This window comes from Alnus glutinosa, chromosome 9, assembly GCF_958979055.1.
Source record: "Alnus glutinosa chromosome 9, dhAlnGlut1.1, whole genome shotgun sequence".
Lineage (NCBI taxonomy): Eukaryota > Viridiplantae > Streptophyta > Magnoliopsida > Fagales > Betulaceae > Alnus > Alnus glutinosa.
Window position 1 is genome coordinate 19,965,831 of NC_084894.1, and position 59,649 is coordinate 20,025,479.

The following is a 59,649-nucleotide window of genomic DNA, read 5'->3' on the forward strand; positions in this document are numbered from 1 at the left end:
AGACCTGGTTGGGAAGTGTTCGTGTTGGCTTACACGTTAGAGAGCGAGGTACGACCACTGCATCGGGTATATGTGAGTGTTACTATCTTGTATCTAGCTTTGTCTTCTGAATAGTGGATATCCTGGGTTTGGCTGCCCCGGAGTGGTTTTTCTCTTAATTGAGTTTCCACATCGTCAACAAAAATCTCTGTGTCATTTAATTTCCGCATTATTATTTTTGTTGACACATTGTGCACACACTTGCTGTTTATTTTAGAAGTCAATTTCAATTTTCAAAAAGGCTGTGACTAATCCTCCAATACTCATTTTGCCAGATTTTGGTAAACCATTTCTAATTGAATGTGATGCTTCAGGCCATGGTATTGGAGCAGTTTTGATGCAACAACAACGGCTTATAGGTTTTTTCAACCAAGCTCTTAAGGGAAGATTTTTATCAATGTCTACCTACGAGAAGGAATTAGAAGCTCTGGTTTCAGCAGTAAATAAGTGGAGGCCTTATTTGTTTGGCCATTTCAGAAAGGTAAACTTTCTAACACTAAATTTTCCCTCAGAGATGGTGTTCTATTATACAAGCAGTGTATGTACATAGGAGAAACTCTTCAAGGCAAGATTTTACAATTTGTGCATGCTATTCCTGTAGCAGGTCATGCAGGCTATGATAAGACTATACACCGAACCAAAAAGGATTTTTTTTTTTTTTTTTTTTTTTTTTTTGCCAAGGTTGAAGTCTGATGTTAAGAAGTTTATTCAAGAATGTGATGCATGCCAAAGGGTCAAAGCAGAAAATATGTCTCCTGCAGGGTTATTGCAGCCTTTTCAAATCCTTGAACGTCCTTAGTACAGCATTTCCATGGATTTCATTAAAGGGTTACCACTTTTAGGGGGTTACAATGTGATTTGGGTGGTGGTGGATAGGCTAACTAAGTATGCTCATTTTTTTGCCCTTAAATACCCTTACACAGCTGACAAGTTAGCACAACTCTTTATCAGCCAGTTGTTCAAACTACATGGTATGACTCATTCTATTATTTCTGACAGAGATACTACTTTTACAACTAAATTTTGGACTAAATTTTTTAAAGCTCAAGGAGTATTTCTAGCCTTTAAAACGGCTTATCATCCTCAATCCGATGGTCAGCCAGAAGCAGTCAATAAATGTGTGGAGAACTATTTGTGTTGCATGATATGTGACAAACCAAGTGGGTGGGTGAAGTGGCTACCATTAGCAGAATATTGCTATAACACTTTCTATCATCATTCAACACGAATAACTCCATTTGAGGCTATGTAAAGGTACTTACCTCCCTGGCTGCTTACCTACATGTCGGGGACTACACAGTTGGCTACTATTAAGACTCAGCTTTGCTCTCGGGATGACATATGAAACTTTTACAAGAAAATATTCAAAAAAGTCAGAGTCTGATGAAAAGATATGCAGATCTCAAATGTACAGAACTCCATTTTCAAGAGGATGAGTGGGTTTACTTACGTTTGCAACCCTATCGACAACTCTCAATAGCTTGGTGTCACAACCTCAAGTTGTCTCCTCGCTTCTATGGCCCTTTCCAGATCCTACAAAAGGTGGGTACTGTGGCGTATCGTCTGCATCTACTGGGATCAATGGGCAAACTTGCCAACACCTTGCCATAGGTTTTTTTTTTTCCTATCATAACTCAAACCTTTGTCATTTCTGTAAATAGGACAAAAAAAAAATACAGAGATGAGAGGTTGAAGAAACGGAATGGACGAAGTTTGAAGACAAGCTGACAAGGCAACATTTTTAATCTCTCCAAAACGCACTGTTTAGAAGCCTAAAAAGAGTCAAAGTCATCATACAACTCTACACAGTTTAGACTACAAGCTACAACTACACCTACCTTTGGGAAGTCTAAAAAGCCTCAAAGTCATCAATAAGCCTACAACTCTACACTTTAGAGTTTAGACTACAACTACACCTTACGTTCGGATCAGATCAGATTTAAGATATCTTATTATTTTGTTTTGAAAGGTGCCATCAGTTAGAGCCTTAAAGGTGTCTCACACTTTGGATAGGTAATGAGTAAAAAGTTATCAACATATCAGATCCGTGTGACTCGTGAGTCAGTGTGAGTCTTGACCGTGTGCGTGGCAGCGTGTGGCTTTAGAAGAGATCAGCAATTTTTGGACGGATCAAATTTTTTGTTTTTTTTTGTTTTTTAATGACTGATCAGATCTTGACATCTTTTGGCTTGGAACAAAAGAAACTTTATTGTTATTTAGAGCTGTGTAGAGTCGTCTGCTACTGTGCATATCATAATCATTCAATCAATTCTCGTCAGAATATTTTACACTTCGAGCTTCAGCCTTTGGGTTAAACTTGACACCAGTGTTATTTTATGTTTTTATATACCTTTCTCATTCAAAGTTCAACCGTTCAAATTAATTTTTAAGCAAAATCCAATCTTTCAGTTTCAGGTATGTAATAAACTTTCATATTGATTAAGATTTAAGCTTTTATATTTGAATTGTTCTTTTCAATTTATTGTTCTTTTATATTTAGATTGATTTATATATATATAGTTCAGTTGTCCTCAACGAGTCTTCATACCTTGAAATCGTTGTATGATTTTTTCATTGCTAATAGTCTTGAATACATCCTTCTCAATTTACGTGACCAGAAAATCATTCATCCATTGATCTCCCATTCTGTTACGTACACAATTTTTAACAATATTCATCACTGTGGCAGAATCAATGACAATGTCACCAATGTATAAACCAATGGATACACTATATCTTTTTTCATCACTATCATCTTCTCAGCAAGTTGTCCAATCTCTTCAAGTGTTGCGAATTCTTCACTATGACGCATGTCAATGATATATGTTTCAAGTTGGTTGTCCAATGTGATAAGTTGAACTGCTGAAAAATCATTCGGATAAAACTGAGCAAGACGAAGTATATTATCCTTATTAAAAGCAGCAACCAAGTCATTTGGACTTAGGCACGCAACACAAAGTAATAATTCAGAATTCGCCTTATTAAAGCGACTATTATGTTCTTGGAGTTGTATGTCTATAATAGTATAATAAAGCTCCACTCAGTAATATTGTGAATTTTTCATGCTTTGAGCTTTTCGTCATGATCGAGGTTGGTACACATCATCCATATTGGGGACAACAATATTGTTTTTGGCACAAAACACAGAAACTTCTTCAAATAAAGAGTTCCACCCTTCTTCTCTCATAGCCTGTAAACGCTGCTTTGAAACTTCAACCAACTTCATTGCATTCAGTATATCTTAATCTTTTCGTTGTAATGCTTGAGATAACTCATTTGTAATTCCAAAAACACTTTTCATTAAATGTAAATTGAAAGCAAATTCAAAAGTCTGTAGCGACTGAGAACTCCAAAAACACTTTTCATTAGTACTCTTTGTTCAGAATATAAACCATCTTCCACGATATCTTCAACCGCGTTGATGATAGAAGAAAACACAAGAATAAGACTAATAATTGCACCATAATGAGAACTCCAACGCATATCTCCAGGTCTCTTCAAATTCATTTATTGATTCAAGCCATGACCAGTAGAAATTTCATTATTTTGTAGTGCTTCTACAACTTCAGCAGTCTGTTTTTCACGAAGTATGTCACGACGCTTGCATGATGCTCCAACAACATTAAAAACACTATTAACCAAGCTAAAAAATGTTGCAATTTGGATGTGATTCTTAGTAACAGCAACTAAAGTCAGTTGAAGCTAATGTGCTAAGCAATGAACATAATAAGCATATGAGTTTTCATTCAAAATAAGTGTTTTAAGTCCATTCAACTGACCTCGCATATTGCTAGCTCCATCGTATCCTTGTTCTCGCAATCTGCTAATACTTAAATTATGCTTGTTAAGTACTGACTCAATTGTCTTCTTCAATACTGTAGCCGTGGTATTGCTAACATGTGTAATTCTTAAAAAACGTTCAATCACATGGCCTCACTTATCTACATAACGTAAAACAATTGCCAATTGTTCTTTAACAGATATATCACGAGATTCATCAACTAGGATAGCAAATGACGAGTCTCCAAGATCTTTAAGAATAGCATCTAGAGTTTCACTTGCTGCAGCATTTGATTTTCAACAGCATTTTCTAAGACTATCTTGTCAATTTCTTCACTATATTTTGCAAGAAACTGCAACAATTCACGAAAATTTTCCTGATTATTTGAGTTTTTAGATTCATCATGGCCACGAAATACTAATCCTTGTTGCTATAAAAAAACGAATACAATCAAATGATGCATTCAAACGAGTTCTATATTCCCTTTTCTGTTGATCTGATTGCTTGTCAAAAAATGTTATGATGCTTTGTTTCTGATTTAACAAAGCTTCACATCTTCGTCAAGCTTGATTATGTGCACTCTTGTGAGCCCTCACATGATTTTGTAACTTATCTTTCTTTTTCCAATTTTTAACCCCTTCAATAACAAACGAGTCTCCTCCTGCTTGATTTCCTGTGTCTGGTCTAAAGAGATAACAAAACAAGCAATACGCAACATCTTTTAAAATGCTGTATTCCAACCAGTCAGAATATTCTTTGAACTATGATGGATTAAAATGACGCGATGTTTTTCCAAATTGTGTTTGTGGAAAATTATGTTCAAATGGTTGACAAGGTCCTTCTTGTAGATATGCTTTTCAAATGTTGTCTCTATCACTAAGATGGTAATCATAAATTTTTGGGTTAAGTACCTCTATGGTCCCTGAGTTTTAAAAACTTTATTTTTTAGTCCTTGAGTTTCATTTTGCATTACAGATAATACCTAAGTTTTGGGAAATGACCTAATTAGTACCTCGGTTAACTTCTCCGTTCAAAAACTAACTGCTCGCCACGTCACTGACACTTATCACCACTAGAATGTCGACACCTGTCCAGTGAGACACGTCAGCATCCACTTAATTTCCAAATCACCCAAACACCTCAACATCACACACCCACGTCATTTGTTTAATTTGGGGGGAAAATGTTTTGCAATTTAAGAAACTTAACTGAAACTCAAATATTTCAAACAAAAAATTTAAATCATTTCATCGTTCATCTCAAAAAGAAATCAAAAAGGATTTGTCAGTTTCATCATGAAATCGTGAAAAATGAACTTGTGAAGTGAAGAACCCTAATCCCTAAAATCCCTCTCGACCGGCCGACTCCCTCCCGAACTCTCGCTCGATTTCTCTCATGTCGACTCCACAAAACCGGCCGGTGCTCCGTGACTTGCGGTCTTTTCGCTCAGGTATCACCTAACCTCAGCCGAACGTAGAAGAAAGGGGGATTTCGCTCGCTCATCCAGTCGGCGCATCCCGAGGTATTTTGCCCATTTTTGTGTTTTTAGAAGTTTGTTTTGTGCTATATATATGGATTGTGCATTGGTTTTTGGAACAAATGCTTGTCGGTTTTTGGGTGACCTGATGAAGTTATAAAAACCGAAACTTTCGGTTGTTATGGGTGGAAAAAAGTTGATGGCTTCTTGTCGCACACGAGATTCCAAAGGGAAGGAAGTTTCCCGTGGTGTAGACAAGGTCGGTTCTTTGGCTCAAATTTTTTTAAAAATTTGTAATTTTTTTAATCTTTTCTTAATTTCCGTTTGAAGATTTAGACAATTTTTTGTTTGTTATGTGTTTTGTGATGTTAGTTCCTTGAAGTCATCATCTGGATCGTCCTCAGTGGGCCGGGTTGACATATCCTATTTCTGTTTCTGCGATTTACCCGCCCCATTGAAGACCTCGTGGACTAGGGAAAACCCTGGAAGAAGATTTTGGAGTTGCGCCACTTACAACTCAAAAGTAAGCATTTTGTTATAATTATGGATATTTTGAGTGAGTTTTTGCTAACTGAATGCTATACTTCAACATGCAGACAAAAGCTGGATGCAAATTTTTCAAATGGCTGGACAAGCCAACTTGTACAAGGGGTGTGGAGGTCTTAGATGAGATTACCAAGAAGCTTAACAAAGCAGAGGATGCAAATGGTACTATGGCAGCAAAGATTAAAGATTTGGAGAATGAGAATGTCAGTTGCATGGAAAGAGTTAGGCAATCACAAAAGGGGGATGATAAACAAACAGAAATCATCAGGTGTCTAGAGAAGGAAAATGACAGCTATAGGAGAAAAGAGAAATTTTGTATGCATGCTTTGTTCTTGTCATGGTTTACCATTCTGTTGACTGCTTGTGTTGCACTTATGAAATGAAATGTAGTTTGAGATATGAATTGTAGATTATGTAGTTTGGATATGTATTTTGTATATTTATGAGAAGTATGTAAGTTTTATGGATGGAGCTGCTGGAGAAGTATTTTTAATATGTTTTGTCAAACAATATCCCTTCATGCTGTAATTTGTCAACAAATTTACACTTGTGCTCAAATTTTGGTCACTTCCTTCATGTCGAAACAAGGTATTTCATTTCCCTTTAATCAGTATCACAAAGAGTACCTAATGTTCTAGTCTATATCATAGTAGGTACCTAGGTTTTACATATGTATCACAAATGGTACCTTCGAATGGGTTTTACATATGTTTTTAATGTAAAACACAAACAATATCCCTTCATGCTGTAATTTGTCAACAAATTTACACTCGTGCTCAAATTTTGGTCACTTCATGTCGAAACAAGGTATTCCATTGCCCTTTAATCAGTATCACAGAAAGTACCTAATGTTTTAGTCTATATCATAGTAGGTACCTAGATTTTACATATGTGTCACAAATGGTACCTTGTAATGGGTTTCACATATGTTTTTAATGTAAAACACAAACAATATCCCTTCATGCTGTAATTTGTCAACAAATTTACACTCGTGCTCAAATTTTGGTCATTTCATTCATGTTGAAACAAGGTATTCCATTGCCCTTTAATCAGTATCACATAAAGTTCCTAATGTTATAGTATATAACATAGTAGGTACCTAGGTTTTACATATGTATCACAAATGGTACATTCGTATGGGTTTTACATATGTATCACGAGCAACCTGTGCCTTGATTTCAAATAACTTGCCTAACAAATATCAACAACCAGTACACATCCAGTCGGGTAACTAAATACATTGACAAAATGTGCATCCAATAATCAAACATGTTCAAATATGTACATCAACAGCCCTTTTTGTAAAATATCAACACAACACAAAATATGTGCACATCACATGAACACCAACCGGGTAACAAAATACATTAACAAAATGTGCATCAACAACCCGGATAGGAGCATCCATCAACACAAAATGTGTCTTGTCTTTGTCTTGTACATCAATCTATTTCAATTGGTTGTGATCCACCTTGCTGCAACCAAACCAAGATGTAGGTCATTCAACATGTATTTAAATAACTGTTAACCAGCCCACATAGGGTAACAAAAAAAAAATAGTATGTGGCTAACCTTTGGTTGCCTCTTGTATACAGAAGACATTCTCCTTTCTCTCGGTCTTCGACGTATGCTTGTTCCTTGAGGTATTCTTCGTCTTCGAGGTGTCCTTGCCAGTTGACCTGATGGACCTGCAGGGGCAGAAGGGCCTGTAGGGGCAGATGGACCTGCAGGGGGAGATGGGCCTGCACCTAATGGAGCTGCAGGGGTAAATGGGCCTGGGCCCGCATATGGTGTGCCTGCACTTGATGGCCCTGCCCTTGATGGGCCTACATCTGATGGCCCTGCCCTTGATGGGCCTGTATCTGATGGCCCAGCATCGGATGTGCTTCCCTGCCCATATTTGACAAACACATTAGTTACAGAAATATAGTCATTCAACCAGTATATAGAAATATAGTTATTTGACCAGAAATATCTACCTTCGGTTTCTTAGGCTGTTTGGGATACTTCTTCCTATTCGGGTTGTCGAGTTCGCGGCAACTCCTAGCATTGTGCCCCTTTTGACCACAATTTCCACACCGCACATCGTATCCCTTGCGACTCACTTTAATGCTCTTGTCTGGCTGCTCATCAACTCCTCTTTTCCTCTGTTTTTTGGGCCTCCCGCGCTGTTTCCTTGGCTGCGGTGGTTCTATAGGTTCCACACCCTCATCAACAGGCCACTTGTGACGTCCCACATCGCCTGGGAATGAGAATGTGCTTATATGTATAAATGCACCCTTTATGACACAACGCGTTTTAAAGCCGTGATGGTCATGAACCTATCAGAACTCCGCAGTTAAGCGTGCTTCTGCGAGAGCAATCCCAAGATGGGTAACCTCCTGGGAAGTCTGGTTTGGGGAGCCAAAAGCGGACAATATTGTGTCATTGGGGGTGGGTCGTTACAAATGGTATCAGAGCCATTGCCCAGCCTGAGATGGTGGGAGGGTGCACAAGCCCAATGAGGGACGCCAGCGGGGACGCTGGGTCCAAAGAGGGGGTGATTGTGACGTCCCACATCGCCTGGGAATGAGAATGTGCTTATATGTATAAATGCACCCTTTATGACACAACGCGTTTTAAAGCCGTGATGGTCATGAACCTATCAGAACTCCGCAGCTAAGCGTGCTTCTGCGAGAGCAATCCCAGGATGGGTAACCTCCTGGGAAGTCTGGTTTGGGGAGCCAAAAGCGGACAATATTGTGTCATTGGGGGTGGGTCGTTACACCACTCATCCGGCCCAGGCATAGGACTTTCTGTATGTATCCATCATGTACTAATGGCTGACATAAGTCTCGGGTTTTCCTTTATTAAGGTATATTGCACAAACTGCATGTGGACAAGGAATACCATTAAATTGCTACCTCCCACAACCACATGTTCTTCCTTGAAGATCCACAACCCGCCGAGCCTCATGGGCACTATCAACCTCAAACTGCATCTGATTGCTCCATCGGCAAATATAGTTCTTTGCCTCTAACTTGTTTCTCTCCAACTTCTTCACAATCTTCGAACAAATTATGTTCGGCGTCGTTGCTGCCCCAGCATTTTTCTGACTGAACCGGTTCATAATTTGCCGACGTATAGTCTCGAAACATGTTAGTATCGGATGTCCTCTTGCTTCCAACACCCAAGCATTGAAGCTCTCGGCGATGTTATTTAGCAAGATGTCACTGCAGCTGGTGGTTCAGAAGGTGTGCCTTGACCACATTTTTGGGTCAACCCCCTCAATGTACTCGAGAGCTTTTTTGTCCATACCTCCAATGACAGAGAGGTAGTACTTAAATTGGACTTCATTAGGTGCCTTAGCTGCACCCCATAACGCGTCCTTGAACTCCTTCCATTTCCATCCCTTCCCCTTCATGTTTGCATGCAGGTGCCTAACACAATAACGATGCTCGAGGCCGGGCATTAGATCCTCCAGAGCATCGATTAGCCCCTGTGTAAACAAAAAATAAATGTCAAACAAATGTTATTAAAATAAAAATGACCATACGATAATTGTATTAGATATTACCTTCTGTCGGTCCGACATGAACGACCACATATGCTCCCGCAGATAACCAATATCCTCCAACAGTTGGACCAAGAACCATGTCCATAAATCCTTGTTCTCGGTCTCGCATACCGCATATGCAATAGGATATATGTCATCATTACCGTCACGGCCGATTGCAGCATGCAACTGCCCACCCCATTTGGTCTTAATGAAACAGGAATCAACACATATCATCGGCCTGCATCCTGCCAAGAATCCTTCTTTACATGCCGCCAAAGAAACACACATCCTCTGGAAGAACACTTCGTCCCTTTGGATGTAAGCCGAGCTACCGGGATTCCACTTCCGCAATGCACTACAATACTCCCAGGTGTGACAATATTGTGAACCATCTCTTCCATCGATGATATCGATTGCCATCTTCTTTGCACGATGGCAACTCAGTATTGTCATCTGCAAATTGTAATCTCGGCGTATCATTTCCCTCAACGCCCTAGCTGTAAAGCTTCTTTGATCTCGAAAAATCTCTACATATCGATTTGCAGCCCACCTTATAGTTGCCTTCTTGTTGTAGTAATCACTGCCACAGTTATGCTTATCATGGAGAGTCTTGATCTGAAAATACTTTCTGCATGGAGTCCAAGAGGCATGTATTTTCCAGTGACATAACGATTTGCAGTGGGCGGTTACCCGTTTTTTGTCGTTATGCACATACTTGTAGTCGAAGTTATTTTGCACTGCGAATAATTGCAATGCTTCTTTAAATTCTTTCGGGTTCGTAAACCTCAACCCTACACTCAACTCCACTGTCTGACTCCAGTCCCGCTTTTTCTTCCACTCGGGATACCTTTTCTTACGCTTTACAATTGACCATTCACTATCTTCTTCACCACTGTCTAGAATGTCGAAGTACTCACTGTCATATGAATCCGCGTCCGGGTCATTTGCTGCATCGACTCCAATGCCCGCTTTGGAATCTCTATCCCAAGTCCAAAATCTTAGGGTTTTCCGCTCTGAGGCTTAGCCAGGTATTCTATTTGATCTAGCAGTTCTTTACTAACAAAAATAAATAACTAACTGCAGTACTATAAAATACTCGCAGGTATAAGCATACTGAACTCTCCGGGAATGAGGCAGAAAGGTCCTATTTGCAAGTCTATGGTTTTTCTTTAAATCCAAAGTGGTTCATCTTGTAAGACAATAATTATTCTCTACGTACTGTTCTTATCTCTAAAACTCTCCTAAGGTTGCTATAATCCTTTGAACTGTTATTTCATTTCGACCTATTGCTAAGGTATAACTCTTGTATAATATCATGATCTTCTTTCTTATTCCTGCATAATTACTATCATCCTCAAATTGCAATAGATTAAAACCCTAATATTACTCCAATTTAGTTATGCAGTCAATCAATACTCAGATTTGCTAATCATAAACTTATCTGCCAAGCAAGGATATCTAAGAGAATCAATGAATCACATCATCAAAATTTTATTTAACTTAAGCTCTAGAAAGACCTCAAATATATATAAACTTCTCCAAAGTTCGTCAGATGCATAAGGAAAATAATCTCTCCAAAAATCATCAAATCATTTGATCAACTAATTTCCTCATATATATATAAATCTGAAATTTACGCTTTATACACCTATCTTCAAAGATACCAGATTTGGAATAATAGATACCCATTAGTCATAACATATCTTTCCTTTACATCCTAGGGTTAATCGGATAAACCTCAAATGTGTTCAGCTAGGAATCAGACGTTCACTTAATATCTAATTCATTAAATCAGTCATCTCCAAAAATCAACACCTAATATTACAATCAATTACTATATTCCTGTAGCCTGATTTAGGAACAACTTCCTTTTGTCCTTCACATAGCATTACTCACTTTTCTAAAATTCAACTAGGCATCAATATAAGTGGTATATCATAACCTATTCTCCATATATGTTCATCAATAGGGGTCGAAGTTTCCTTCCATTAGGAAATTCTTTAACATTAGCCTAAGTCTAACCATTCTTATCTTCAAGTAGACGATAGTCGTTCACTCCTTAGACCTCAAACACGTAAATCACATCAGGAAATTACACTAAGCATCAAACTATAAATCAAGATATGGTTTACCTCAATCATCCTCAAATGCAGCTTAGTGGGAGGCAAAAATAAATTCCTCAAGTAAATTCTTAGTCTATAGAATTCTCCAATGTTCAATTAGTTAGCGATCTCCTCTAGTCAATTCAATTGATCTATTATAGTTCAAAAATTTGTTCCGATTGTACATGTATTACATCATCAGCTAGGGTATAAAGCTTTAAATAAAATCTTGCAAATAACCCTTACCTGAAAAGATTTTGTTTCTCTTATCCTCAAAAGGGTGTACGAAAATTATGTCTCTTACCTTTATCTTAGTCCATAGACTTCAATTTATCATCTAGACATTATCCTCATAGGTCAATGGATTCGACCTTAACCTCAATCCAATTCAATTTTACCATTGATAAATCCTCAAATATGATAATTAGAGCATTTCTCAAACTTAAGATCTTCCGAAAGATTCATCTTATCAAGTGGATTATCTTATCCTCTAGAAAACTTCAATAATTTCTCAATATATTCTAACTTCACCAAAGTTATCTGATCATAAGAATATAATTGCTCCAAATATCATCAATTTACTCGATCAACTTATTTTCTTATATGTCCTTAAAACACATGAACCAGCATCTATAGATTAAGTGTCCATCTTCAAAAGGATACCAGTTTCAAGATCATAAATATCTTTGTTTACATCCTACAGTAAATCAAGAAATCTCTAAACTTCAATATTAATCACTAAGCACATAAAATATCTACGTGATGCTTTATATATTTATTGACTTAATATCCATAAATCTGCCAAGTTGTTTAAGCATCCAAATTTCTATATCCTTAAAAGCATTCCATAAATCATGACTATACCTCAAAATATGGTGACCATCAATACCTAACCATCCAACAAGTTGATCTATAACCGATGCAATTTGTTATTCCTCGAGAAAGATTGTATAACTTAACATTTAGTTAAACAGGTCTTGAAAACCTATCATACTTTGATACTGATCATAACTTACTCCTTAGTATTGATTCCAACTTAGAGACTTCAACCTTAATAAGATCAATCCTAGGGTTCACAAAGTCAAACTGCTATGATGCAATTCCCTACAGGGGTAGCTACTGCTAGTTCTACATCTAATTACTCAAACATCAAGTTATAGTCTCGTGAAAAAGAGTATGACATAATTGAATGCGTTGTACCAGAGTCAAAGAGCCTAGTGGGATGAAATCAAAAGTGTACCCGTCACTACTTCGTTTGACGCTGCTACATCACCTGGAGTTAGGGTATATACACGTGCAGGCGTAGTATTCCGTTGTTTCCCTGCAATCCTTAGCGAGGTGTTAAAAAAAAATAGGGAATGATTCCCTAGCACTGAATACAAAACAAGAAAGGACGGACTCTGCTAGGCCGGAATGTGATTTCCCATTACCCCACTAAGTCTATCTTAATGATCTAGCTCCTAAAGTCTACAGAACCTTATAACCTTTGCTCTGATACCAAAACTGTAACGCCCCCAAACTGCTAAGGGTTAGGTTCGTTCTTTTCTCTTTAAAAACTGCAAAGATTCATAAGGTCTGCCAAATATCTTAACTAGTATGCTGATTTAAATAAATAAAAATAATAATGATTTTAAAACTCAGAGTTTTTAATAAATGCGGAAACGGTTATTTAGAAAATTTAATTATAAAAGATACAATAACTGAGAATTTAAAGAAAACTAAATTTGTTGTGCAATTGCACTTATAATGAAAACATAAATGCAATGTTCTAATGCATTCCTAGATCCCATCCCGGCCACCTACGTCTCTCAGTTCATAACCTGAAAACAAAAACAAAATAAGGGGTGAGCACAAAAAAACATGCTCAGTAAGGAAATCCTCAACCATAAAACAGTTGAGTTAAATTCTTTTAAAAATCTCCAAAACAATTGTCAAAACTCATTTTTATACACAAGATAATATATATATATTTGAAATTAATTAGTTCTCATAATATGCCCGGTACACTATTACGCCCTTTGTACGTAGGGTTGCGCGGTCGTTGTTGTTGACCTTGGGCAGGTAACGCGGTTTACCTGTGGCCACAGGCCCCACCCCCGTCAGCTAATTAATTGAAGTGCACTTAGACTGACATAGAGACGGATACCGCTTTCACTAAGTGAATCAGCGGGTGCGCTTCCATCTCGAGCTACGGTACCAAGCTAAATCTCTGCGAATCTCTACGACTAGGGCCCAAAATAATAGTCTCCTCCACACACGTGCCCTTTTCAAAAATTTATATATATCTCATAGAGTTTTCTCACAAAACTTTCTCATTCTTTACTTGTATATCCAGGGGCAACGTGTTGGAGGGTTTCACAAATATTTTTCTTCTTTTATTGTTATTCCAAAAAGTTGACTTCACATCTCGGTTAAAATAATAAATTCTCAAAAATTTCAAAGTCCTTTAGAACCGATGTTTTTCTCAAAATCACAATTTCCAAAATATTATTTTTACTCAATAATTTTCACATCAAAACCAATTAAAAATAAATCCTTCATGTAAACAAAATAATTTGAAATACCGAATCAAAAATAGTCAAATCGAAATTATGCAAATAAAGGAATAATTAAAGTAATATAATAATTTGAGAAGGGGTAGAGGGTTCCCTTACTTGGACTTTCCATTAGCATCGGGATCGAGCTTTTACCAAAATACTTCCTTGCACTCACTTCAAGCCTTAAACCACACAAAACTACACAAATCCCACAATTTTCTCTCTTGGCCTTAGGTGTGTGTGTGAGTGAAGCTTGATGGGTATTGTGTCTTCCATTTTGGGTTCTATTTATAAGAGAATGAATGGTTAGGATCAAGTAGACACATTTTGATCCAATGGATGGGAATTAACCTTACCTACCACAATGCACTCAAGAATGCACTCAAACTTACCTACCACAATGCACTCAAACTTACCTACCACAATGCACTCAAAAATGCACTCAAACTTACCTACCACAATGCACTCAAAAATGCACTCAAACTTACCTACCATAATGCACTCAACCTTACCTACCACAATGCACTCAAATTTACCTATCACAATGCACTCAAACCTTAATATATTATTCTAACATTATTATTATTATTATTATTTAACCATTCTCATTGCTAGACCAATCTACTATGCCTAGTTTCTCACTCAAGGAAATTACCATTTTCTCAAAGGTGGATTGGATTTGTAGATAGCAATTGGAATGGGTTGGGTTAAGTTCAAAGATGGCCCAATAATGAATAATGTGAATTTAACATGTGAAATGTGGGTTGGGCTTGTAGATAGCAATTGGAATGGGTTGGGTTAAGTCCAAAGATAGCCCATTAAAGAATAATGTGAATTTCCGTCCAGAACAGGGGTCATATTTTTCACGGATGTTTTCATAGCCTTAACGACGTCCAAAAATCATGAAATTTGGAGGGTAGCTAGAGGACTTCAAGATGAGCGTTCAGAATTTTGAATCGACCAAAACGGAGTTCGTTTGACCCTGTTTCCGTTATTCCAAAGTTTAAGGTCTGTTTTGAGTTTTTATCAAATTGCAAACAAAAATACATATTTATTTTCATAAATAATCGTAGTTATTCTTTTTCCTTATAAAAATGTTTTAAAATTAATTTAAACCATTATAATTTATGTCTTAAAATCTGGGGCGCTACAAAATTACCTTGAATTTAAGGATTTAATAATTTTGAATCACCCTAAATTAAGGGATTTGATTAGGATTATATTTCATTTGTAAACTCTATAAATATAGCATTTTGTATTGTAAACTCACAAAAAAATATATAAAAGCCAAATAAATCATTTGGCCTTTATCATGTAGACGTAGGTCATAGACCGAATCATGTAAAATTTCTTATGTTCTTATTTTATTATTCCGCTCTTTATTTTTCCATCCAATTATGTTTTCTTTCAATTTCCTCATGAACAATGAAAATTACTATTTTAAATGTTAGATGCTTATCATTTGCTATAATATTAAAGCTATTCTACTTCATCTTGATTCATTCCTAATAAAAACTAATTTTTTTTTTTTTAAATAAAATAACTGTGTACCAAACGTACCATAAATATATTGGAGAAGACTAATGATTCAATGCCACTCAAAGATACAACTTTTCACCACCTTGCCTATGTGGCAAGGTGGTCCCCCACTACTTTTTGAGTTTTTTATTTTTTAAAAATAAATTAAGGTGAAGGACCACCTTGTCACATAAACAATGTGGTGAAAAGTTGTATATTTATGTGGTAGTCAATCATTACTCATTGGAGAAATGATTGTTGTATAACTCTTGACACAATTCTTATACAACTGCAACAATTTTTTTTTAAATTAATTATTAGATTTATTTTCCTAGGATATGAGTCATATACATTCAATAATTTATTTAAGTCGAAAACGTATCAAATCTCAATATATTCACGGCTAACTAATTTTTAACAATGACTACAAAAGGCTAAGTTGGTCGAATCAAACATGGAACAGGACTGACATGACAAAGAATTCCTGTGCATTGTTGCGGGCCAACTAAAGCCCAGACCCTCTAAAGCTCCCAAGTCCAAAATATTACGGCGCATTTGTTCTTGAGAAGTCATTTTCGTTTCTGAAAATGACACAAATTATGAGTCCTTTCTTATAAAAATCACATCCAACTCTACAAATTTAGTTAAATTTTAATTAAATAATTTTTTTTTTTAATTATAAGTAACAACTTTTTCACTTTCGAGTTCATTTAGGTGTGCAATTTTTTTATTATCTTTTACTATTCTTTACAAGATTCAATCTTACGAATATCGAAAAAAAAAATTATTTTTTAAAATTATGTTTGATTGGTTAGAAGACTTGAGACATAATTAAAAAAAAAAATTAAATAAGAAGTTGAATTAAAAAATAAAAATAAACCCAAACATATTTTCCGAAAAAATAAATAAATAAAATAAGTGTTGTCCAAACTACTATTCTTAAAGATGAGAGAGAATCATACTGAATTTTTTTTGTTTTTTATTAGAAGTTTAATTCATTCGTTTTCGAGCTACAAGTGTCAGCAAATTGCTTAGTCAGATAGAGCTATTTTCTTCTGTCTATTTTTCGCACACGACTAGCCGATAGAACTTTTGATTGCTTAGTCAGATAGAGCTATTTTCTTCTGTGTATTTTTGGTACACGACTAGCCGATAGAACTTTTGATTAGCACAATGAAAATGCTATTCGAGATCGAGAAATGCTAGACATCTCGACACTGTTTTTTAGAATTTGGTTTCAAACTGATGTGTCACAATCCTATGAGATTATGGCACACTTCCCAAAATGATAGATCTCATAGGATTGTGACACATCAGTTTGGAACTAAATTCTGGAAACAAGTGTTTGAATACCTAACATTCCTCTTCGAGATTATTTTGGCAGAATATATGAATTTAGTTTTTTGAATGAGAAGTACTATACTTATATTATTATTATTTTTTAAGTTTATTCTCAAATAATGTATCAACAATAAATTAAATTTATTATTTTAAAAAATGTGCCACCACTTCAAGTAAGAACCGATTTTAAAGAAGATAAAAAAAAAAAAAAAAAATGTGAGAAGTAAAAGCATTTACCTTTTTCTGGATATTTCTTTGAGTAATTCATGTTTTTTTATTAGATTTTATTATTTTTATAAAATATGTTTGGGTTAATTTATTAAATTCAAATTCTACTTAAATTTTATTAAACTTTTTTCCATTTTGTCTCAAGTTTTTTAAATCATCTAAACATAATTTTAAAAAATAAATTTTTTCAGTCTTTATAATTTTAATTATAATAAAAAATAAAAAAAATACAAAATAAAAAATTACACACCCTAACAAATCCAAACAAACGACGGCTTGCAGCCGTCAAATTACATCAAAGACGGTCCAATCAATCCAAGGAAAGATAATCTAGATTTCGGGTTTGAATTGGTGGATCACCTTCCAATCCAGCCATCATGAGAAACAATACAGCGTTCAAAGTGGAAGAAACTTCTTGGAAACGGCTTTCCAAGTGTAAGAAACTTCTTGGAAACGGCTTACCCGTCAGATTACATCCAAAGATCAAAGGGTCAATTCATTTTCCTTTCAAAATGTGTTGGTTTTCTAATTTCTAATACCTAACAAACCTACACCACATACACCATATACGTACAGTAGATGCACGTGGCAGAATTTGCATAGACTGGATGACTATAATATTGAATATTCTTTGGCCACCAAATGTCCTCAAATTTTATTGAAATTTTTGTTGGCTAAATGTTAAATCGCCCCTATTTTATTTGAGAGTAAGCGTAAATGTAAGAGAGGCTTAAGTGTAATTCTGGTAAGGTTTGTTGTTTCTGCCCAAGCAGCAATTTTTTAAGTCAGATCCTTCTGGGTTAGAGTGTAGGACGTCTTATCCCTCTATTTCTCAAGATGTAAGCCTTAGGGCTTTTCAGAATTTATAATAGCACGTGCTATTTGTTTAAAAAAAAAAAATTAGGTGTTTAATTCATAGATGAATGCTAAATACTACATTTTCTTCACACTTTTATTTCACTTAATTAATGTGCATCAATCCAAATAGATGAAAGTGTAGTGTATAACATTACTCTTATTACAAAGAAAAAAAAAAATAATACTTATAGGTTGAAAACTGCTTCAAAATTTCTTAAAATGAATGTTGAGCCAACTCCCGAGCCAAATCTTGGTGTTGGATGTACAAGACCTAAGACTAAACCGAGGTCAACCAAAACAAATGCAATCTATCAAAGTTTTTTATTTTAATTTTTTTTTGTGTTAAAATATTAATTAAATAATTAAAATTATTTTTTTTATTAATTTAATTTATTGGAATAATTGATTATTTGACTATAAGAGCAAAGGTCTTGACATCCCTCTTAATTGAAATTTGTCGAACTCATGACTTTTAGTTTTGATATCATGTTAAATCACCACTTTTTTTTTTTTGAACAAATAGCATGTCCTATCATATATTATTGAAGAAAAGCCCAGGGCAAGCCATGACCCACACGCACCGGTCTAGGGAGTGACCTCCCTGGTGTGTGTAGGCCATGTGCCGAGCGTGAAGAACCGGCAAGGCCATGGCTGAAGGCTACTGGACCGAAAGAAGCCAACGATCACAGTGGAGACGCGCGTGTCTTGGAAAAACCAGCCGAAATGAGCAAATCCGACTCCGAAGAAAGAAACCAAAACAAAGAAAAACCAGGTCAGAAACTCCGCCGGAAAACAAGCCAAAAAGTTGCTCCCCAACCCAAATCCCGTGAAGTCTTCTACCGGAGAACATCAAACATTACCAGATCTAACCCGGGGGAACAAAAACTCCAAAGCCCTAATGGTTGGAGGACACCAAAAACTCTATTGGCTCTAACCAAAGAGGAGCAAAAAACCTCTCCCACCCTAAAAGGGAGATGAGGGAAACACCACCGGAGGAGGGAGGCATGGAACCTTCCCACCTGAACACCTAGCTGCTTAGTCTTCTTTTGCTCTCTAGGGCCAGCTCTAGAGAGAAAGCAACTTCTTACTCTTGTTAAATCACCATTTATCTTAAAAATTTAAACCGATAAAAAAACATAGTTGATAAGTCTTAAATTATTCGATTCAAGACCCCTTAATTTGCATTTGTTAGACCTAGTTTGTGTTGTATATATAACATTTTGTTGTAGTTTTGTGTTATGTCTTATTTTCAGGTCTTATTTGAAATCTAGTTCAAAACACTTGAATTAGACCTGAAAATACATCAAGGGCACTTTGATCATTTCTAGAGTTCGAGGTTGATCCTGAAAAGTTGAGAAATTGTCCAAGGCATTTCGATTGATCGATTATTTGTACAGCCAATAATTCGATCGATCGACTTTCAGTCAACCTAACTTCGATCGATCCAGATGCGATCGATCGATTCTCAGAGCGTATTAAAATCGATCGATCGATTGGCTTCGCATCTTCCAGAAGGTCTAGATATTTCCAAATATTTGTGCGATCCAAATCAAAAGTTGAGTTCTATGGACAAAAATGGACGACGACCAGCTCTGAATACTTGGCTAGAATTAACTCTTGCAGTCTTTTTGTAAATCCAATTTCCTATATATATGGAATTCGGATTTATGTTTAGTTTATGCATCTTTTGGGGGTTTCGGATTTTCTTAGGTGTATCACTTTAATTTCTTGTGTTGTAGTTTACTTTGATGCACGTTTTCTGGGCCAAAATCCAGGGAGCAACTTCTTCTTCTTTTACTTCTTTGTTCTTCATATTTTAGCTTAGGTTTTATTTTTCTTTTGTAATCCGAATTTCATAATTTTAATATAGTTTTTTTTAATTTCACCTTACAAGGTATGCTAGGGAGCACCGGTCATTTCATACCTTTGGTAGTATAAAATATCTTTCTATTGTAGTTTAATCTTTGCATGGAATAGATCGGTGTGAAACTAAGATACCTTATCATTGTGACCTAACTAGGGTATTCACGTATTGTGTATGCTTATTAGGATGTGTTATAGAGTAGTAAGCTAGGGAGCATCAATCCCCCACACCTTTGGTAGTATAATCGTTTTTCAATTATAGTTTAAATCTTTACGGGGTAAGTGTTTGATGTGAAACTAGGTGCTTTATGTTTACGTCTTAACGAGAGTATTTTCATGTCGAGGTCATCGTAATGGTTGACGCCCATTATGCGCTCATATCATGCATGTTAGGAAAATTCCTTTAGACTTTTAAGCATTCGATTGGTTGAGGATTGGATAAAATCAATACCCTAAGTTTTCTTTTAAGTTTGTTTTCATTTTCCGTTTTCCTTTACTTTACTCGTTGTAGATTCAATTCTACAACCTGTACTTTTATTTTTATTTCAAAATTAGATTAAATACGTTCCTTTGAATATCCCGTTACACAAAACAACCACCAATCTCTGTGGTTCGATAACCCTTACTATAGTACAATTGACACGTACTATTGCGAAGTGGTTCAATATATAAATTTAAAATCCACGTAGTCGAGTTGACGACCAATTTTTGGCGCCGTTGCCGGGAATTGTAACGGTTGTTTATGGGATATTTAGGATTGTATTTAGATTGATTTAGTACATATTGTAGATTCTGTCCATAAGCTGTTTTTGGTTCTGTATAAAAACTGTTTTATTGTTTTTAGTGTTTCAATTCGATTCTGTCTGTTTTCTGCAGAATTCTGTTTCTGCAGAAAATTCAATCGATCGATTTTAGTGAGCTAAAATTTTCGATCGATCGATCGACATAAAATCAGATCGATCGATTTTTGTTTTGAGCAGCACTGCTTTTCTGCTGTCTCTAAACCGAACCTACATTTAATTCCTTACTGTCCTGTTCATATTTAGTCTATAATTTTGTTTTAGAATTATTTTTCTGCATTTTTCTTGCATTTTTCTTTTCTGCAGAGAATCGATTGATTGACTCTAAAAGTGATCGATCGAAGTTTCGATCAATCGACCAAAAAGTTGATCGAGCGACTTTTCCTACAGTAGCACTCCAGCTGCTGCTGCACTATCTCACTGCATAACCGGTTAGTTTTTCTTCCTTTTTCATTTTATTTCTTTTCTATACCTAGTATACATAGATTAATTTTTTTTGGTGCATGTTTGGTCGTCGTTCATTATCATTGCTTATTTCTCCATACGACCCAAACTTAGAGCAGATTTCTAGACGAAGCAAATCCAAACAGAACTCACGTCTAAGAGCCCATTCTAAATCACCTATGGCTGAAGAACCAAAGCATGTGCTGTTGAGGGACCACTATGTTCCCTCGACATACACACCTACTTCAAGCCTTCAGTTGCCGGATATTACGGCAGCTCATTTTGAAATTAAGTCCGGATTTATTCAAATGCTTCCATTATTTTACGAACTTAGTACAGAGGATCCTTATAAGCATTTAGACGAATTCATTGAAATCTGCTCCACCATAAGGTAGCAGAATTTTTCAAAAGATGCTTAAGGATGCGTTTGTTTCCATTCTCTCTCAAAGATAAAGCTAAGTATTGGTTAAATTTCTTATAGACCAACTCTATTACTTCTTGGGCCAGATGCAACTCGAGTTCCTTAAGAAATACTTAAAACGAACCAAATACGAAAAGCCATAACTGGTTTTTCACAGATAGAGGGAGAACCTTTTCATGAGACTTCGGAAAGGATGAAAGACCTTTTACAAAAGTGTCCACATCATGCTGTTCCCAAGTGGCAGTTAGTACAATGCTTCTATGATGGCTTAACTGAGCCTCATAGATAGATGGTAGATGCCTCATGTGGGGGCATGTTTATGTTAAAGAGTGAGGATGATGCATGGATACTTTTTGAAAATTTGTCGAAAAACTCTTTACACCATTCATCATCCGGTCGTAGGACAAATGCTAAGAACCAAACTCTCTATCAAGTATCCCAACCTTTGGACTTGAATGCCAAAGTGGATGCTTTATCTAGAAAGTTAGATCAATTACTTACATCTGGTTTTGTTCCTGCGACCGCATCTCATATACACACACACCACATGATGCATGTTCATTTTGTTCTGACCCATCTCATCAAGCCGGAAATTGTCCTATTGTTGGACAGTTTTCTGAGCCTCCAGCTGAGCAAATGAACGCGGCTTTCTCTAGACTGGGTGGTGATCATTTTAATAATTCTTGTAACCCAGGTTTGAGAAACAATAGTAATGTGTGGCAGCCTAACATTCCACAGTACAATGGACTGCAAAACCAAGCTTATCAGCAGTCCAACCATCAATTTTATCAGCCGCCACCTAATAATCGTCCTCCCAACCCACAATAGCAATTAGCCCTTCCACCTCCTAGTAATTCTACATTTGAGGAAAAGGTGTTGACCAGTCTCAATAAATTTGAGTCACAGACTCAAATTCTGAATTCCCACTCTCAATCTATAGTAAAGCTAGAAGTCCAACTTGAACAACTAGCTAAGTCACTTAACGAGAGAGAGTAAGGGAAGTGTTCTAGTCTACCAGTTACTAATCCTAGGAGCGGAGGGGTAGTCATTAACCCAAAGGTGGGAGAGACAAAGACGGAACCAATAGGGCAATTAGAAAAGACAAAACTTGTCAAGGGCAAGGGAGTGCAAATTGATGCACCACATTCAAACACTCCCTTCCTTGAGACCCACTATAAAACTGAAGTGCCATATCCACTATGTCTCAAGGATCCGAATGGGCACGAAACGATAAATTTTGCCCAACCACTGCCAGACACAAATCCATTCATTAGCAATGAGTTCTGACGGGTCTGGCTGAAGACGTTAAACTTAACACTCCTGGGAGGACCCCATTCATTTTGTTTCATTCTTTATATATCATGCTTGTTAATATTTGTTATCTTTCACTTTCTTTTTAGTTTTGTTTTTCAGATTAAGTGTTTTTACCTCTAAGTTTAGAGGTATGCTATGAGTCATACCTCCCCATTCAAGTTTTCTTTATCCCTTAACCATGCTTTCGTTTTGTACACATTGGGGACAATGTGTTATTTTAAGTTTGGGAGTATAGAAATACACTAAGTCTGAGTTTTGTAAAAAAAAAAAAAAAAAATCAAAATTTTTCAAATTTCTTTATGAATATCTATGTTATTTTGTAGAAATTAGTTGATTTATAATTATGATTTGCTTTTCATTGACAATTTTAAAATTTTGAACACATGATCACACAATTAGAGATTATAAGTCTACTTAATTACTTTTGGCTATGAGATTCACTTGTGAAATTTGAAAAATCATGACACATATGGGCATATTGTTTGTGGGGTATGTGCTTAAGTAATACCTTGCATATTTGTTTTGAGTGTCTCGGATAAAAATTAAGTGACTTGTTAGATGGATTAAGTGGGCATAGTTAAAAATATAAAAAATAAATAAAAAATAAATACATAAATAAATAAAAAAGGAATAAGAGCTTCATTGAGTAACCGAACCTCTTGCCTCATTAAGCATTGAGTGTCCGCGTCAAAAGATGTAAGTAGTAAATAATAAATTGTTAGTTTGACTTCGTAGTTCTTTTTTACTTGAGTTATTAAGCCCTTAGGGATGTTTTACATCTAGTACCCTAAAACCATCTGGTTTGGGAGTCACTAGCCTAACACTTAGTACATAAGCCATTTAGAAGCTTAAAGGAGTTGAACATTGCAAAACCATAATAAATAATGTAAATAATATTAAAGTATGCCTATGCCTTAGTTATTCCATCTAGCAAGAGATATAGAGAATTTTGAGACATTGGAGCATGTATGTAGGTTATATTCTTTGAAAGCCTCATAACTATATGTTAATATCAAACTGCATCATTTTTAACATGTGAGATCTTACCTGGCCATTTGTGAATAAGTAAACTATGATTTTCTTAAATTGTGTGAAGATGGAGTTTATTAGTTTAAAGTTGTTCGTAAATTATGAACCATTGTTTTGATGATACTTCTTTCTATTAGGTAACATGTATATTTTGTAAAGATAATGTTTATAGGTAGCATTTTTGCTAAACCTTCACGAGACTTCACTCGTCCACTAGGGTAACTTAGGGGTTTAAAAGGCTTGTTGCATGTATTAAATGCAATCGCGTTTCCCACGAAAGGGGATGAAGATTAGTTGTTTACATTTTAATTTCTAGTTGTAATGCTAGGGACTAGCATTATGTAAGTTTGGGGGTGTGATAAGTCTTGAATTATTCGACTCAAGACCCCTTAATTTACATTTGTTAGACCTAGTTTGTGTTGTATATATAACGTTTTGTTGTAGTTTTGTGTTATGTCTTATTTTCAGGTTTTATTTGAAATCTAGTTCAAAACACTTGAATTAGACCTGAAAATACATCAAAGGCACTTTGGCCATTTCCAGAGTTCGAGGTTGATCCTGAAAAGTTGATAAATTGTCCAAGGCATTTCGATCGATCGATTATTTGTACAGCCAATAATTCGATCGATCGACTTTCAGTCGACCCAACTTCGATCGATTCAGAAGCGACCGATCGATTCTCAGAGCATATTAAAATCGATCGATCGAAGTTCGATCGATTGGCTTCGTATCTTCTAGAAGGTCCAGATATTTCCAAATCTTTGTGCGATCCAAATCAAAAGTTGAGTTCTATGGACAGAAATGGATGACGACTAGCTCTAAATACTTGGCTAGAATTAACTCTTGTAGTCTTTTTGTAAATCCAATTTCCTATATATATGGAATTCGGATTTAGGTTTAGTTTATGCATCTTTTGGGGGTTTTGGATTTTCTCAGGTGTATCACTTTAATTTCTTGTGTTTTGGTTTACTTTGATGCACGTTTTCTGGGCCAAAATCCAGAGAACAACTTCTTCTTCTTTACTTCTTTGTTCTTCATGTTTTAGCTTAGGTTTTATTTTTCTTTTGTAATCCGAATTTCAAAATTTTAACATAGTTGTTTTTTATTCATTTTCTTCTTGTTTCTTTACTGTTTTCATTAATTTTCATGCTTAGATTAGATTCAATTATGCATAACTAAATTAGTTCTTAGGGTTTGATCAAAATCATCTCCAAAAACCATGAAGTATTCTTGATGTTCTTGAGTTTTTCTTGAGATGTTTGATGATTGTGAGAGGCTAGAGGATTGCAAAACCCATGCTAAAAGGTTTTGTCTTCAAGATTCCAATCCATTTATTCGTGAAAAAAGGATATTGCTTGTCTATGAGTTTTCTTATATTGATGAGTAAAATCAACGTTCTTGAAAGAGAATGATGTCTTTTGCAATGATTCTATTTGACATGATGTGTGTTTACTTATTAGAGTCACCTTATAGAATATGCTAGGGAGCACCGGTCATTTCATACATTTGGTAGTGTAAAATGTCTTTCCATTGTAGTTTAATCTGTACATGGAATAGATCGATGTGAAACTAAGATACCTTATCATTGTGACCTAACTAGGGTATTCACGTATTGTGTATGCTTATTAGGATGTGTTATAGTATAGTAAGCTAGGGAGCATCAATCCTCCACACCTTTGGTAGTATAATCGTTTTTCAATTATAGTTTAAATCTTTACATGGTAAGTGTTTGATGTGAAACTAGGTGCTTTATGATTACGTCTTAACGAGAAAATTTTCATGTCGAGGTCGTCGTAATGGTTGACGTCCATTATGCACTCATATCATGCATGTTAGGAAAATCCCTTTAGACTTTAAGCATTCCAGTGGTTGAGGATTTGATAAGATCAATACCCTAAGTTTTCTTTTTAAGTTTGTTTTCATTTTCCGTTTTCCTTTACTTTACTTATTGTAGCTTCAATTTTACAACCTTTACTTTTATTTTTATTTCAAAATTAGATTAAATACGTTCCTTTGAATATCCTGTTACGCAAAATAACTCACAATCTCTATGCATGGTTCGATAATCCTTACTATAGTACAATTGACACGTACTATTGCGAAGTGATTTAATATATAAATTTAAAATCCACGTAGTCGAGTTGACTACCCATGGTAAATTTAATCATTCAATTTTTATTTCAATCGTGCAATGGTTTAACAATTTAACATTCTATAATCCTTAAAAAGAAAAGAAAACAAAGACAATACGTATTCATTTTTACTTTTCTTTTATATTTGGGATTAATATAAGTGATATTTGGGGTAGTTAGAAAGAGATAGAGAAAGTGTGGAACACATGTACACACGCTCTTTCGGTTTGGTACTTTGGTAGGCAAAACTGTCGAGGATAGACTTGCTGACTTGCTAGTTGCTTCGGTGGAAGTTTGACACTGCCATAGTTGACTCTCTGTAGGAATTCTAGAGGAGTTATAGGCAGCAGCAAAAATGGCCAATCAAAAAATTACAGAAAAGTGGAAAGTGGTGTAAAGCCAAAGCAATTACTGTAGCACAATCCATCTACCAATGTTTGTGGTTTGCGTCTGATTAGAAAAATGGACAACTATCAATTTCAAACATAAAATATGACAACTATTCAAATAAAAAAAGATAAAATAAAATAAAATATGACAAAAACTAATCCTTGGTTTGGAAAATCTACCGCCATATTTGTCCAAAATACAATGCTGACTTTATGGGTTTTCCTTTTAAATTTGTTCACTTTGTCTTGAAAATGATTTGTTAGATTTAAGGGAAACTTATTCTTTCACTCCCTGTCTTTTCTGTTATTATCAAATTGTTTCCCGTCTCTTCAATTTTATTTTTTTCTCATCGCTTTTTTGTACAATTGATATATAACTTTTTTACAAATTAAGTTGTCGAAATTCTTGAAACTCAGTCTCTAAAAAATGTTATGTGTTCCTTGAACATGTGAAAAGCACATGCTATGTTATTATCTGTTATATTCACAACTGCATCTGTATCTGCATCCACGTCATATTTTTATTAAACCGCATCCGGGCGGTTATTGTAATTATTATTTGCTGTCTATATAAAAATCATTTTACAAAAATGTTTATAAACAAAAAACACCGTAAAAATCAAGGACTTGTACAAAAATTTCATAGAACTTATAATAATATGATTTGTTCGGGGCATTTATGGAAACAACTCTCTTCAACTTTTGAGAATGTCTCATAAATTGGCGGCCGCCGGCGACGACCGATGACGATGATAACGTGCAGGAGTCAGGAGTCTGAACGGTGGCAGTCAAAATATCTACATGTGATGTCGGTCTCTTGTTTTAGCATCAGGGATCAGGGCCATGTGTTTAATAGAATTAAGAGATCTAGAAAGGATAAAAGTTGAAAAGGAATAATGCATGCGGATGTGCACGAAAGAAACCGAAGCATAAAAGGTGCAAATATGTAATAAACGTGACTCCATTTCAAAAACCACGTCTTAGGTTCCCATTGTTCTTTGTTCTTGAAACATGGACAGGACTTGCTTTCCTTCACATTTTTTAAGAAATAGTGTTCGTACATTTGGTCTCTCATAATCCCTGTTCAGACGCGACTTTTCCTTACCTTCTCCAACTGCATCACATTTTTCAGATTTAATTTTGTTATGTTCCCTTTCAACTGTGGACAACCTAATGCCACTATGCCAATTATTTAGATTTATCTAATTCCTCTCTTCTTCTTCTTCTTTCTTCTTTCTTTTTTCTTTTTAATTGAAGAGGGGAAAAGGCTACATGGAATGGTGTTTTTTTACTCTTGATTCAAAAGAAAGAGAGAGTAGAAGACCTAAACAAAGGGGTGGACTCCCTAAGAACATATCCAAAACGAAAAATAACAATGCAATAAATACAAACAAACAAACAAAAAGAAATTGGTCAAAAAATGACTCAATCCTTTTAATAGGGGCTGCATAAAGTTGTGAAAACACCAAAACATAAGGCATAAGTAGGGGCATGACTGTCTCGAGACCCTTCAATACTACTTGAATCTCAAAGGATGCGGACAAGTGAAATAAATATAGACTCCTAAATTAACCGCAACCAAACAAGCAATCAAATATGTAAAGCAATAAAAAGATTGAACACAGATATTTGGTTACGAAGTATAAACTCTTTGCACCAAAGAAAAAAATCACTTCGGGGCAGTCAAATCTAAGAAATCGATTATTAGAAGAAATTGCTAGTTACAAGACATTCATACTCACAATACATTTGCAGTAGTCATATCTTGAACTCTAACAAGTACTTATACTTGAGCGCCTCTCTCTCATACACGTTTGGAGAGTTTCTTCAATTGATCCCTTAACTAGAGCTCCTATTTAGTTAGACTTCAAATGGTTGAACAGTTACAACTCAATAAACAAAGACTCTAAGAGAGATACATAAAACGTTTATACGTAACAAAACATTCTCTTAGCACAACGGAATTCTACTCAGGAATTCTTAAAGAAACAATGCCTAGAAACACCTTTAAATAGGCTTCAGAAATCTTAATTCTACACAAACCAGGATTTCTAGGTGGCGGCATCCAAACAGGACTTTGAGCGTCCGGACGAGCTACAGTAACTTTATATTTTACTGAAAGGCGTCTAGATGGCTTGACCTAGCATCCTGACTGTTGCAGGGAAAAGCTTCTCCGTCTACAGTCTTCACTTTTGCGTCCGGACATCCTTGTAAACGGGTGTTCTAGGTGGTCCGCGTCCATTGGGCCATCCGGAGTGGCAAACAGGAGCTCTTTGTGGTTCACGTCCGAACAGATATCGAACACTAACTTTATGTGACTTGCGTTCGGACATTGCTTCTATCCATCCGAATGGTCTGCAAGGAAACCAACTTTGCTGATTCTGAAAAATCTTCATAGATTCTTTCTTCAACAAGCACTTGCCTTTTCTTGATAAATATACTGCACATCTTTCCTTGTTCAGCCATTTCATTTCTAGATTAATAATCTTGTAATAATATTCTGAAAGTCTTCTAAATTATGGTGTCCCTGAAAAGCCAATGTTTTTGTCGATAGAATGTAGCCAATAAAATAAACCAACAACAGGGATATTACCCTCAAAATACCATTCAACCCTTAATATTGCTACTTCATATACTTAATTTATGATTATTTTCAAAAAAAACAAAAACTTCCTACTGGCTGAGGACCGCCCAACACTACCTAGCCAGCGGCTGGTAGGCGATAGACTTTTTGACTTTCCAACAAAGTCGGTTTGGCATGCGGAATAGGTTTTAGGACGTCATTATTTCAACCGAAACAACTCAACATTACCGAGATTATAGCAAATTGAAGTATTGAACCGACGTCGTTTATCTATCAAAACAACGTCGTTTCGAATGATCCTTTATTAATAGTACATAGTCATCTAAAACGGTGTTGTTTTTTATCCTTCAAAATGATGTCGTTTTGAAATGACTATATATATAGTCATCACATTCTAGTGAGTTCTAGCTAGAAGCCTCTTATTTCTCAAACCCTAACCTCTTAGTCTCAGCCTCTCTATGTTTTCTCCACCGCTCATAACCGACATTACCAACCACCACCGCAACCGACATGATTGTGATGGACGATGACAGAAACATGGATTGGCAAAAAAAAAGTTGGTGAAAATTTTGACATTACCAACAGTAGCGGAGCGAAGGATAAAAATACCTATTCTGGTACCGTTTTATCTAACTCCCAGTCCTATTTAGATCCCTTATAATTTTCTGCCCAAAGTACAAGAGAAATGAAAAATTATAGAAAAATATAAGAGGAGCTTTCTTGCAATAGGCTCCCTGCTCCAAAGGCAGCTAGCTCCATCGGGCCCATTTCAAAAGTTCCTAAAAGTAAGAGATGCTAATCCGAAGGAAAGTGAACCGAAATTTCTATGTTCTAAAGACTGGCATGCAAAAAGTGGTTTTGCTACTTCCTTAAGTTGGAGGGTACGGTTCAATGTGAACCGAAATTTCTATGTTCTAAAGACTGGCATGCAAAAAGTGGTTTTGCTACTTCCTTAAGTTGGAGGGTACGGTTCAATGTGAGCCGAAATTTCTATGTTCTAAAGATTGGCGTGCAGAAGGTGGCTTTGCTGCTTCCTTAAGTTGGAGGGTTCATACTAGAGCAGGTTTTAGCCCAAGTACTTGTATATTCTTTCCATACTAGCCTAGCTAGTCACGTTCAATTCAAACATGGTGAGAGGTCGCATTTGCATTGATGGGCTGCACTAACAAAAAAATAAAATCCATGGCAAATATCTTTTAATTTGTTGAATTAAAAAGAACTGCTATGGTCCATGTACGTTGAGCATTAACAATGGGATACTTATTTTGTATTTCTGCTGTTTTGTATTAATACAATCAATATTGAGTAGTTTTTAGCAATGAATTTTGTTATTTTGATTCCAAACAACTCCTTGAGACTTATTTGAATAAAGCTCGAATTGAATTTGAACTCAACTATGTATGGTCGAGTCGAGCCGAACCGAGTTCAATCACCCTTACAGAACTCGATCGACTTAAGCTCAAGTCTACGTATTATTTTGTTGAGTTGAGTTTGAACAATTAACACTCATTTTTCAATATCGTCCGGCTTACCACTACAAAAAAAATAATAATAATAAATAAAATAAAATTCTGGACGGTTTTAAACCGTTCAGAAATATTGTGTTGCTAAATAAATTTTTGGACGATTTGGGCAAAACCGTCCGGAATTCCAGACAGTTTGACCCAAACCGTCTAGAAACAATTCTGGACAGTTTGGGCCAAATCGTCCAGAAAAATTATGGACGGTTTTGCCCAAAACCGTCCAGACTTAATTTTTTTTTTGTTTCGATTATTTTTTATATTAATTAGTTTTTTGATATTAAAACTAATTAATATGATCTGAATTAAGAGAGATCCGGACGGCGACGGAGAAAGAAAGAGAGGAAGAAAGATCCGTCACCCACGCACACCGGCCGGCAACAGAGAAAGATAAAGGAAGAGAGAACCGGCCGGAATACGTGGTATTCCGGCCGAATCTCTCTCTGTATGCGGCCAAAGAGAGATACCGAGTGTGGGTTTCGGCCGGATCCGGCCGAAAACCCAGACGACTTCGCCAGATCTGGCCGGAAACCCAGACGGCCTCACCAGATTCGGCCGGAAACGCACGCACACCAGCGTGGGTTTGACAGATCCGGCACTTTCTCCTGTTGTCCCGATCCCGCCGTTCCGTCGAGATCTCGTCGCCTGTGTGAATCAACGAACCCAAAAAGGAAAGACCCGGCCCTTTAGATTGAAGTGTCGATGAATAGCATTTTGCTTCACCCTCAAGGTTGTCGTTCGGCCGGCTAGGGTTCATGAGGGGTTGGGGTTCACATTTGCGACGTGGGGTTCAGAGGGGCTATACGCCTTCTTTGCTTGGGGAATATGCATCATTTTGACATGCTTCTCAATCCGTGTCATTTTCTTTCGACGCGTTTAAGCCGTTGATAGTGTATCGATCTATGGCTGAAAAGTTAGGTGCGTATCCGTGTCATTTGAATACTTATGAATTTTCAGACGGTTTGAAAATTTTCAGATGGTTTGTTCCAAACTGTCTGTAAATTTATAGACGGTTTGGAAAAAATCATCTGAAAATTTACATTTCTGGACGGTTTTTTTCAAACCGTCCATAATTAATTTTTATTTTTTTTTTAATCCAAGCGATTTTTGTCACCATTTTTTTTTTAATATCAATAATTTCAGACGGTTTGAAAAAAACCGTCCGAAAATGTAAATTTCCAGACAGTTTTCTCCAAACCATCTATAAATTTATCGACGGTTTGATCAAAACCGTCTGTAAATTTATGGACGGTTTACTCAAACCGTCCATATTTATTTATTTATAGACTGTTTAAAAATCGTCTGTAAAATTTTAATTCTAGACGATTTTAGAAACCGTTTAGAAAAAAACCGTCTATAATTGTCCCTTTTTTTTATTTTTAGAGTACAATTGGGATAAAGAATTTTATGATCAAAACTTTATTTTGTTGCATCCAAATATTGTATACATGTACGTGTCGCCCTGATCTTCTTCGAAACAACCATTATATTAATTAATATTAAAACCTCTTAAACGTTTTTAATTAAAGTAATTAGACCGTGATTTGCATTTGACATGCATATATAGCTCGTGCATCATATGTTGTACTCCCCATATCTTTTAGTCACTTTTTGAGGTTCATATTTCGCATGGAAATGACAGGTAGTAGGGAAATTTTTACCCGATGGAATAGCATTGACTTTGAAACTCAGATCAACCAGGGTTTGATAAGTACTGAAATATCCCTATAACTTCTTACAATTTTGAGTCAAAAAAAGATCAATATTTGTGTCCCCCGTTTCATGCATAGAAAATCATGGCATGTTGGGTGAGATAATTTAGGTTGTCCCTCACAGACAGAGAGAGAGAGAGAGAGAGAGAAAGCGAAAGAGAAAGAGAAAGAGAAAGAGAAAGAGAGAGTAGACCACCTAAAGGTTGCCGACAGGTGACGCTCTATTACTGGCTAGCTTAGGATCAACTCACGTGGGGTGCACATGATTTGAATTATAACCAAAAACGCGTTTGTGGGACACGGACCATCATTACGTTAAAGACTTAATTAATTAACCTAGATCACCACGTACGTACCGGTACACATGCTGTGTTGATCTTTTATACCCTAAGTAGACTATTACATGATTGTTAATTTGTTATGCACGTAATTGTAATAATTTGATAGCCAACGGACAATATTTATACGACTTCTAAATTAGACGTAAAATTAACATAAAATTAAAGAATTAGAGTTGAGGAGTCCGACCCGTTTAATTAAATGGGTCGGATTAGAGTTAGCTAGCTTATATAGTTATATATTCATACTTTGGCAAGATCTGAATCCAGCACGCGACATAATAACATACAATTTTTTACAAGAACCACGAAATTGATCATATGAATCCAATATAAAATTATAAAATAAGGGTCGAGAAGTTTGACCCGTTTAATTAAATGAATTGTGTTAAAGTTAACTTATATGGTTGTATATTCATGTCTTGACACCATCGAAACTCGATACGCAAACATAAATTATCACTCTTAAAATTAATTTTTAAATTATTTTTTCAAAAAAAAAAAATCTTTATAAAAATAATTAATTTCTATTATTACGTCATCCCTAGCTAATTATACGACCGTTTTATAATATTTATTTTCTTTTGATTGAAACGTCGGTATTAATAACAATTAATAATAAAAATGAAGTTTGCCCTCTCCTTGACCGTTTCTTCTCTTTCTTGGGAAATTAGGCTCTCCCCCTGTTGCTCGTGCGAGAGAGCTTTCTAACTCCAACTAAGTATTGTCGGGAATGAGAAAAAAGACCTCCGCCTCTTCTTTCTTTTCCACCTTCTCTCTCTCCTTTTTCTTTCTCCTCTTTTCTTTTTCTTTTTTTCTTTTTCTTTGTGTTTTGAAAGTCAGATTTTTTTTTTTTTTTTTTGTAAGCTAAAGTCAGATTTATTACTTCTCTCATGCCAACACGTCACCTCTAATTTATCCCCTACTGCATCACCCACAGTTGTTACGACCCGATCAATACATTTTGAGGTTTAAAACGATAAATTAAGTAATATTAATTTTTTATATTTCAATTAATATTTATTTTATTTTTAAATTATATTTTTTATTTAAAAATAATAATATTCCCACTTCTTGGAACACAAAATTATTAATTAAGTTTTTTTCTAATATCTTCGCTTAATCTTTAATTTGTTGTGAGGTTGCCGATCTTATGTAGGATTTTTTTCAAATTTAATTTTAAAAAAAAAATTATGTAAAAATTATTGTAATAAGTATTTCATGTCAATAAAATATTCTATAAGCCATACATGTACTTCTTTTGAGCGTTTAATTTTTTTTAATAAGATGATGCTCTCTTTTAAGACTTTCGAGACTTTCCATCCTCTCTCTTTAAAACGTTTAATTCTTTTCATATTTCAACCTTAATAATTAAGAACATTCCAATATTCAATGATTTTGTAAGCATAGTATTCAATTTGCATCACTTTTTTCTTTCTTTTGATTGAAATCGAGCACTTCATATAAATAACAATTTAAGCACAACGTTCGACAAAAATGATATCAGAAATGTATGGAGAACTTCTTTAAAAAAAACGTTGCTCATCACACAGAAATAATGCTTCCTTAGCAAGTCCGTGAGTTGCACCATTAAAAAATTACGATTAACATGTCACTTCCATACAGCATATATACCGTTCAAAATTCCGAAAGTGTCCTCAATCAATTTACATCACTTTTATTTGCGTCTTCGATCTCGTTAGTTGTAATTTCTTTTCGACTCTATATTTTCAACTTAACTAATCATTAAGAGTCATCAATGGCAAATTTTGTTATTTATTTTCTTTGAAGAGGTTGCACATGATTATGCATTAATTGATGCCTATGACAACGTAGATTTTCAGTTTTTTTTTTTTTTTCCATGAATTTTTTTGCAGAGTAATTTTATAACGAGGGCTAGAGTTCACCTTGTGTCCTCGCAATTGTTTTGTGATTTTTAAAATCATCATTAAATTAAAATTTAATAATGATTATCTCAAATTTAATGATACTTAAAAAGTCACATAATATTTGGGAGGATACAAAGAAAACTAAAGCTAGCCCTCCTTAATGCAAAGCATTACTCTTTTTTGCATTGAATTTCCACGATGAAACGCTCCATCTTTCTTTCTTTCTTTTTTTCCCAAATTCTTAATATTTTAATGGACATAAATTTCTTAAAAATCAACTTTTAATAGTGACATGTATCCCTTGCATGTGAGAAATATGTTTTTTTTTTAATTGCATGTGCTTCCCACATACTTTTTTAATTGCCTAAAGGACACATGTCACTTTTAAATAATGATTTATTTAAGTTTACTACAAACCAACTTGTAGGAAATTTTTGTGTACGGCATAATTGGCCTAATGGAAGAGCCACCCATGACGGTTGCTCCCCTCTACCATGCATGCACACACATATACATACCCTACCCACCATTGCTATTTTTATCTTTACACAAGAGTATCTTTGCACGATCTCCTTTATATCCTCTCTCTCTTCCTCCTTCTTTGTCTCTTTATAGTCGGTGCCTCATTTGTTAGATCTAAATCCGATGTCCCTTAGTGTCAACAGCAGGACACTTCCCTGATCGTTGGTCCAGTCATGCATTATCAGTATCACCTTCCATGGCCACCAAATTCTTTTGCCGTTGTAATAGGAAACTTTTCATACAACTCATCTTTGGAGTACTAGCTCAAAAATAGCTATTTTTAGCAGTTTCTTTCTTGCCCTAGGTGCCAAGAAGCCAATTGATCGATTCGGTATCATTTATTCGACGCATTCTCGATCTTTTTTTTTATTCTTTTCTACCAATTATGTCTGTTACGGAGCCTTTGTTGGTATATATTATATGCTCCAAAGTGGGCCCAGTTTCTCCTATACATGTTATTAAATTGTTGATCAATATGATTGTCAATAAAATGATTGAAATTAACTTTCTAAAAAGATAGGGACAGTAACAAGAGTCACAACTAATAACATTTGATTACATGCAGTAAAAACACAACGCGTAACCTCGTAGAAAGGCACAATCTAGCTAGGTTTTGTTTTCGGTCAAGGCAAACTTTATTTTTTCTTTGAGTTGTTGGATTGGACATCATATATATATATATATACACACACATATTAAAAATAATAGTAAGGTAATACTTTTCGCCGATATATATTAAGGAAGAAACTAGGGACTCAGTCTCTTAGCTCTCGATTTCTTCTTATTATTAATTTTTTTTCTTTTTTTTCTCTTTTAATCAGAGACAAAGAACACAAAAAAAAGTTACAAATTATTGTTATATTTGGAGTATATATCATGCAAACACATAATGGTGCACTTCTAATCTAACAAAGTTGTAAAATCTGATGGCCGGGTCTCATTTTTAATTACCAAAGTATCCTATAATCTGTCCATTTTCTCCGTCAACAGGACGATTAAAGAAAGATAAATGTTATTCTACACATTCATTTTTCATTCTAATTTTACACCGGTTAATTATATAATATGTTTTAATTGGCTTTTCATGTATGTTAAAAACACACTACACAATGGGTGTGATAAATATAATGGAGTGAAGAGTAGAATTACTTTGATCAAAGAAATAGTGGCCGATCACCCTGCTAAAGAAAAATAAATAAAATAAAATAAAAGTCTTGGTTGCTAGGTTGGTTAGCTAAATTCTTGACGCTTTCAATTTATAAAGAATAACACCAAAATTTGTCAAGAGTTTGTTAAAATTTCTGCCTATTGAAATAGACTGCATAATAGATTCGAGTGTTCAAGGCCACCATAAATGAATGACCAAAAGCAAGAATTAATGGTCAAAAGCTAGTTTGACAAGGAATTGATCATGAAGTATATATATTAATATATATATCCATTTAAGAGACAATTATAGTAGGTGACCAAAAAGTTGGTTGAAGATCCAATAATCATCTTACATATATATGGACTTAGAACGAACATATCTCTTTCTCTCCACTATTGCAAGATTACACGGAGGGAAAAAGACCCATCTACTTTGCCTAGCCTTAACAAAGAGATTAGATCCTAAACTTACATTTTTCCCTCCACTTTTGTTCATACACTAATTTTTTTTTTTTTTTTCTTATTAATTCAATGTCCTTACTTCTCCTTAGGAGAAGGAGTTTTCAAATACGGCTACCTTAATTATAGATTATATATCATGACTCAATCTGATCGATCATCATGATCATGTCCAAAGAGGCTGATCCCAAATCGAGCCTAGATTGTTGTTATCGTCAAGGAAGCAAGGATTGGTCTGCATGTAGCTGTGAGGAACACTAGTAGCAGTAGTAGTAGTGGTGAAGTCATGATCATGATGGTGATGAAGGGATTGTTGAGGCGATGCTTGTGGAGATTGTGACATCTCCATGCAAATCAGGGCTACAAGGTGGGCTTGCTGGGATTGCATGTTGACCAGCTCCGCCTGTGACTTGGCTAGCTGCGCCTGCAGCTCGTTAACCTGCTTCTGGAGCTGGCATATCACGCCCGCGCACCCGTAAACTGGGTCTCTGATCCTTGCGCTCGCCTCGTAAACCATGCTGCTCACTGCGTCTGCCCTCTGGGATTCTGGGAGTTCCTGATGAATAATGTTCCATAATAAAATGGGTGAGTAAATAAATAAGCAAAACATAAAGGACTTGTTAGAAAATACATGTTTTAATTTGGTCAACAAGCATGCTCTATATACGTGTACATGTGGTCGATCAGATTCCTTCTTCTATGTTGAGCGTACATTAATAATGCCTTCCTGATAAGCATGAGCAAAACAAAAACAAAATAAAATGGAAATTTTCTATGCAATTTTGTTTGTGTTCACACTGCCAACGTACTTTTCAAATATGAATGGAGAGATATTGTTTAATGTGATCGCAAGCCGCCGTGCGCGTACAGTTATGAGCGGTCGTTTTCGAACGTACTTATAATAAACAATTTCAAACACAAAACACTAATAAAATATTTAAAATTAAATTTATTTTTATATCATAAGAGAATACTTTTTCTATCAAAAAAAAAAAAATAATACTGAAATTATTAGCGGATAGTTTTAGTCCAACCTAATTTAATTTAGGGTAGATGGATCATATTTAGAGTTTGACAAATATGGCCCCGCTATTCAATAATTAACGATTATGGCACCATTATATTGTTCATTGCCAAATTTAAAAGAATGATATATGAGAAAAGCAAGAACAGCAATTTTCAACTAGCTAGTCCAATACTTGGAACTCTCTCAAACAGAGAGTTGAAAAAACTACAGAACTAATTTTTTTTTTTTTTTACAGTATTTATTATTTTTTTACGACACCTAAACCAGATCATTGTCAAAGTACCTGCAAGAACTTGATGATGTTGCTGGCACCAAACACCCTATGAGCGATGGTGAACTTGGCTGGCTCGGTCGGAGGGAAGTAAGGTGCCAACACGCATTTCTCCGCACACCGTCGCCTCAAAATCTTGCACGCAGCACAAGGGCTTAGAATAACCGTCGGAGACGGAGGAGGAGGAGAAGATGATGAAGAAGGAGAGTGAGAGAGAGGGGTTGATGAAGTGGTTGTGTTTATTGTGTTTGTGTCACTGCATGACTCCATCTTAGCTAGCTTGGAATAAGTGTATGGTATTTGTCTGTGAAAGAGAAGAGAGAGAGAGAGAGAGAGAGAGAGATCAGAGAGATCAGGTGAGATGGGGTCTTCTTGGAGCACAAAGTGCGTATAAATAGGGGTTTGGAGGCCTTGGAATGGGCGTCATCACGAAGAGATATCGACGCCATCAGTTGAAATTTACCGTTAGGTTGTGGCTGCGACCATATCCAGTTAGGTTTGTAGTTTTTTGGCTTATTGTGTGAAAACTCTTCAAGTTTGAAATCTCTTCCTTTCTGCACATGAGAGATTAATATTTATATAGGAGGAAATGTTAGACTTCTTTGTACTGCGTGTTTTTTGGGATTCTTTTATACCGATGAAATACTATATTTTTAATATAGAAAAACTACAATTTGATTTATCTTTTTTATTTTTATTAAAAAATACATAATATCATATCAAAATAAAAATAAAAAACTCCAAAAAAAAATATTAGAAGAAGTTGTACCATTTGTCTTTATTCTTTAATATATAAACGAAGAGGACGGAAAATACTTAGTTGAAAACGTCAAAGCTAATGGAGACATCAGAACAGTGCAATGAAAAGTCGTATCACTGATATCAGTATCACTTTTTCCATCTCTTTTTGTTTTTTCCACTAAAATCAAAATCATTAACAAACAAATCAAAAATTAATACAAAATACTTAATATTATGTTTATTTTTTTATCTCATCAAAATATTTTTTAAAATAAAAAACAAAAAATACCCTTTTAAAAACATTAATTAACAAACAGTTTTCTCTTTCATTTTGAAGAAATTAACAACCATTAATTGTTCTAATCATCTCAAAATAAAAATAAAATTAAAAACGTTTAACAAATTCAAGTTGTACGTATAGTACTATATATATGTTTGACCATGGTAATTATAGGACAAAATTAAGGGAAGGGGAGCGGTTTTTGCATCCGATTCTGATCCAACTTTTCATCTACATATATAGAATTTAATGGGCGGCAATTGGTCAATTGTGAGATGATAATATTAAGAATGATAATCGGTCCATTGGCAAACCATGTCGACTGATATTTAAAACAAAAAAGAAAAATTTTAGGAAACTCTTAAAACAAACGTGAGGTTTACTCTAACGAAAAATATTAAACTAAAAGTTATTTTACAATTTGTTGACATGTGTCGATATGTAATGGAATAACTTTTTTTTTAAAAAAAAAAAATATTAATGATTCACGTAACTTCATATGTCACATGTTAACACGTGTGAGCAAGTTATAAAATAATATTCTACTAATAATTCATTTCCAATTACTTTGTTACAATTAAAATGAGGGTTTTTGCTTAATTAATTTGAAATTGTTTCTCTATCTTTTTTATATTTTGTTTCCTAACCCCACTTCCAGTCCTTGATAGAAAAAGACTTCCCCCTATATTTTATCATCAACAACATGCCCATGAAAGTTTTGTTCATCTTCCCAAATTTTCTATGAATTGCCAAACTTTTCAAGTGGAACAGCTTTCCAAGAAGAAAAACTTGCCTCCCTCTCTCCAACTTTCTTGGACTCATGTCATAGTATAATTTCAACCCAAAGAGCAGAAAAGTCATACTCTAATAAGCCTTTCTAAACAAACCGTTACAATCCTAGCTAGAAGATTCAAGTGATTAATAAGCCTACTTTTAGATGCCCGACAGAATTAATTAACCCACAAAACAAAACCACTGTTCATTATCTCTGTCACAAACAAAAAATGTTCTGGTTTTTTTGCCTGAAAAAAAAAAAAAATCAGATGGTCCACGCTTCTATAACTACTTTCAATTTCAGCCTTTGCAAGGATATGATGACATGTGGGTGATACAAGTACCCTTTATTGGTGACCGTGTGGGGTTGCTGCCACCACCGAGACAGTGCTATGTTTCTACTCTCCAACAACCACCTCATGACCTGCCCCCATTTTCTGAGAACGACCAAGTATCCCAATGCCCGCCAAGTGCTTGTGTGTGTTCGCGCGCGCGAGAGAGAGAGAGAGAGAGAGAGAGCGGAAGAGCGCGCGAGTGCGAGTGCATGTGGGGTATGGTTGGTGGGGTGCCGGTCACTCGTTGCGCACATGAAGTAAGAAAACCCTGTAAGCAAGTCGTAAGCTCCCATTCACGATTGTGACGCTTTTGTGCAAGTTGTTTTCAATTATTAGCTTAAGAGTCTCTTTGAACAGCGTTTAAGAGCTTCAAAACAATGCTTCTAGTAACTTAGGAGAAAAATCTTCGCTTTTCCTTGCCAAAAATTCTAAATTCTTAACTCATTTCTCCTATAATTATATCAAATCAATCAATTCTTTCTAACTTCTTCCGCTCAAAACTCTTCTTTCACTTTTATTTCGCATCAATCAACTGTTATTACTATTTCAAAAAAAAAAAAAAAAAAGGCTAGCTATGCCAAATATACCCTTTTTTTTACCTTTTCCTTCTCAAGTAATGCTACATACTTATCTCATATCCCACTTTCACGCTATTGGGTTGATGTGGCAATGTCCACTAGTCATTAAATCCGTCTCTATTAGAAATGAAAAAATAAAAATAAAAAATAATCTAACTACAGATGAACACTATTTGCTTTGCTCAACTTTTTATGTATTAAAAACATTTTTTAAGCTCCTTAACGCAATTCTAAACCGTCTCTAAAAATACTGACTTTTTGGGTTTTTTTTATTAATAAAAGCTCTATTTTCCAACGCAATTCCAAACATACTATAATCTCGGAGTTCTGATATTTAGTGACCAATTTTTCCACTTCTTGAAAAGAAAAAAAAGAAAACTGAGATCGAGCTTCAATTTTGGGGTAGAAAATTAAAGGTTGGACTTGTGATCTCCATTCTCCACCACCTTCCTGGGCCCTGGCCATCTCTCTTGTGCTCCAAGAGTCTTTAACGTGTGGACCTTTGACAATAGGAAACTCTAGTAGCCGACTGCACTTTACGGTTTACTCCTTTGACTCACCAAGTAGTAGTGTTCTTATTGAATGAAAGATGAGCACGCAACCAATGTAAACTAAACCCCCTTCAGTTCCCACCTTGTAGCCAAAATGTCACCAATTTTCTGTAAACTTGTGAGAAAAGTTTTACAAATCAGCTTTTAAAAGTCAAGAAAAATAAAAATGCATTGAACTGGCTGAGAATATATCTTTACCACGATTGCGTCATGATTAATTCCTGATGGCTCAATACTCAATAGTCTACATGGATAAGATCAGGATTAAGAGAAATAATTCAATTAAAGATAAGGATTAATTATCTTATCTTGATCATACGATTTCGTAGCAATACGGAATGCTGGAAACTATCACTTTTTTCAAATTATTATCAACAAATTCCGTATTTTGTGACTTGCGAGGCTCAAAAAGTTTTCTATATAAGAAGATCAACGACTTACCTCAAATAATCTTGTTACGTGCGCTTATAAAATGGTATCAGATCAGTTAGTACCACGTCACACGTTATTATCATTTTTTAAGGTACAACGTATGAGAAAGATTGGCCGGTGGCGGGGTGAAGCCCGAAAGCCGCCACACAAATGTTAGAGGACTAGAATGCAAATAATGTCTACATGCACTTTGATAGAAGCACGTAACAAATTGTAACACGTGAATACAAGTCGTTTGGGCATGGCGATCCAGCCAAGCGGCCGGGTCTACCTAAGATGTGCATTGTTGTATATCTCCTGATTCACCTTGGTTGCTTTTGTGTGAAATGTGAAACGTCCCAAACAAATGTTTATCAATCATATCATCTTGCGATGTTCGATCCACCAACAAGTACATCATGACGACTTCAAGTTTATCTTTTTATATGCAAACAAAACAACCACATATACATATAGTATGTAAACTATTGTGGGTTTTATTGATGAATATATTCGGTTGGGTCAAGCTATGACTTATGGTGTATTTGATATTGCGATTTCAAAAACAAAATGTTCAACTTTAAACTAAATAAATCGTAGAAAATTGATAGTTTGGGATTGAGTTTTGAAAACGTAAAAAATTTGCATTTTCAAATCGCAGACAATGAGGTGCTTTTTTGAAAACGCACAAATTTTAAAAGTTAAACTGCGATTTTCTCAAACGCTTAACTGTTTTATAAAAAACACGTTTTCAAATAATAAAATTTTTAAATCGCGTTTTTTAAAATCATAAATCTAAACATATCCTTAATTCGACTTCAAAGAACGTCTGCATTTCTCAAGACATTTCTTAGGGTTTAGGTTGGTTTTTAACAAAAATTTGCTACGATGTTTACACCAAGGTAAGGTAAGGTAAGAACGCCCACTCTTAATTTTTTTAATTAATTTAAAAAAAAATAATAATAATAATAATAAAACATATAACACGTTGTTATTTTGAGGTGAATTGTCTCAAACAAGCGATGTAAAATAGAAATATTTATTATCTTCCTTGAGAGAGTCGCACGTAGACGATAATAAGATATGATGGATAGGGGAGGAAGGGTCGTATCAAAGGCTCACGTACGTCCTGTCGTAATCACTTTGGAATGGTCGTCGTACGCGCTGCTCCTTTGCCCTCCCTCTAAGTGCACTTATGTTATACGGCATCGGTACTTTCACCGTTCAGCCATCCCTAAATGCCACCATTAATTTTTAGGACCTCAATCATCTTCCACGTCATTTAGGTTTATAATTTTTTATACCATCTTCGAAAAGAATATTGATGGGTTAATTAAAGTTGTGGAATATAACCCGTTTAATTAAATGGATTAGATTAAAGTTAACTTATATAGTCTTATATTCATGCATCGACAAAACTCGAACGTGACACACGAACACGAATTATGATCAGACTATGTAAGTCAACATCTAAACCCATTTAATTAAATAGATTATACTCTTTAATTCTAACCCACTGATTTTGAGATCAAGATCCCTTACAATTTATTTTTAAAGAAATAACAAATTTTCAAATTACACAATTTATGCCATTTTTAACTAGGCATCGAATCGTTTGAAAAATGCCACCTATTAAAAATGTCGCATGTTATCGATGCAGCTAGAAAAAATTTCCCTCCGAAAATGCTTCATTCTCACTTTTGCAGAGACGTTTCTTTTCATAAAATCAAAATATAATTTTTTGCTCAAAACTTGTTGACAGCATATAGAGCAAAAGAACTTGATGAAAATATACTTAATTCACAACTGTAACATGATACCATTTTAATAGGTGGCATTTTTCAAACGTTTCGATGCATAAAAACGACTAAAATTACATAATTTGATAATTTAAAATTTATTTAAAATTGTAAACGATCATAATCCCTAATTTTGTGCTTAATAAATACCTATCGAATTTGCAAATACTATAGACCCTATTTATTAAGCCAAAAGTAGGTTGCACACTTAATAAATGCAAGTTCCCCTCTCTTATTGCAGCCTAAGGTGGACGACAAGAATAAATAAGAGGGCACCCTTAGGCCAATGGAATTGTGCAACACGTGGTACGGACTAGGTGGGAAGACCATGACCAAAAAACATTCTTGAGACTTGACCAAATATTTCTGTTCGTGATAAATGATGCAAAAAAGCTAAGCTGTAAACCAAATGAATCATGAATGCATGGAATACCCTGCACGTACAAGTTACAACCAGCTCCAACTGGCAAATCGGAATATTTTGCAGGATTTCAAAATGACGTGTTTTCTAGACCTTCTTCCCTACCCTAATTAATCTTTTTTTACCCTAAATGTTATTCTATTCGACAACTGCCTAACTGGCCGGGTTTAAGCCCCCACACGGTTTAGGGCAGACAAATTAAGGTCTTTGCTCCAGCCAGTATCCCACTCAGACCGCCAACAAAGTCCTACAATTCTTTCTTCTTTGGCAGGAACATATGCCTAAATTGTAATATTTTTCAAAAGCCCATGTTTTTTATTATTTTTATTATTTTTGAAATATATATATATATGTTTGGGTGAATTTTTTAAATTCAAATTCTTCTTCAGTTTTATCTAAATTTTTATAATTTTGTTTCGGGTTGGTTTAATTTCTAAATCATCTAAACATAATTTTCTCGGTATTCGTAATTTTAAATATAATAAAGAATAGTAAAATACAATACAATACAAAATAATCACAAATCCAAACAGACCCTAATATTTCTCAAATTTTTAAAAAATTGTAATTCACATATATAAAAGTATCTGCCCTTCAGAATTTTTTGTTAACTTGGACGACAAATGCACCACATGACTCACATGTGATGTATATTTTTTAGGATAAACTTCACTTAGTCTCCTTGAATTGTCGCCGCTTTCGTAATTTCCTCTCTAAACTTCAAAAGCTTTCAACGTAGTGTATTTATCTTTCAATTTTTTTTTCAATTTCACCCCTTCATAATTTTCAATTAAATCCTGTCAAAATTCTCAAAATTCCTTTATTTTTTTAGGGAAAAAAAAAAAATCAAAGATACAGGTGTTGGTATTTTTGCAAATTTCATTAATTCCTGACCGATATCAAAACCCTTGCAATTTTTTTCTTTTTTTTTCCTAAAAAAAAAGTATGGATATTTTAAAAATTTTGACACCCCTCTATTAGGATTTCCGTAATGGAGGGGTGAAAAAAAAAATTAAAAAAAAAAAAAAAAAAATTGAAAATCTTTTAAGTTTAAGAGGATAATTATAAAAGTGAGGAAATTCAATAGGGTTAAGTAAAATTTCTCTTAATTTTTATTATACCTCCAACAAGATGTGTGAAATAAAATTGTGCCCTTAGAATCCTCCCATGGAGACCCACGGCTAGCTATGAATGACATTTTTAGGGGTATTTTTATCATGATTTTAAATTAGGTGTATCGTGTGAGACTCATTTTTTGTCGAATTTAATAAACAATCCTAACTAAAGGGATTAAGTAAAAGGATTAAATAGTTTGAAAGAAATATTATAAGTTTTTAAAATTTAGGAAATGCAAAATGTAAGAGAATAATGCTAAGTTTGTTTCGGTGTAAAATGATTTTTAAAAAATGATTTTGGCATTTTTCGGTATTTGATAGAGGCAAAAATAATAGTCAACCGGAAAATGATTTTCGTTTGATCAAAAATGCTTAGTAAATTTCGAAAAATGATTTACGCTTTAAATCATTTTTTTCCAGACGGCAAACACAGTTGACCCTCTTTTAAACGACTCAGTTGACCTTCACGCTCAAGCAGTCGACTATCACCAGAATCCGGCCACGTCCAGCCACCGTCACCGAATTCCGGCAATACAGTGCCAAATTCTGGCCCAACTGGCCAGAAATTATCTGGAATCTAGCCAAAATGGTCGGATCCCGGCCATCTAGCCAAGATCATGCCAGAACACCTGGGGTGGCAGGATCCAATCGGCTTCCTGCCAACTGGCCAGGATCCAGTCGGCTTTCAGCCAATTGGTCGGGATCCGACACAAATGGCCAGATTCCGGCCACTTTAAAATAATTTTTTAAGATAATCCCAACTTGGAAAATATATGATTATGTTATTCAATGTGTATATCTTAGTTAAACATAATTTTTAAGTTGTTTTTTTATATTATTATTTTAAGTTAATATGATTGAATGAAAAAAAAAAAAAAAAAATAGTTGTAATTTTTTCATACGTGTCAAATACTAAAAAATATTTTCAACAAAAAGTAATTTCTTAAAATATAATTTACAACAAAAATTATTTCACGCCAAAACAAACGGCCATAAAATTTAGTTTCCATTGTCCTTTCGTTTTTTTCTCGTCGAATGACTTTAAGCCGCCAAATTGGCGGTAGATCGGTGGAATATAAAATCCTCGCTGTTTTTAAGGCTTGAATATGCCACGAGAAAAATGGATCCACGTGTTCAAGGATAGAGAAGGGACGATGGCTGACTGGACCGCTACGCTTTCCGAACGGTCCGGTCCGGTCCTGCCACAAGAATCAAACACACCGAAAGAAATTACATGTATTTCTTGTAACTTGATGAACCACTAATATGTTGTGCTTGTCAAAGTATTTTGGAGAGTATTTTTTGGTTCTACTTTATTTTGATGTGACTTCAAAATTTATTTCTTTAACAAGATTATTTTATATTTTCAGTTATTTGTTAATAATCTATTGATTTTGAGTAACCAAAAGAAAATAAAAATAAAAAAATAAAAAACAATTAACAAACATATATTCTTTAGAACTCCTATCTCCCCCCTCCTTCTCTCTCGTCTTTTCATTAACCATTGCAAATTTGAACTGCATTTAAGTTTTGATGTTAGATGTATTTGTTTCACATAAATGCATTTTTTCCAAAAAAATAAATAAATAATCATATTCTCCAATTTGGTGCAAACCAAAAATATTAATCAACAAAAATATTAAAAAAAAAAAAAAAAAAAAAAAGAAAAAAAAAAAAAGAAGAGGATAGATGAAAAATAGAGAAATAATAGGTCTCTTTAATATACATATTAGCAAACCACCAAATTATTATATTGATCTTTTATTATATATTACTGTGAATAAAAGTATTAATTATATGAAGTTATTTAAAAAACGTTAATGATTTTCAATACAAAACAAACATCCCAAAATGTTTTCAACATCATTTTTTAAGTGTAAATCAAAATACTAAAAAAATCAGCAATTTTTCCTAACAATATTTTCAGTGAAAAATACTGTTTCTCTAGAAAAACATTTTCCTTGAAATAAACGCAGACTTGACCTTTCCTAGTCTTAACGTGTTTCGTATCCCATTTTCAATTTTTTTTCACCCAGCATGATGATTATATCTTATAATCCATGCCTACATCATTAAAATCGATGCTAATGTCCCTCTCAATGAGGAAAAATCACCCTTCTTATTTAACATCTCTAAATTTTGAAAATGACATGCAGACTTGCAATAATGCAGGTTTTGTTTGATAAAATTCCCTTTGTTATTAGGCCATCTAAATTTCTACAAAAAAGGGGGGCTGCAAACTTCAACGGCCCAGAACAAAAATTTGAATACGTAACATTTAATAAGAAATAATATTATATTCAAGACTCCTATCTCATTTTATCAGTCAAATGTGACGTAGGCGTTAAAATCACAATTGAATTTGAGATAGATCATTATTGAATTATAATCCGATAGTGATTTTATCAGTAATTTGACATTCAGAGAGATAAAAGGATAAATCATCATTGTAATGTTAGCGGTTTAACTTGAAACGAGGCCATTTTTTTAAGATAACTTTAAAGAATAATACTATTTAGTAGATCGTTATTCGACTATCAAACAATTAAAATAACATGACTGAAAATTAACCCTTGGTTTTTTTGATTTTTTTTTTCCACAAATGCTGATCTAATAGCTAATTTTTATTATTATATTATCATGATAATAGCAGTAGTTTAACAGTCTAGTAAATAGCATTACTCAACTTTACAAGAGCGTTCTCAGTACACCGCCATTAGAACCCAAACATGACCAATTGTAGCTGGTCCAACAGTCTCCAGAACCCCATTGTAAACCATCCAACAGCAATCGTCAAGAATTATTCAATGCAACATTGGGTGACCGAGTGTCATGCTTTGGGTTCAACTCGACCACTACGTATATAGAATAAAATTATGAGGTATGGATTTCTTTTCCCATTATAAGGAAAAGTTTTTACTCATTAAATAGTTTGTTGAAGTTCAACATTTTACACACACCACACTATACAAAATCCGCATCCCCTATTTTATATTATATAATCATGAACCACTTCTGCGGGCAGTACCCCCAGAACAAGCACAATCAAGAGGGGAGAAAACCAAATAGATTTTGCAGGAACAATCTATGCACAAAGATCCATTTATAGATCCACCTGTTAAGGGCAGTATCTCCTGGATTAACATCAAACAAATCAGTAATGCTTCAAATGGTCAATTACAGCAAAAGCATGTGAGAGAAGATCGACTCACTTATTCACTCAAAAATCCCTTTTCACATAGTATGTAACTATGTATGCTGCATTTTCACATTTAAAACGTTTTTTCATACACATTGAAGCAGCCTTGTACAGTTAAAGAAAAAGGCCAAAAAAGTGAACTCATACCTTTTCATTTCCTTTTCTTTCTAACAAAAGCAAAGAACTGGAGATTTTTCCATTTTAAGGGCATGGGTGAAGAAACTAGTTGACTTAGAACTGCATCATGTTGGGAATCAGCTTTTTCGGCCAATATTTTAAAGTTCACTGGAAAGAATCTTAGAATTCACTAGTACTTACAAATCTTTTTATCAACATTCGTGTTAAAACTAACAGATTGTTGTTCTTCTGATACAACTTAACAAGTTTAACTGGAACTAAAGCTAAAAGAACTATGAAGTAGAACAAGTTGCATGGAACCAAAGAAATGTTAATACACTTACATAAACAAAGTATTTTAATTCCCAGTGAGACTACTAAAATACCAAGTCTGATAGCCATAACAAAATTAATCAGAAACACCATCTCTAAATATACAATAAAACCAGCAGAAGTTAAGATTGCAGCAATGGTAAGCTTATGAAAGTACCTAGAATAGCCACTCTCATACAAATGAAAGGGTCCACAATAGATGTTAGGAAGCCGTACAATTAAAATAGTACGTCTTATGGCAACGAAGTACTTAGGCCTCGTTTAGTTTGCAGAATAAGTCCTAAGAATGAAATGACTATTCCATTGGAATAGTTTTTTTTGAAAAGTAAGAATTCATTAAAGAGCGCAGAGGGGCGCAACCCTAGTACACAGGGAGTATACAAAGGAGCCCCTAATTAGAGGACTATTCCATTGGAATAGTTATTCCTTTATTTGGTAGGAACCTATTGCTAGGAATAGTTATTCCCATGGAATGGGAATAACTATTCCCTTACGAAGAAGAATAGCTATTTCTCTAAAAAAAAAATGAGAGGAAAAGCTATTCCTAATGTAATAGAGTCAATAGACAACCTTTTCTAAAAAAACCCATTTTTTTCTTTAATTTTTTCAAACTAAACTTTGAAGAAAAAAAAAAAAAAAAGAATTAGACCAGATCTGTGGCCGGCCGGCCGCCCACAAATCTAAGGTCCAGTTCTTTTTTTTTTTTTAAGATTTGAGTTTTTTAGAAAAATAATAAATTATGTGGGTTTTTTAGTAATTTTGATTCAATTCCAATTGTGGTATATGTGTTGCCACCAAACTAAAAAATTGGAATTATTTTTTTTATTTTTTTTTATAAGTAACAAGATTTTGGAATAATTATTCCACTCAACTCTTCCTCATTCCCAGTAAAACTATTCATTTTCCTAATGGAATACTAATTCCGCGAACCAAACGAAGCCTTGTTATTGATAATTGCATTAGCATATCAGATATTATATCACACACATCAACATCAATTTTTTTTTTCTTTTTTGAAGTAACATCAACATCAAATATTCCCTACATAACACTCTAAATTAGTTTTTATCAGCTCACAGAAAAAAAAAAAAATCTATATATAATTGGAAAAAAAATGAAAATAAAAAAGATGAGTGTCAAAATTTGGTGAAAACAAACAATTTAGTAAAAAATCTGTCCCAAAATACATTAATTGGTACAAATCAGAAAACTATCAAATGAAAGAGAGAGGAAGCACAGGGGCTTACCAGAGAATTTCCTCATCTACTTATAGAGAGGAAGAGGCTGACTGCAAATCTTTACTATTCCCTGATTTAACCTCAACATAAAATAAGTCCTGAAGAGCAATCATCTTAATGGTGCTGGACTTCAAGCTCTTTATTGCCGCTGCAGTTGCCAAAGCTCCAGGAACCGTTGTTATCACAGGAACCTTGTGAGCAAGACCCATCCTTCTCAGCTTCATTCCATCAATCTGATCGAGTGAATCACCCGAGCTTGTAATCACCATCAACTGGATCTGCTCATTAGCAAGCATATCACCAGCATGTGGCCGCCCCTCATGCATCTTCAGCACTCGTTCCACTGGGACATTTGCTAATTCAAGAACATGAGCTGTCCCCGAAGTTGAAACTATACTAAAACCCAGTGCCAGAAAGGCCCTCGCAATTCTTTCAAGATGGGGCTTTGTCAAGTCATTCAAGCTGAGGAACACAGTGCCAGAAAGTGGTAGCTTCTGCCCAGCTGCAATTTGAGCCTTGGCAAATGCAATAGCAAACTCAGGATCAATACCCATCACCTCACCAGTGCTGCGCATCTCAGGCCCTAGCAACACATCACAGCCCTGGAACTTCTCAAATGGAAGAACAGCTTCCTTGACTGAAACATATTTCGGGATTACCTCTTTTGTGAAATCTAGTTCATGAAGGGACTTCCCAGACATGACAAGGGAAGCATATTTAGCCAATGGGTGACCAATAGCCTTTGACACAAACGGGACAGTACGGGAAGCACGGGGATTTGCCTCGAGCAAGAAAACCTCCTTAGATGCTGTAATTGCATACTGACAATTCATAAGACCACAAACATTTAGCCTCTTAGCCAACTTTGTTGTCCATGACCTAATTGTGCTCAAGCAAGTAGATGTCACGCTTTGTGTCGGAATCATGCAAGCTGAGTCACCAGAATGGACCCCAGCCTGCTCAATGTGCTCCATTATCCCACCAATCACCACATCACCATGTGAGTCGGCAAGTGCGTCAACATCAATCTCAATAGCATCTGATAAATACTTGTCAACCAATACAGGACGTCCTGGATCAACCTTAACTGCATTTTCCAGATATCTCGCAAGCTTTTCATCACTATATACAATCTCCATTGCACGGCCACCCAATACATAGGAAGGTCGGACAACAACTGGATACCCAATGTCCACAGCGATGGCAAGGGCATCAGCTTCACTCTTGGCAATTCCTCCTTTTGGCTGGTCAATGTTTAATTCTTTCAGGATTAAATTAAACCTCTCTCTGTCTTCAGCTGCATCTATGGAATCGGGTGATGTACCCCAAATGCGTACATGTCCAGCCCCACTGGCACACATGAGTTTGTGCTCATCTAAATATTGCTGGATTGGGAGAGATAGCTTCAGCGGTGTTTGACCTCCAAACTGCACAATGATACCATCCGGTCTCTCCAAATCAATAATGTTTGTAACATCTTCAATTGTCAAGGGTTCAAAGTATAGACGATCACTCGTGTCATAGTCAGTGGATACTGTTTCAGGATTTGAATTCATCATGATTGTCTCATATCCTGCTTTCTGCAAAAAGGAAAAGAAAGAATAAATAAAGATAAAACTGAAGAGTAACCGCATTAAAGCAACATGACCATGTACAACCATGTTTCTAAGAATCTGTTCATCTAAAATAATACAGTCAACTAGGCCATTTTTTGGACTGGTTTCTACAACCACGTGAATTAAATGACCAGTGTCACATTATGGCAGGCAATGCAGAGTAACCATATTAGAATAACAAAGGCCAAGTAAAATCAGGTTTCTATCCATATGTTCCATAATTCCATCTGAATACACAACCAATAAGCCACTTTTTGGAGAGGTTCCTGTAATCACATGAATCAGATTCCCATTGCAGCAGACAGTGCAGTAGAAATGATCAAAATCCAATCTGGTTAAAACAGATATCAAACTGATCACAAACATGCCTGTACTGCAGTCCAGAAGGATCGCATTCAGATAACAATGTTTTTATCTAATAAACAAAATTCAGTGCATGCATACATGTGCAAGAATTAGCTAAAAGGCATTCCTTCTACAATCAATGGAGTTCATTTATGAAACATAAAATGCCAATTTGGTGTACATCTTACAATCTTTTGACATATATAAGTAACATATATAAGGAATAAACAACAAACAGCTTTCTTTTTTCCTATTTCTTTCTTCTTACAGTAAGTAGGAAATTTAAGATGACATTGGAATTACAGACTGTTTTATCATTTTATATCTCATCTTAAATAATTCGTCCAATCACAGGCCCCCAAGTATAAATCCATAAATAATCTAACCAAATTAACCTATTTCTGATTCTAAATCAGAAGTTCAACCCGTGGAACTCAATAGATTATAACAGAAGACTGATGATTAGGATGTTTGATCATTCAAATAACACCGCAATAAATAACGCAATACCATTCGGCTGTTAGCTGCTTGCTTTCCCATGTCAATAAGCTTGTCTATGCATGGTAGAGTAAACTGATAGTGAGAAAACATGCTATAAAGAGAGAGGGTGGGGAGGAGAGGAGGAAAGAGTAATGAAACGCACAAACCTGAAGTGCAAAGGATGTATGGCAACAGCAATAGTCAAACTCAATCCCCTGACCTATTCGATTTGGTCCTCCACCTAAAATCAAAACCTTCTTTCTTTGGGTGGGAGCTGATTCACACTCAAAATCATAGGAGGAGTACATGTAAGGAGTATTTGCCTCAAACTCTGCTGCACAAGTATCTACCCGCTTATATGCTGGAGCCACACCTAGAGAGAACCGCTTCACCCGGACTTCTTTCTCAGTGGATTTAGTTGCAAAGGCTATCTGCTTATCGCTGAAACCTCTTTTCTTCACTTCATATAAGTCACTCTTTGTCAGATCAGACAAGCTACAGGCGAGGAGGAACTGTTCCACATCTACCAGCTCTTTAAGCTGTGTGAGGAACCATTTGTCAATGTAACTCAGCTCATGAATATCATCTACCTTCATTCCCTTCTTCATTACAGCATATACGGCATGGATACGATCTGGGTTAGGAACCCGAAGGCTATACTTCAGCTGATCCCAATCCCAGTCAAGCTCCTTTACCTGTGCACAACCCCATCCGAAGTAGCCACATTCCAGTGATCGAACTGCTTTCTGGAAGGATTCCTGGAATGTACGGCCTACTGCCATGGATTCACCAACAGACTTCATTTGAGTTGTCAGTATTGGCTCAGAACCAGGGAATTTCTCAAATGCAAACCGCGGGATCTGCATGATCAATGTTAATGAAAAAGCAAATCAATAAGTAAAATGAGGGGGGAAAGTATAAACTATAGGATGATATGCCCTGCATAGAGAGAAGAACTTGGGTTGTTAACAGAGAACCGCGGGATCTGCATGATCAATGTTAATGAAAAAGCAAATCAATAAGTAAAATGAGGGGGGAAAGTATAAACTATAGGATGATATGCCCTGCATAGAGAGAAGAACTTGGGTTGTTAACAGAGAAATTGTTGATGATAACAATAATGAGCCCACGTGTAGAAAGCTACTAAAGTATATAAGCGGAAGCTGACACAAGCTAATTGGTAATGCTATCTCAAGTTTGAGAGAATCATCAATCTTAAACATTATAATGTAAATGTTTTTTTTTTTTTGATAAGTAACATTATAATGTAAATGTGAACGAAAAAGGGTTCTAATGAAATTAAAATAAAAAGAGGTGGGGGTGTGGAGGGTTGTGTGTGTAGGAAGGGGGAATGGGGGGAAACTCTCTCCCTCACACACACACACATCCCTAAAGCATCCAGGTATGCACGTTAATTCAGTGTATTATGGCTTCGACAATGAAGCTGCTAAAATAGCCATTAATATTGCAGATAATGAAGCCTATAAGAGTACTAACTGCATACCAATTTGAGAGACACCTTTTATAAACCAATTTTCCAATTCAGTACGTCAATGCTTGCCAAATTATAGGAAGTGGAACCTTCAAAAGTGCGTAGGGGACAAATTGAGAAATGCATGATGACAATCAAATAAGAAAATGAGGTCAGCATGTTTGTTTACTTCATGAAAATACATGAGAAATGCCACCAAATATCCTTCTTCTGTGATGCAACTGTTTGAGCCCAGAGGAATATACAAAGCTGTGATAATGCATGAGAGGACTCTAGTGGTTGCAGCAATCGATGGCACCCAAGGTAAGCAGAGAAGGAGACGGGAGGGAGGGGGGTGTCAAAGTACAGCTTGGCAAGCTGTACTTTAGTCCTCTGCAAACTCTAATTTTCCATGAACCAAAAGAACAAATCCAATGGGGTGGACGAATGTAGAATATGAACACAAGGATTAAAAAACCTCAAAGATGATACTAAAGCTTAAATGATAGATGCCAAAGAAAAGAAAGAAGGGGCAGGGACAACATGTGCGAAAAAAACATAGTACCCAGATGACTGATGAGAAGAAACATAGTTGACAAATGCCATCATTCACCACACAAACATCTTGAACGTGAATAATACTTTGCCCAGTTGTCGTGACCAACATTTCTTAACATATAGGTCCCAAGAAAAAAGAGGCTTAATTTGTTTTTTTTTTTTTTTTAATAAGAGGAAAAAAAATGAATTATTTGTGAAGTTGCGGAAATAAAAGCAACAGGCATGCAATATCAAAAGTCAAGGGAAAATATCAGTGTACTCAGAGAGATGAATATGAAAAGGCGGGTGCTGGTGGCGTCAGGTAGTACAGGTGCAAAGCATGTCAGACTCTTCAGGGCACTCATCCGATAAGGTAAGGTTCAAGACAAAGAGAACAAATTATCATAAACAAGCACTACCCCGACGTGGTAACCCATGCCCTCAAATTCATTATAAACATTTTCAAAACCAACTCGGCTCATTTATCAGCTAATCCTTACTCATATGGTACCCAATTACTAAATTTCTGTTAAGAATGCGCTAGTGTTGGCTCTGAGTAACAATAAATACTAACAATGTTAACAAATGCGGGAGGAAATTGAAGAAACACTTGCCTTGGTCACCACATAATCTATTGAAGGCTCGAAACTAGCGGGGGTCTTCTTCGTGATGTCGTTCGGAATCTGATCCAAGGAATAACCAACCGACAACTTGGCAGCCATCTTGGCTATGGGAAACCCCGTAGCCTTGGACGCCAGAGCCGACGACCGCGACACCCTCGGGTTCATCTCAATCACCATCACCTCACCATCCTCAGGATTCACAGCAAACTGCACATTGGAGCCGCCACACTCAACTCCAATTTCCCTAATTATCGCGATAGAGTAATCGCGAAGCCGCTGGTACTCCTTATCCGTCAATGTCTGCGCCGGAGCCACGGTAATCGAATCCCCAGTATGAACTCCCATCGGGTCGATATTCTCGATGGAGCAAATGATAACAACATTATCCGCTAGGTCTCTCATAACCTCAAGCTCGTACTCCTTCCATCCCAGTAGAGACTTCTCCACCAAAACCTGAGAAGTCACGCTCGCCGCGAGCCCAGACTTGCATATCGCCTCGAATTCCTCCTTGTTATAAGCAATGCCGCCTCCGGTACCGCCTAAAGTAAAGGCGGGCCGAATAATCAATGGAAATTCACCAATCTCGTTCGCAATTTCGATGCACTCTTCCAATGTGTTACCAATTCCCGACGGCGGCGTTTTAATCCCGATGTTCTTCATCGCCTGCTTGAACAATTCTCTGTCCTCGGCTTTCTTGATTGCCTCGAGCTTGGCTCCGATCAATTCGACTCCGTATTTCTCGAGCGCGCCACTCTCAGCCAACGCGACCGCGAGGTTCAGCGCGGTCTGGCCGCCCATGGTGGGCAACAGAGCGTCGGGGCGCTCCTGCTCGAGCACTTGCTCGACCAGCTCGGGCGTCATCGGCGAAATGTATGTCCTATCGGCCAAATCCGGGTCGGTCATGATCGTGGCCGGGTTCGAATTGATCAAAACGACCTCGTACCCCTCTTCCCTTAGCGCCTTGCATGCTTGAGTCCCCGAGTAATCGAACTCACACGCCTGGCCGATCACAATGGGCCCCGCGCCGATTATCATGATCTTCTTCAGGTCGGTCCGTTTCCCCAACGTCGGCCTCGAATAATCGGCGGTAGATATGGCCGCTTGCTCGCTCCGAACCGAATTGACTCTGGTCCGAGAACTCTCGGCGCACCGGGCGAGTTGAACCGGCCATGATCGCAGGCTGAAAGAGACCGGGTTTCTCTTAGAGCCGCGCTTGTTGGAGCGGACAACTACGCAAGACGCGCCCGGTTTGGAGGAGCAGAGTTTGGAGGGAGAGAAAACGGAAGACGATTGTGAGATAAGGGATTTGGAAGAGAGAGTTTCGCAGTTGATGCAATAGCCCATGGCTGTTTGTTTGTTTGTTTGTGTCAATCTTCCTTCAACAACTCTTGAAACTCCAACATATAAACCTGAGAAGGGAAGAGAGAGAGAGAGTGCGTGAGAGCGACGCTGGGACTTCTGATGATCCGAAAGGAGCTTCCCCTGTTGAGGTTCTTGCTGGAGAGTGTCTCCTGGAGTGGAGTGAGGGACAGGATGACGATGGAAGAATAGGACAAGTTGCTAGGGTTTAGCTAATTGTCGCCATCAGACTTACGCTGGGAACTTCGGGCGGGCCCGTCCGGGCTTTAGCCCATTTGTGACTTATCTTTGCCATTATCGCTGTATTTATTAATCTGTTTCGGAGAGTTTTTTATATTTTAACAAAATATATATTGTACGTAATTGTTAAACAATTTATTTTATGTGATATGATTTAAAATTATATTTTTTTTATTTATAAAATTATAATATTAAACGCACCCTTAAAAGTTAGATGCCTTTAGTTCGAAGAGAATCTTATCGGAAGTGTGTATGGTAAAGAGTTTTATTCTTTTCTTTCTTTCTTTTTAATAGCAATAACACGAATTTGGTTCAAACAAATAAAAGTAATGATACAAATTTTTTATAATTGACTTTGTAAGAAATTCGTGCAAATCATCCCTTAAAATCGACTTGTTTTTTAAATTATTAAAAAAATATGTAAAAAATGATTGATGTGATATAAAAATAAAAATAATATTTAAATATTTTTAAAAAAAAGTGAATAAAATTATTTGGCAATAATTTTAAAAAGATGTTAACTTTTTTATAAAATATAAAAGAAAAAAAAATCGTTTGTCAAACCATGCGGATGCTTTTCTTTGATGTAATTCCATTGATCACAAGGCATGGGGCATCATATGTTTGTCACTAGCATTTGTGTGGCAGCTCTACAACATATGCGAGTCTAGTAGACTACCAATCAGCTCACCCACTTTGGCCTGGCATGCTTCAGCCACCTTCTATTCTTCATTTTTTAAGGCACCCAAGAGTAATATATGGGGCACTTTAAAATTACTTTCTTCTATTTAATCAAAGCCAACCTCAGCTTTTTTTTTAACAAAAAAAAAAAGTTTTAATTTTAAATTTTTTAGTTCTTAGTTTTTATATTTTAACATTTTTTTTTTTATGCGTAACATGTATCGTTGTATAATTGGATCTAACGTGGCATATTCATGGAATTCATTAAGCTTTTGGACTTATTTGTTATTTTTGTATATTACAGTGAGCTCTCAAAACATTTTTATACCACAAATGGCTTATTATTATGAATCAATAAAACTACTCAAACTGATTTTACATTTTTCTCAAAAACAAAAGACAATAACAAAAACGTTAACAAATATAGCCTAACCTTTTTTTTTTTTCAATAGCCTTCGTTGAAATGATTTTCTTGATAAAAGTAGAATTCAATCTTGTGTTTCTGGGTCTCAGAACGCTAGCAGTAGCTTTCCTATATCTCATTTTTTTTTTCCTACATGTAGAGAAAACTCCTAAAAAACTACTTGAATCAGATTATTTTGTTGTTCCCTAAACTAAAGAAACATCAAGGGAACCAAAAACTACTTGAATCAGATTCTTTTCATCATTTGATCAAAATTACCATTTGATTAATCACACGTTTAATGGTAATTTTAAAAACCACCTCATTTATTTTTATGGACAGTTAATATATATTTAGAATTACTCAAAAAAATGGACGATTACAAGAAAATAAAACATAGACAAAGGGTTGGGCAACCCCACAATAACCTCCAATACAACCATATTAATGCGAGAAAACATAAAATAAAAGGGAATGTGCCAAATGAATGATATGGACTTATAAACAACACGATTAAGAGGCATGAAAAATGGCAAGAATCTCGAGATACCTCTCAACCCTTCCTGAACCCCTATAGCAACAAGGATAACACTGACGAAGATCCGAATGAAACCAACAGCGGGAGACACCAACACAATGTCCATAGCAAAAGTCTCATTTACTAGATCAAACCAAGTAAGTACATGGAGACATAAACTCATAACAAACAACAACAATAACAACACAAATATAAGGAAAATACAGAAAACAACAAAAAAAAAATCCATCAGCACCGCTGCACCGGCGAGGGAAGACGATTAGAGGACATTGAGTAGCGCATGCGCCAACGCGTGGGGGACATATTGGGTCACGGAGGGCAACAACAGGATGCTGGGAGGACAGAGAAGATGGTGGATGTGTGCGTTAGAGGGGCGAAACCGTCCAAGGAACATCAATCGAGTTTTAAAAAAACCAAATTGGGACAAATAATACTCCATAATTTTTTTTCTTTCTTTCTTTTTTTCTTTGTTAGGAGATTATAGTAAAAGTAAGTCAGTTTTCAATTAATCGTCGATTTTTTTTATTAATCTCGCTTTATCTTTAAAGAGCATGCAATATCACTACAAAAAAAATTCACCAGAAATGGTAAAAGACCATTTGGACTTTTTCTTTTTTTTTTTTGGATGATTTAAAACTGTTCAAAATAATGCATATGGAATTCGAATTATAGACGGTTTGGGCAAAACCGTCCAAAAAAAATTTTAGATGGTTAGGGACCAAACCGTCTAGAATTTGTAATTTCTTTTATTTTTTTTTTTTCTGGTCTTGATTTAATTCCTTATATATATAAAATTAATTATATAATGATATTATTTTCATTATGTTAATTTTTGTCAACGGTGTCAACGGTACCGCCGGGTTGATCGACAATGGAGAAGACAGCCAAATCTAGCTGAAAATGTGCCACCGGGTTGATCGACGACGAAGAAGACGGCCAAATCTAGTCGAAAACACCCAAAACAACACCCAAATCAAATCCGGCCACTCAAATCCAATCAAAACCAGATCAACACCCAAATAAAATTCAAACCATAAAAGGAAACGAAAGCGAACCAGAGATGTGGCCAACCCTAGATCTAGCCGAAAACCAGCGGTGTGGTCCAAGAAACCAAACTAGAGAAACTGGAGGAGCTCTCTTCTGTTGCCGTCGTTCTAGAAGAAGAAGCAAGTAGCGATCGTCGACGACTCCACCACCAGAGATATGAGGCGGTTGCTTCGATCGGCTCAATTTAAAAGGGAAGTGAGGGTTTTTTTTTTTTGGAAGTCAAGGAAGTGAGGGTTAGGTCTTTAGATGTGTTTCAGGGAAATTTTATGGCTGTCAAAAGAAATAGACAGTTGTGATTTTGACTGGGAAAAAAATCGAATGGATGTGATGAAATCTGAGGGCATCACGCGGATTAATGACATGGCGTTGGGAAAAAAAAATTTCAAACAATTTCTTTTGAAACCGTCTGGAACTGAAATTTTATCGACGGTTTCATATAAACCGTCTATAAGTTTATAGACGGTTTATATAAAACCGTATGGAATTTTATGGATGGTTTAATCAAACTGTCCATAATAAATTTTTTACAGGTTTGCAAATTTGTTTTTCTCAACGGTTTTAAAATCCGTTTAAAAAAAAAATTGTCTAT

The 59,649-nt window shown here is 35.6% G+C and overlaps 2 protein-coding genes across 4 annotated transcripts; both read right to left on the reverse strand.

The window, feature by feature from the left end:
- Positions 1-36,400: 36,400 nt before the first annotated feature.
- Positions 36,401-38,332, reverse strand: LOC133878147 (LOB domain-containing protein 1). The gene is made up of 2 exons (XM_062316656.1): positions 37,841-38,332; positions 36,401-37,086 (listed from the first exon to the last, which is right to left on the reverse strand). The coding sequence occupies exons 1-2, from the start codon at positions 38,096-38,098 to the stop codon at positions 36,697-36,699; spliced, it is 648 nt and encodes a 215-aa protein (XP_062172640.1). The 5' UTR covers positions 38,099-38,332; the 3' UTR covers positions 36,401-36,696.
- Positions 38,333-45,753: 7,421 nt separating this feature from the next.
- Positions 45,754-56,316, reverse strand: LOC133877415 (carbamoyl-phosphate synthase large chain, chloroplastic). Of its 3 annotated transcripts, none has more exons than XM_062315701.1 (4): positions 54,784-56,316; positions 52,329-53,021; positions 49,730-51,300; positions 45,754-46,032 (listed from the first exon to the last, which is right to left on the reverse strand). In XM_062315701.1, exons 1-3 carry the CDS (start codon positions 56,134-56,136, stop codon positions 49,750-49,752), a joined length of 3,597 nt encoding a protein of 1,198 aa, XP_062171685.1. In that variant the 5' UTR covers positions 56,137-56,316; the 3' UTR covers positions 45,754-46,032; positions 49,730-49,749. The 3 variants fall into 3 exon arrangements, with proteins under 3 accessions (XP_062171685.1, XP_062171683.1, XP_062171684.1); XM_062315699.1 differs by lacking the exon at positions 45,754-46,032 and adding an exon at positions 47,682-47,967 and having other exon boundaries at positions 54,784-56,315; XM_062315700.1 differs by lacking the exon at positions 45,754-46,032 and having other exon boundaries at positions 49,625-51,300.
- Positions 56,317-59,649: the final 3,333 nt, after the last annotated feature.

What these genes read in the sequence shown, in the direction of transcription:
- LOC133877415 (XM_062315701.1), bottom strand. Translation starts at nt 56,136, where the DNA reads ATGGGCTATTGCATCAACTGCGAAACTCTCTCTTCCAAATCCCTTATC. An exon ending in TAGATTATGTGGTGACCAAG is followed by an intron (nt 53,022 to 54,783) that starts GCAAGTGTTTCT and finishes TTGATCATGCAG; the next exon opens with ATCCCGCGGTTTGCATTTGA. An exon ending in ATACATCCTTTGCACTTCAG is followed by an intron (nt 51,301 to 52,328) that starts GTTTGTGCGTTT and finishes TCCTTTTTGCAG; the next exon opens with AAAGCAGGATATGAGACAAT.
- LOC133878147 (XM_062316656.1), bottom strand. Translation starts at nt 38,098, where the DNA reads ATGGAGTCATGCAGTGACACAAACACAATAAACACAACCACTTCATCA. An exon ending in ACATCATCAAGTTCTTGCAG is followed by an intron (nt 37,087 to 37,840) that starts GTACTTTGACAA and finishes ATTATTCATCAG; the next exon opens with GAACTCCCAGAATCCCAGAG.